This window comes from Ambystoma mexicanum, chromosome 4q (assembly GCF_040938575.1).
Source record: "Ambystoma mexicanum isolate Mex_15411 chromosome 4q, UKY_AmexF1_1, whole genome shotgun sequence".
Taxonomy (NCBI): Eukaryota; Metazoa; Chordata; class Amphibia; order Caudata; family Ambystomatidae; genus Ambystoma; species Ambystoma mexicanum.
The window spans coordinates 507,621,854-507,693,942 of record NC_090928.1 but is presented as its reverse complement, the minus strand read 5'-3'; the positions used below and the strand labels follow the sequence as shown (position 1 = coordinate 507,693,942).

Genomic DNA, 72,089 nt, shown 5'->3' with positions numbered 1-72,089 from the left:
TTGGGAGGGGCCTTGAGGGGGGGTACTGTCATGATCTCTGCTTCCAAAAGGTCAGGGTTTTCCCAACTCCCTTGGAAGCAGATCCATAACCCAGGTTCCGAGTGCCAACCAGTCCCAATTGGGACCTTTTGGACCCAGTCCTGGCGCCAGTGGCACCAGGCTCATAAATATGCCCAGTCCCAACGCTGGAAGCGCCGGGCTCATAATGCTTGGGTGGACTTACCTGCAGCAGACCATGCTGCTTACTTGCCTGCCAGTTGAGCCTCTGATCCTCTTCTGTTTGGAACTACTTTTCCTGTTGGGTGGGGCAGGAGCCACTCCCTAGATTCAGAACACTGGAACTCTTCTGGAAAGCAGGAACTCTTTTCTTACCTAGGCGTGGCTGTGGAAGGAGACACCTAAGCACCACAGGAGGCTATTTAAACCACACCCGATGGATGAATCTTGCTTTGCGTTATTCTGCATCCTCTGCAGCAGAACGCTCATCGTGTCTTCTGCATCTGATCCTGGGCCTAAGGAAAAAGGCTTACCATCCTGAATCCAGTCTTCAGCAACACCTATAAAGACAAGAAAGAACAGGTTAGCATTACGGTCTTCAGTGACAGCTCTTCACTTACCAGGTCCATCGGCTGTCACCAACGCCTCGCACTGCATTCCGGCATCTGAAAGACAAAGGCTTACCTACTCTTTGTGCGCTCCAGAGATCTTCACACTGCATTCCGGCATCTGAAAGACAAAAGCTTACCAACTCTTTGCGCGCTCCGGAGGCCTTCGGCGCTGCATCCCGCATCTGAAAGACAAAACAAGGTGCATTTAAAGACATTGGGGAACTTTAATACTCACGTGACATTACTCCTTTCCACATCTAACCCAGTGGGTATTCCGGCACCCTGCAGCCGCTCCGAACTTGTACCTGCAAAATAAAAAGACAGTTAGAGCGCATCGTGAAGCAGGCAACAAGCGCTTACTTACGTGCTTCCAGGCGCTTCTATTCATCACACGGGCTCCATCTTCAACTCACTTCAGCCCGTCATCCGCCATCGCCGGAACCCTGCAAAACAAGAAACATCATTACTAAAGACTTTAAAGACATTAGAATTACTCGAAACTTACCGTTCGTGCAGTAAACGACGGACAGCAGTCCTCTGAAGTCAAGAGGCCTGCGCCCTTTATCCTGTGAAGAAACTGGTTACAGCGCCCTGCCCCGAGGCAGATGGAGAGCACGGCGTTCACTTACCCAAGGTGAGAGCGTTAACCTTTGGGGTTCTACAGGAGAAGAGAAAGGGAAGAAGAGAGAGACATTCAATAACCCAGTTCCTTAATCCCATATTTTCTATCTGCAGACATCTTACCCTTCAAGTCAGACATACAGTGCACAGAGGTCCAGCCTAAAGAGCCAGCCGTGTGTTACACATCACCTTTGAAGATACGGTATACGCCCAGTCAAGACCGGCGCCTCTACGGGAATCAGGTGAGCGTTACACTCATATAGTTCCATAATAATGTTGACAGGAACAGTAGCTGCCTAGTACATCATACCATAAACACTGGATATAACTGTGAACCTTTCTGACAGTGACTCATCATATTTCCACAAGTGCCTCAATGTGTCGTAACTTGCACAGGGCACCCAGGTAGGTTTTGCGTTGCTCTGCTAATGTAATGGGGCAGGTAAGCGCATACAGCAGGAAGTCAAACAAGAATGGCAATAGGCAAGGTAATTCATAACAACGTAACAGGAACAAAGGATGGATCTCAATGTTCAACCAAAAAGGGATTGGAACCATGCACTGGACAAACAATGAGGAATCCCACTAGGGGTGTATACACTGGTTGGACTTGAGACTGCCCACAGATATAAGGGAAGCCCAATGCCTCTATGTAAGTTTTTTACAGGCACCACTCCTTGCAAGCCCATGGAAAGGGGACGCAGGAGTGGCTTCTGTGTCTGGACCCTAAGGCACAAACAGGGAGTGTACTAACACGAGACACGCCGGCATGGGTCCAGCCGGAACCTACAGTGGATGCCCTTGGAGGGAACAGAACTTAACACACTGTAACATAAATTCACAATAGACCACTAGATGGCCCTAGATGTGATGCCACTGTCTGTGGCTGCAGGACTGCATCCCACCCTTGCTCAGCTGTCCCAGGACCAGGAAGCAATACTGTGGAGCATGACCCTGCAGCTGTAACCACCACAAACGTACGTTACAGCACTGACTGGCCCTGTGAGGGGAAGTGAGCCCCTGCAGACGCTTGGGCTACAACAGCACCAACACTTGATGCACTCACCTGTGACAGCATAGAGGAATTTGCATCCGCTTCACCACCAGAGCCACTGGTTTCATCAGAGGTAGACTCATGCTCATTCATGGCCCGGATGGGCTGTAGCACGAGTGGATTTTCATGGTCTGCCACAACACGTCCTCCACTGGTGCTCTGTTGCGGCTGAGTATCCTGTTCTTCCTCACCCTCCTCCTCTGCATCCAGTGCCTCATCACCTGAACATGGAAAGAAAAATACATGAAGAGCCATGTGAATAGCATAGCCCGCACACATAGGTATCAAAATAGTATCCTGCAACACATTAACAAGCTATGTCACTCATGGCACAATGTCCCACCCCTTGCCAGGGTGAATGGAAGGAATGGGTAGCATGAAACCACCCATGGAAATGTGTGGATGGACTTAAAACCACATGCAGTGCATGTTGTATAGCAACTGCTCCAGACACAAGCACTTCTCTGGCATAGTTGAGTCACTAAAATCACTGATGTAAATACCCAGATGCCACGTTGTATAGGCATGCCAGAACTGTCTATTAGCATGAGATGGTTCTTGATGACTACTGTCCCAAAGTCATGTACAATGTATGTGACGTAATATGATATGGTCTTCATAAAGTGCATATACACAAGTGTTACAAGGTGCGACGAGGCAAGAGTGGGGGAATAGAGTGAAGCCAGACACACCAATCTTAGGAGGCCAGGTGACATTGAGATTGCACAAGTACAGGGAAAGGTGAAGGAGAGATTTGGGGGGAGTGGCAGGGGCAGTGCAGTACATGGGAATGGCAGTAAAAAAAACATAACATAAGCACTGAGTAAAATGCGTCCAGCTGGTGGCAATGAGGGGTAAGTGCAGACATCAGGTGTCAAGTGCTGGTAGGGGGCTGTAGGGATACAGTGAACAGTCCGCAAGTGCAGGGGATGCCAGGGAGGTAGTGCATGGATGCAACTGGTGGACTAGAGGACCGGGCCAGAGATCAGAGGGTGGCCAAGTGACTAGTGCAGTTACATATTCAGCCAGGAGTTCAGCAGGGGAGAAGAGGAGAGAAAGCACAACCCAAGAGGAAGTATCAGATGTGCTTCCAGAACCGGAGAAGGTTCACCTCAAGTTTCATGGAGGCAGGGAGGCTGTTCCAGAGGGAGGCCCCAGCCGAAGAAAGACATCAACCACCAACTCTTTCCCAGGAGAAGCAACTGACCCTGAGGGAGTAGGACAGGAATGATTGAAGAGCTTGAAACGGAAGATATTTATGAAGATACACTTGAAGGTATTGCGGCCCCAGGACTCAGAAGGCCTTGTGGACAATGCAGAGGGTTTTGAACTTAATAATCGTAGCCACTGGGAGCCAGTTCAATGATTACAGTTCTCGAGAGATACGATACCTGGGCTGGAGAACAAGGATCATTTTCGCTGTCCTGTTCGGGATGAGTTGCATAGGGCAGAGAGTTGAAGCAGTCAAATTAAGAAAGAGGCTTTTGCAGTAGCCCAGCCTAGAGAGAACCAGTGCTCTGGAGACAGTGAGCTGCTGGGTGAAGGAGAGGAAAGGAAGAATACCTGTGAGAAGGTGCAGCTGGTGGTTTGAACTCTCAGCAACGTCAGAGATGTGAGGAGAGGAGAGTGCGGCGTCGAAGATTAACCCAAGGTATCCAGCATCAGAGGTGGGAGCAGGAAGAGGGCCAAGAGAAGCTGGCCAGAGAGTGACAGGAAAGGAGGGAGCAGGTGTGGTGATGAGGAGAATCTCTTTGTGCAGCACATCGGTTGTATGCAGTCTGCAGGACACCAAGCATGGGTCAGTACACCATGACATGGTTCACCCATGGCAGTCATGGGAATGCAGGCAGAAGTGCTACACAATCAGAACAATTCATTCACATAAACATATTCTGGATGCACACGCTTCATCACTCTCTGGACATTTCCTCTTAATTTGGCAGGCTTCCCATGCCTTGGACCTGCTCCACATTAAGGAACTTACTAATGGCCTCTCATGTGGTGTGAGATCCTTGTCCTCTCGTGGTGACCCACCTCCAGTTACCAGAGTATAGGCGAAGTTGGTACCCAGCTTGTGTTTGGTTCGACAGTGGAGGTCCTTCCACTGCTTCACCCACTCACGAGAGGTACCGTCTCATTTCCCAAGACGCTGATTCTATCTGTGACTTGCTGCCAGTGGACCATACGCTGAGCAGGCATATGTGTGCTCCCTGCCTGCATGAGCATTTCACAGTAGTGTACACTCACGTAGTCCAGGAGGATCTGGATTTCTTCACCACTGAAGCTCCTCTTCCTCGACGTGGCAGTCTCCTGTGCCCTGCATGGGATTGAGCCTGTTCTGCTACTGCACGCTTTACCTTCTTGGAAGGTTGTGCAGACCCTGTGTGGATGGGACCACTCGGGTCAGTAGGGGATGGAGCACTAGTGGCCTGGGCCATGCCATGACCCACTGATGCTGGGACAGTAGCTGACCCTGCAGGTAGCTGTACCTGGGTGCTGGTGCCAGGTCCTTTCACTGCACGTCCCTTCCCTTTGGACGCACGGACAACATCTGACCCACCATCTCTATGGACCTGGGCCGTGACTACTACAGTCATGGCTGGTGGTTCCTGAGCCTGGGTGGTGGGGTCCCTGCAGCTCCCGGACACTGGCCCTCATTACAAGCTGGGCGCAAAGGGATACTGGGCACCGGTAATGACACTGGTGCCGGTAATCTCTTTGCGCCCTACTACGAGGTCCCTTTGCGGGTCCCTCCCTTAATGCCTGGTTTTACCAGGCGTTAAGTACGGGACCCGCAAAGGGATACCGGGGTCAATAACGGTACCACAATTTGCGGTACCATTATTGCCGCCTTCCCCCTTCCCATTGAGCCCTATGGGGGCTCAAAGGGGAATGGGGAAAGGCATTTCAAATGGGGATTTACCGGCCCCACAAAGGGCGGAATGGACCGGTAAATCCCCATACCACCACCGCGAATAATGCCATGACTAGCACCAACCTCGGAATGAGGGCCACTGAGTGCTGGGTACATGGGTTTTGTGGGAATGTCCCTTCCGCTTGGACGCACAGACAACATCTGCCCCTGCGTCTCTGTGGACCTGGGCTGTGACCACTACAGGCATGACTGGTGGTCCCTGAGCCTGGGTGGTTGGGACAGCAACTGGCCCTGCAGCTCCTGGACACTGGGTGCTGAGTACATGGATTTTGTGGGAACGTCGCTTCCCCTTGGATGCACAGACATCTACCTCTGTGTCTATGTGGACCTGGGCCATGACCACTACAGGCTTGGCCGGTGGTCCCTGAGCCTGGGTGGTGGGGACTCCAGCTGCCCCTGCAGCTTTGTGACCCTGGCTGAGGGGACTGCAGCTGCCCCTGCATCTCCCTGACCCTGTCGGGTGGGGGGGCATAGCTCTTCCTGCACGTCCCTGACCTTGGACATCTTGGCTACCTCTGCCACCTCGGCCACCTCGGCCACCTCGGCCACCTCGGCCACCCTTCCCTCTTGTGCCCTTCCCACTTATGGCACAGATTGATTTGTACAATGGGAGGTGCAGCAAGCAATTGTCCTGGGCAGTTGCAGTGAGGGGCAGGGTAGGTGATGGAAAACATAATAGTATGGTCCAGCAAGGCTCAATTTGAACCCTGGTGAAAAAGAAAAACAGACACGTAATGCACAGGCACCCAAAAAATACAAACTGAGTGTGTGCGGCCCCTCGGTAGCTCATGTGAAAATAAAAGTGTTACACGGTACGCTGTGGCACCCAGCAAAATGAAAAATGCATATGAGTGGCCCAGGTAAGCTACTCTGATGTTGAGAATGGGGTACGCAATGCACAGGGGCATCCATAGAATGGATACACGACTCACCGTTAGCCTCTGTAAATAGGGAAAAGTACACACGCGTGTGCGCAGAGGCAAATCCCCCACCAAAATAAGAAGTACGCACTCTCACAGTAGTGAACAAAATGTGTGGCACCCCAAAAATCTCCAAAGTACACACGTTCATCCACTCCAACTCGCACATGCAGTGTAATGTTCCCCTACGCACTCCTTTCTTTATCCCGAATCTGAACACCAACGCCAAACAGCCAGCGCATGTCACGTACCTTACGCAATTAGGCCCGTTCCTCTGATTTCACATGTACACGCTAATTTTGCACGCACAAAGTGACTGTCATTCTGTTTCCAGCTGCCCATGCGATTAACACGGAAGATCCACGGGCTCCTGGCTACGAGCCATTTTACCTGCCTCCTACTGCCCTGTGCTGCCTCCAACGAGCCATCTGCTGTTGCTTGCCCACTGTATGTGCCTGATGCCAATCTGTCCTGCATTTTGAGTGCCTGCTCTCAAGTCATTGCCAGTGCTCCTGTCCTCGGCCCTGTGACCGCCTCAGCTGAATTAGAAGTCTCCCAACATGCCAGAACATCACCACCGCTCCACAGCCCAGCCCCAGGACCACCTTGCTCACCCACAACTGACTTGGGGTTTGCCATGTGTGAGCAAACATCCCCAGAGGCAAGTGGCAACCCCTCAGCAGCAAGGCAGAGGGCTGTCAACTTCACAGCCAGGGAGGTTGACATCCTGGTGGAGCATGTCCTGGGGCATTATGATGCTCTCTTCAACCCCGTAATGAAAGTCAGCAAGGAAGGATGGAAGCTGATCTGGGACCAGATCGTGGGTACCATCTACACAGAGGGGGTGGCACCCTGTGACTACCACCATGTGCACCAGCACTGGGAGGATCTGATGTCCAGGACCCACAAAAAGGCCCAGCGCTTCCTCCAGGCTAGTGCCAACCAAGGGGTGCGCCAGGCCAGTTCAACACCACAGAGATGCGGGTCCTGGAGAGGTTTCACCCGGCGCTGCACACCCAGGTCAGTGATTTGCAGCACCGTCTGGATTCATCAGGTGAGTGTCCATGTGTTGCTGTCTGCCACTGTGCATGTGCATGTTGATGTATGGTGGGAGTGTGCACCTTGGCCTTACAGCAAGTATGTCTCTTGTACAGATGTGTGTTTGCATGTCCCAGACAGTGCTGCACATGTGTTCAATGAAGCATGTGCGATTCCAACTGTGTTACTTCTGCAATGTGTGTTGTACTGCAGCATAGTACGATGGGCACATGGTTTCTTACATGTGCCCCTGTAAGAGGTGTGACGCATGGGTGTTGTGGTCAACCTCATGAAAAGGCATGGTGTACATGTGTATGTGTCTGAGATGTGACTGTGTGACTGGCCATCACTCCTGGATTGATGTAACTGGTGCATTTCAATGTGTGCCCTACTCTTGCTGCCTGATTGACGTTGAGGGGACTCTGATGTGATAGCTGAGTGCACTGTTGCAGGACTGTCAGGTGATGTGTGTGCATGAGATGTGTATGTCCCATGACGCATTTGTGTGTAACATGCACATTTTGTAGGTGGTGACAGTGCCATGTCCAAGAATGTGTTTGTCTGTTGTGAAGGACAGACATGTATGTGCATGCATATACATTGCATGTACCTGTGTGTTGTGGAGGGTAATGACGGTTGTGACCTTTGGCAGTGTACTTCATGAGCATATGTTTTGTGACAAACACACACAGGTACAGTACCCTGATGTTTGTGTTCTATGTCTCCTTATCCACAGCGGCGTTGGAAGCAGTGGCGGCCGCTCACATAGGGCGGGGGGGCACCGCCCCCCCACCCAGAGCCCCCCCATAGTGTGCTGCAGAGTGCAGACACTGAACAAGTTCTGTGTATTTTATTCTTTTTGGGGATTTTCTTTTTACAGCGCTGCATCTCTGTGGCAGCAAAAAGAAACGAAAGCATAAATAATGTGACTGCTGAGAGGCCCAAAGCCCAATCATTAACATTACAGAGCACGGTATGACTCAGAGCGCTCTGCAATGTTGATGACTGGGCCTGGCCTACAACAACACAGGGGCGCGTCCACTTTTACGCATCTTCAGTAGTATTGTAGATGCATGGAGCTCATAGCTCCACGCATTCTACGTTACATCTCACAATATAGGAGACTGGCGGGGCGCTAGAGGGGTGGCCCCGCCAGTATATAATCTGTGCGCAAATAGCGCACCACCAACAAGCCTCTGATTTGGGCATAGCAACAGGTATTTCCTGAATGTCATTGGATGTTTGCCAGCCAATGACATTCATGTGTGGGTGGGGCTGGCGGTGATGGATGGGTGCCGGCGTATGGGTGACGTCGGTGTTGCCTCGTTCCTTCTAGAACTTCTCTCAGGCTCACACTTGACTTTGTGCTGACTGAGTATTTGAGAAGAGGCTCAGCTGCCCAGCCAGCCGGACCACAGAACAGGAGTCTGGACAGAGGGCCGTCCAACAGCCTATGTGTGCTGGTAACTGCGGTAAGTAAAAGGTCGACTCGAACTCGGAAAAAGACTGAGCCCGGCCTGGGCTGGCCTTCAATCATTCCCCAGGCCAGGAGGACAGTGCTCTCCTGGAGCCCTGCCCTGGGGAATACAGCAGGGACAGGGAGGGCCTAGTGGCTGTGCCGATGTCAACGCCATAATAGGCCCTGGCTGCATCATGTCCTCCTCCTCTTCCATTCTAAGAGGAGTGGTCGTGGACATGATGCAGCAGGGAATAGGCGACATCGACACGACTGAGAGGGGGACATACAGTCACGGTGGATAATTCCTTTGCGGTCGAGATATTGTGTCCAGTGGACAGCTGATTTTAGTTTATTAATTGTGTTCTTGTTGGTGCCGTTTAGTCCCAAAGTCTGTTTTTATGCTTTGAATCGTTTAAAGGTTTGACAACAATGAAATGTATGGGCTGAATGCCTGAATCACCCATACTTCCTGGCCAGCAGGGCTTTGGCTGCAGATGAAATTTTGGGAAAAGTGAAATGGGAGCAATGCTGGGTGGGAAGTTACTTTATACAGTAAAAGGGCTGGGGGAAGGGCCAGGTGATGATTCTGTAGTGGGAGGTGCAATTTGCCTCATTATGAAAAGACTGGTGTTCAGTGGTAAATAATCTAGGCAGTCACTCAAGCTGAATATTACAAACCTAACCTGCTTAGTTAGCATTTTGCATTTTTGTTAGATTCTCCAGAAAACCGACCTTACTGTGTCTCTGCTGATAGTCACTAACACATAGAAGGAACTCTGCTAGTAACTGCTATCCGTTTCCAATGTGCATAGCGCCGGGCCTCCAAGTACCATGGCATTGGCGCTATAAGCGGCATATGCATTCACCTTTTGCATTTTCAAAGAGTTGACAAATCAATGCCACTATGGTTGTCCACAGTCTCATTAATTTGTCAACGCATGTACATTCTGAGAAATACACTAATCACTTACCACAGAACTGCATCTCCTGCGAAGTTTGGTTTTTGTTAACCTCCCTCTCCTACAGCTGACGCACCACTGAGATCAAGTCCCACGAATGTTATCATTTCTGGCCTTTCTGGTGTAATGGCCTAGTGTGCGGCCCTGGGAGCGGGCTGCAGCACTAGTTTGCACTGAGAACAGGTCACACGGATATTATGATTTCTGGCATTTCTGGTGTAATGGCCTAGTGTCGGGCTGCAGCACTATGCAGCTCTAGTGTACCATCTGCGAGCCCCCCTCCGAACCAATGAGGCACTAAAAATCCACACTGCCGACGCTGAGAAAAGCATGCTCCTATTTTGACTGTGATGTTTAAATTGCAGAGAGTGCAGCCCCGGGATGGCTCAAAGTACAACCAATATCTCTCTTTCTAGCTTCATCTCTTCAGAAGGTTCCTCCTGCAGCCTACAAAATCACTGCCCTGGCACAGGGCCGTTTTCTAGCAATTGCAAATGTTAAAGCCGAGCCCACACAAGCGTAATTGTCCAATTACACAGTCGCGGTACATGTATTTATCATGTGATTGGTGTGTCCTTTCAAAATACATTTTTTGCTAGTGATCATATTAATGGCATAGCCATGCATAATACAGCACCACATGAGCAATACATGTAGAGCAATGCCGTGTGTCAGACTCCAGTCGTGAGCATTAGAATAATTGCCAGGCGGAGACAGAAAACCAAGCAATGCTCTGGATGGTGTCCATGCATCCCCTGGTAGAGCACTGATCTTTAGGGTCACCTATTTGAAATAGGGTTTGTGCCCCACAGTGACCCAACACAGCCTGTGATTGACAGGTATGAGGTGTGGTCTCCAGAAAGAAGGAAGCCAGTCGTCCAGATCACAGAATAGCATTGCTGCAAGGCTGCAAATTACATGGGCATTGCCTGTTTGAAGCACGACAAATGGAAAAAGAACAATTTGAAGGGTTCTTCTTTATAAAATGGGAAATTACAGACACACACAAAAAAGTCTGTTTTGAAATCTGCTGCTACAGGCGAACAACTGCCTAAGGCCATATACAGACAATGAAATAGTGTCCCTCTATTATACATTGGGACATGCAGGGGAAATTGAACTGTTTCCTTCTTCTTGACAGATTAAAAATAATGCATGTTCGGTTAAACAAAGATATTATTCAGTCTCGTCTTCTGCAGGTCCACACTGCTTGTCACTCTGAAGTACAGTACATTCAATATAGTAAAGTATATTCCTTGGCTCTGGTGTGTGGTTAGCTTGCCATATCTGTCCCTATTCTGGAACGAGGTCCTAAAACATACACTTGCCCTGCCTTGTAGCTTGCATGCATTTACGTGCGACTGTTTCGCGTGCACCATGATGAAGCTACCAGTGTATCCCACTTAGCTCTAGGCGACTATTCCCAAGCTCCCGATTCCCGTAAGTTCAAAACTATAAATTACATATCATCAGATAACAAACCCATATTAAATAATATTAATTTGCAGGAATGTATGGCATTAGCAGATCCTTTAAAGTCTGGAACAAGGAAAAAGAAAATAATTTCACAGGCTCCATTTCTCCTTTCCCTCGCTGCTCACATTTCACCCCATTTCCAGGAGATTCACACAAGACACAGCTCTTTACTTTGCATATAAGCATAAAGAAGTGTCTACAGACTTCAATGTTCATGTGCTAAATGGACATTTGCATTGGGCTAGCATAGAACCGAAAAAGAGCCACAGCCCCTCCTGCAGTGAGAACTGTACAAAGGGATGAAAGCTGTGGCAGTGCTGAATGGACAGATGACTCTCTGCATCTCTACTCTGATCCAATTACAGTGCACATCCCTCTGAAAGACCCAGCAGCTTGAGTCTGACTCCAGTGTTTGAGGAAGGACAGTATTGATCTCTCAGGTCATAGTATTTAGGTACAAAGAAAGGTGCAAAGGGTATCCTCTAAATGCTCTAAACTTGAAGAAATCATATCATAGCAATATGACATCCCAATCATAATTACGGTCCAGACTGGAGGCAGACCTGGTTAAGACATTTTCATTACACCCGTAGCCGGTTTCCAACTCCAATTAAGTCATTAACTCTCAGAAGACTGCTTTCATAAAGCACTGCTGGCAGGCACATTTTAGCACAAAGTTTGATGGCAAGCTCAGAGTTCCAGTGAGGAGGTGTTTTGTGCGGGGAAGGGCAGGAACTGTGGGGGAATGGACCATTAGCAGGCAATGGGTGGCCAAATAACAAAACAACAACTACAGGCTTTGTGACCCTCCTCATATGACATTTCATCATATGCCATTTCTATGTTGTACAATACAACATAGTACCAGCTATTCTCAAATACAAGCTGCTGTAAAATACACCATCACACTTGCACACATAAGAATAATATAACACCATTAGTATGTAAAACCTAATGCTTTTTATATCATATTCCTGTGGGTTTGGACAGTAAATTGGACATTTTGGAAGCCATTTTACAAAAGATTTCTCGTCGAGGGACAATCCCCCCCACCCTTGGTGTGGGTTGGGCTTGCTCACTGCGCTCGCTCACTACCAAATTCGGACCCGCAAACTTACGCCCCACCACCTTTTAAAGTCACCAGCCGCCACTGGTTGGAAGAAAGTGCTGTGGAGCAAGGCAGCAGGGATGCCTCCACTGGGGAGAGACGCAAGGCCCAGTCAAGCCCCCTGGCATTAACATCATCGAGGAACGAGGAGTCTGGTGCCGCGTCTCAAACATTGGCCACAGCTGCTGAGGGGAGATCCAAGAGGGCGAAGGTGGATGTGGGCTTCTCGGCAGCGGGCGGGACAGGTGAGCTCACACAGGGGCAATCCACTGTGGAAGACGCTAGGGAGGCATCCAGGTTGGCGGGGGAGGAGACGGAGGCCGTATCAGCCCAGTCCATGGGGCCCAACAGGGGTTATGATATGGGAGTGACTGGTGCAGTACAGATTCCGGGGCAGTGCAGGTCGCAGTGGAGGTGCCTGTGTCAAATCCTGCCCCTGGGACAGCGCCTGCACCAGTATGCACCTGCTGGCATGCCCCAGTCCAGACCCATTTGCATGTGTTGGATGTTTACACACAAACCGACTCCCCAATGCCTGCGGATCTGACCATTCGAGACAGAGTGGAACCCCTGCTAGCTGGTATCGATAGGCGTACAGCCGTCATTCATGAAGATGTGCAGGCTTACAATCGTGGGCTTGCACATCATCACAATGAGGTCTGGTGTCTCCTGAACTGGCTATTAACGTTCCTGGTCTCGAATTGGCTGCTTGGGCCGGCCACTTATGCAACCCCTCCTCGCCTTGCTCCTCTGTGTGCCAGTTGTCCTGCTGTGCGCCTTACGGCCCAGATACCATCAGGGCCCCCTGTGTACCTGTCCCACCCACGTCAGCCAGTCTGGTGGAGATCACATCCCTGCCTGAGTTGGGAGTCAACGTTGGATCAGCCGAGGTGGTAACCACGCCGATCAAGGCTACGACAGGAGCAATGGCAATGGAGGGAAAGCAGGCAACCAGGAGCAGGGCAAGTGCCAGACACCCCGGGGTGATTTCATCAGCCCAGAGGGTGGCCATGCGATGCAGGCACCGGTCAATAAGGCAGAAGCAGACTCTGAATAGGAGGTGACTTTAGTAAAACAGAAAGGTAATGGCTGGAAGGTTTTGAATTAATCATAACCACAGGCAAAGCTCTGGGCAACCCTCCAGACCATCATTTTTCAGTCTATCGAGCCATTACAGAAGGGGAACAACCATATGCAAACCAGGCTTGGTCCTACCCCAAAAGGGGCAGTCCAGCCCGAACTGCTAGGTCACATCCCTTCTGCACGAGACCACAAGCATCCCGAGAAATGTTTCAGCCTTGTTGGGCGTCATCAGAGAGGAGTAGCTTGGGTCTCTAGGCCCGGCAGACTCGGGACCCACGTCTGGGCATACCCGTCCCACTCGGGGTGACTTTAGTAAAACAGAAAGGTGATGGCTGGAAGGTTTTGAATTAATCATAACCACAGGCAAAGCTCTGGGCAACCCTCCAGAGGTGGGGCCAAGCCTGATTTGCATATGGTCTTTCCCCTTCTGTAATGGCTTGGCAGGCGAAGAACGGTGGTCTGGGGGATTGCCCAGAGCAACGCCAGTGGTTAAGATTCATTCTAAACCTTCCAGCCATCACCTCTTTGTTTTTGCTCTGAATAGGAGGTTTCATGACTCAGGTCATACCATCCAAAGGGGGTAGGTATCTGACGTAAGGCGGGACGCAAATGTGGGCCTCCGGTTGAGGATGTCTTCAGTGTGGCAGCAATATGGGCAGCAAATTGGTGCAGAGAGAGAGTGGGCTCAGAAGCTAAGACTCACCATGGCCAGGGCGGAGAGTGCACTGCGTGGGGCAAGGCGGTGTTGCCTCATCCTCGAGGAGGCTTGCAGGGACTGGGGTTGCAAGAGAGAGTGCCATACATGCTGGTGGGCCTGCAAGCCCTCAAGGAGCAAACAGAGGCACGCATTGTGGAAGTGGAGGCAGTTCTCGATGATGCCCTGGCCTGGACACTGAGCGGCATTGGTGTTGAGTACTAGCCTGCTGCCTTTATACATAGTTTTTTAGGTATACATTTTCGTTGATTTTATTTATTATTTGGAGCTTTGGGACATTACTCTGTTTTTTGTACATAGTTTTTCATGTGTGGTTTCCTTTTAATAATTATATTATTTGGAGTGGACTTTGGACATTACTCCATGTTTATTATGTACATAGTTTTATTGGTCTTGTTTTGTGTTCACCATGTGGTAATGGTTATTTGTTTTTAATGGTTTGTAAGTAATTTGGTCATGTGTGTGGTTACTTGCATGCATGTGTCATGTTTGGTATCCATTTGTGTGGTGAATATACACATGTGGCTGATCGGTGGTGTAGTGTGAATGGGGAGTTTGGTTGTGCACAGTAAAATGGCATTTGATTTCACATGTGCAGCATCACTGTGTATTGGCCCTCACTGTGTTTGTGAGGGAGATGGGTGGGGTGACTATGGGAGTGTTACATGTTCAGGATATTGGCACATGATTTGCTTGATGCTGTGGAACACACTGTGAAAACAAGGAAATAATATGAGGCAGGGTAACCAAAAAGGAAACACACCAAACACAGGTTACAAAGGAACATACAAAGCACTTTATTTTATACTGAATCCAGTTACAAAAGAACAGAACAAAATTCAGATAGCTATCGACCCTCAGTACAACACAGCGAACTCCGGCGTGGTTCGGTGTGCTCAGTGAGTGCAAATATTCATTGAAACAGTCAGGCTTTTATACATTTCTCGAGCCTGTTGTCCAGCCTTTCTGCAGGTTAACCATTCCATAAATAAGTTACTGCTCTAGGGTCCCTTGCCAGGTCAAATCTAGTTCATCTTAGGTTTATACATTAACAAGAAGAAATGGTGATAATGTATGCTCTAGGCCTAACATTACAATGCAGGACTTAGTTTAAACAATGTAGTTAAGCAGGTGTTCTCATTCAATTATAGATCAGTTTCGGTGATACAGGTAATCCATTGCACACAGGTCAGCAGAAGGACAAGGTCTCAGCTCATGACCCTAACAAGTGGCCTGCAGGCAAGTTATACATTAGCTGTACAGAGGTCATGACAATCGAGTTCTGTTCTGAATAACATAGGCTACCATTTTAGCTCACATGGTGACTTTATAGAGCAAGAAAACCTAAAATGGCGGCTTGACCCAAAATTACAGTTTACATGGTTTCTAAGGTCAGGACCTTGCAATGCGAGTTTATTCACATGTAGTTTATAAGCAGCTTGTTAGCAGCTTGGTGTAGGCCAATATACATATATTCATAGCAATAGGAGGCACGATATAATTTCTAGTTTGACAAACCCTCCTTTTGGCCTATGCCAAGTGCTAAACTACTTCTGATCTCCATGCAAATAACTCCATGTGTCATCGTCCATACACCCTGAATAGCTGTCAGAAATATATATCGCCATTAGATCTTTTACTAAGATCTCTTTCAGTACATACTCCTTAGAGGTTTTATCCGGGGCATACACTTTATGTCCTATTGTACCTATCGCCTGAGCGCAACATCCCCCTAGCATTGAACATATACTTGGTAGATATTGGATACAACAACAAAGAAATAGCAGAATTCCCAAAATAATCAGCAAGACTGAAAGCACTTTCCAACCCCAAGACCGCAATAAGTCCCAGAACCAAGCGCTAAGATCCCAATTTCCCTCGGGAACATGCACTTCTGAACTAAGAATGTGCAGATTCTGTATTGCCTTAAAAATAGTTGGGGAGGAATCCGGCACGAAAACACAGCAAGCGGACCCCACTAGTTTACATACTCCACCAAGTTCAGCCAGAATGACATCTAATGCCATCCGGTTCTGAAGCGCTACCAATCTGATCGCTTTCTGCTCTAAAGTCATATTATAGAGTATATCTGTGGTCCGGTTGATGGTTCTCTCCAGTACTCTCGCTAGTTTCCTGATATCCTCGGAATTCGCTATCTGCCCAAAGAATGGAAGGAATGATTTCGCTACATCTCCTAAAACCTGTGCTGGAGTGTCGCCATTCTTGTCCCGCCATGGACGAGCCTTCGAAACCTCTACAGTACTTGCTGTAAACACCCCAGGTAACAGGATTCCTAGATAACAAGTTCCCTGCCAATCCCTCGGCAACCATGGAAATGCTACATTACCGCAAACAAAATGGATAGGTTCGCCTACATACAAAGGTCTGTCTTCCCCAGTCAAATTTGCAACGTTGGCACAACCTTTAAAATCTCCCATTGACCGGGTGCCATTCCTCTGGATGCAGAAAGAAACTGAATCGGGGCTATGGTTAACAGTATAAGAAGGAGGCACGGCATCCTTATTGCCTATCGGAGCCATTTTAAAGGAAATCAAAGATTGGAAAGGACGAGACAGTCTATCAGAAGGCCTAATAGAAGCAATATTGAGCTTACTCCTATTTGCGAAAAGCGAGCATCCCAGGGGAGTCAGAACACGTTTCTCAAAACTATTCAAATTAGTGCCATCAAAGTTCCCCGAGATGCTATCATTCCATCGGCCGAAGAACAGTGCTCTAAGTGAATCATAACAAGGAGTTGTCAAAGGTAAAGAGTGAATATACCAACCTAGCCCCTTATCCCCATGTTGCGGTAAATGCGAGCAGATCCAACAATTGGTTCTGTTAAAGATTGCATGGGTAGCATTCATAATTAGACGTAGAGTGTTATTTTGATAATTCCGTCTATGCAAAAGATCTCTAGGTGACAAGGTATGTAGTTGCACAGAAGGAGTGGGAACAACAGTTATATTTTCAACAGGTAGGAAATCATTCAAAGGGTACATTCTCTCCAAATACCAAAACCCACAACCAACAGTTACTAAAGGTCCCGTGATTATCACCAGTAGACAACAAAACGTTTTCGGGGCCCCCATACATATCTGCTCATTGTCTCTCCTAGTCACATTTTTGTCCAAAAGTTCAGTACGAACGGTAGCGGATGCGGGCATTGTCGTCTTCAATCGAGAAACACCAATTGTTCGTTTGCTGGCGACTCCGGTCGCGTGTCTTCTTAATGTCTTTTCCCACAACCCTTAGCCAGCAGAACCCTTTATGCAATTGGATCAAAAAAATGCAAGCCCTCAAATTCTTTCAATTGTACAGCAAGAGCCGTATTGCAAACCTATCTCCTTGGGCGGAGATTGTACTTCACAGTTTCCGGTGCAAAAGAATCAGCAGACAGGATGTCGTCACTTCCCACAGGAGGTGGCGAGTGAACGGAAGTTGGATCAGAAGATGGATGATCCACAAACGATGCAGTGGGAGAGCAAGGAGGCAAGATGGCCGTTTTGTCGGGCCTTACAACTTCCGGAACGGCCTCCGATACTCTCTCTCCACCGTCTGCCGTTTCGGGTACGTTGGTTTCAATGTCGGAAAGGGGTTCTGCGTCTTCTGTATCATATGGCCGTGGGTGTGGGATCCGTTTGGTGTGGCTGCCGTGGATCCAGTGGCGACTTCCTCCTACCCGCACCGCAGTCTGAGTGACCAAGAGCACCTGGTAGGGGCCCCTCCAACGTGGTGCGAGGCAAGACGTTCTATCGAAGGATTTAACGAGGATCCAATCCCCTGGTCGTAGACTGTGACCGGGGCCCTCGTACCTCACCGGCAATGCCTCTCGCACCTGGTGATAAATTGAAAAAAGGTTTTTAGTCAATTGGTTACAATAGTCGGAGAGAAGTACATTTTCTACATCGCGCAATGCGCAGCTTTTAGGCAAACCCCAAATATTAGCAGGTCTCCCCATTACCACCTCAAAGGGAGAGAGCCCAGTCTTAGTTTGAGGGGTTGTCCGCATTGAAAGTAACACGATCGGTAAGGCGTCCGGCCATTTTAGTTTGGTGCCGGAACACGTCTTAGCGAGCTTATTTTTTATGATACCATTGTGTCTTTCCACTAATCCAGCGCTCTGAGCATGTCTGGCCGAATGGAATCGTTTGTCAATTTGCAATGCCGTACATATCTGTAGAATTACAGTAGCGATAAAATGCGGACCATTATCCGACCAGATAACTCTCGGCAAACCGAACCATGGGAAGAATTCCTTTAACATGGTCTTTGCAGTGGTCATGGCTGTAGCGTCTTTAACAGGGAAAGCCTCGACCCACTTACTAAAGGCGCAAATGACCACAAGGACATATTTAAGATTGTTACATCGCTCCATTTCAATAAAGTCAAAGTGAATCACTTCAAACGGGACAGAAGGAGACCCAAAGCTACCTCTTGGAGTTGCTGTCCCCTTTCCCACATTGTGTTGTAGGCAAATCATGCAATTTTGGACATAATGCTGGGCAATTTTTGAAATCTTATCATTTACCCAGACTTTCTCTAACATTCTCGTGATCTGTTGAGCGCACACGTGTGGGACCGTGTGCCATGGTAACCATCATTACTATATAGGCATTAGGAAGCAACCATTTCCCTTCAACCATGTCCACCCAACACCCATCATCATCGAGTTTCCCCAAGCCCTCAGCCCACCTCTTGGATTCTTCTAATGTGGCATCGGCTTGGATATCCCATACAGACCCAACACCCTCATCCATTGCATAGGCATCTACAGTCTCCCTTGAAACATACATCTCCGTGAAGAGATCAGAGGCAGTTTGACTAGCTATTTGATCAGCGAAAGCATTCCCTTTCCCTACATCATCTATAATCTTGCGATGTGCTGCGCACTTAATGATTGCTAACTGACTAGGGAACGCAAGCGCTGAAAGCAATTGTACTATCAGGAAGCCATGTTGGATCTTGGTGCCATGCGAAGTTAAAAACCCTCTCTCTGACCAAAGTCTACCAAAGTTGTGAGCCACCCCAAAGGCATACTGGCTATCAGTATACATGTTTACTGTTAGCCCTTCGGAAAGCTCACAAGCTCGAGTCAATGCTATAATCTCTGCGGCCTGCGCAGAGTTATGCGTAATTCTCTTGGTCTCCACAACCGTACCCAATGTAGTGACTGCCTAAGCAGCTGTGGATGTACCATCCAGTAGTTTGAAGCAGGAGCCATCACAAAACAGCTCCCCTTGTGGGTTATCCAAAGGAGTGTCCCTCAAATCAACTCTGCCTTTTGTATCTTGTTCAGTAGTATACAGGCAGTCATGTGACTCTTCGTCACCGCAAACAGTATTTTGCGGGAAAGGTAGGAGTTCAGCCGGATTAAGAACGCAGCACCTCCTAATTTGAATGTGGGGTGCAAACAAGATTAATTCATATCTTTTCAGTTGTGCGCGGAAGTGAGGTGTTGTGTTTGGGTTTTGTTCAAAAGAATATCTACAGAGTGAGGCACCATCAGGGTTAAATCATGGCCTAGGACCATTCCCTCACTCTGTTTTACAGACGCAGCAGCAGCAGCGACAGCGCGCAAACATCTTGCCAAAGCGCATGCAACAGAATCAAGGGCGGAAGAGTAGTAACCGCATGGCCTATTCTTCCCTCCATGTTCCTGCGTTAATACAGCCAAAGCACATCCATCAAATTCATGCACAAACAACACAAAGGCCTTCTCATAGTTCGGTGTGCCCAAAACTGGCGCCGAACATAATGCAGTCTTGAGCAACTCGAATGAATGTTGATGCTCCGTATTCCATGGCAATGGCGAAGAAATACCCTTCTTCGTCAAGGCCAACATCGGTTTTATCACTAGTGAGAAGTTTGGGATCCATAACCTACAGTAAGAAGCCATACCTATCAAGGCTCTAACTTCCTTCTGTGTATTTGGGACAGACATGCCAGAAATGTGTTTTATTCTTTCAGGTGTAAATCTTCTTCCCTCCTTTGACAGGAGATAGCCTAAATAGGCGACCTCCTGGCAACAATATTGAAACTTTTAAAGCGAAGCTTTGTGACCATGCTTAGCTAGATGGATGAGCAACAACACAGTGCCCTCTTTACAAGAGCTCTCAGAGTCAGCGGCTAAAAGCAAATCATCAACATATTGAAGCAACGTACAAGTAGGGGGCAATCCAAGGGTACCAAGCTGCTCTTTCAAAGCCCTACTATAAATAATAGGACTCTCAGTATAACCTTGAGGTGCACGACTAAATGTGAATGAGCGCCCCCCTAAGGTGAACGCGAACAAGTATCTACTATCCTCATGTATAGGAATACTGAAGAAAGCATTCTCTACGTCCACAACACTGAAGTGAGTAGCCGTAGCTGGAATCATGGTTAATATTGTCGTCACATCAGGCACAATTGCAAATTGCGGTGCGACGACTTTATTAATGGCACGTAAATCAATTATAAAACGAAATGGAATTGCATTATCACCTTTTTTGTACACGGGTAAAATCGGACTATTGCACAAACTTCCTGCAATCTCCTCAATCACCCCACGATGCACAAAATCGGAAACAATGCTCTTCAAAGCTCGCTCGCCTTCAACTGAGATCTTATACTGTGGAATACGGGGCAGCTTAATTCCTTGTTTCAAAACTATTTTAACAGGCTCAATCTGCAAAACACCGACATCATTGTCATCAACTGCCCACAAACACTCTGGTACATTACTGAATTCTGGCGGCAAAGGTCTAGTTAAGAATTGCGAAACAGAACATTGCTGTGGTGAAATCGTCAAACCCACTCCATCAGAAGAACAATAAATTACCGCATTTAATTCCTTCAACAGATTCAACCCCAGCAAATTCTCTCCACAATTCAAAGACAAGAGAAATGGACAGTGGTCCGTAAAGGGACCCAAAGAAATAGGTACCGGTGAAGAAACCGGACAAACAACTGGTGTGCCAGAAAACCCTACAGAAACATTGGTTTGCCTTGACAGTGGAATGTTTGGAACCCGAGAATGATCAATGGAGCACTTCTGTGCTCCAGTGTCTACCAAAAATTGATGTTTCCTATTTCCCACTACCATTTCAATGTAGGCACCTTTCTGATTAACGGGAATAGGTGTAGGTTCCAAACCCTGCTTCGGGCAATCCTAACGAAACAAAATATCATCAAAAGGAAGCTCTTCAGATAGATATGCAGCAGAAGGATGATCAAATATGTTTCTAGTATCCACACTCGAAGTCTGATTATCCTGTGAAAAAGGTTGTTGGGATCCTGCGAAAACTGGCCTCTACCAGGGCCCCCTACACCCGGGCGACCTCTGGATCGTCTATCCATATTTCCAAATGTGTTATTCGACCTCTGTCGAAACACGGGGCATTGTGCACGCCAATGACCCTCCTGGCGACAATAGGCACACTGGTTAATATTCACAGGACCCAAGGGCACATTCCCTTGTGGAACATACTGACCTCTACCCCCTCTGGGGCCTCTAACAATTTGCTGTAACAATACTTTAGTCTTCAAATCACCTTTTCTCTTCTCGACTCTATCTTTTTCATTATTGACACGGTTCTCGTAGCACTGATCCATGTGCAGTACTTCTGATTGGGATTTTGCCTGCCAAGTGCTCTCAGAAGACATAATTTGTGACTGGATGTCAGGCAGCAATCCACGTACAAATTTGTCCACAAATAATCTTTTCCCAGACTCTGTGCCTAAGTCTTGTCCACTGAAATCCGAGAATACCTGTTCGAACTGATTAAAGAACTCGGTAGCACCCTCAGATTTTCCTTGGACACAGGCCGTAAACTTGTCCCAAATAATTCTCTTTTCGGGGATTATAGTTTTCAGTTTTGCAATGATTCTGTCAGGCAAAGTTAGTATCACCTGAGGTGGTCTCTCACCAGCTGACCTTTCCCCATCAAGCCTAACTATGTTAGCCCATGTATCTCCCAACCCTGGTACATCGCCTATAGTTCTAACTTGTTTCCACAAATCTACAGGCAGGAGTACAGGGAATAGCAAATCAATGTCGCCTAGGGTAAACACTGAGGACTGCAAAACGGACTCTATCTCTTTATAGAACCCTCTCAGATTTTTCCTAATGTCAGGAATAGTTTGTCTAATAGTATTCACTTCCTGTCGTGAAAACGGGACGTGAACAAACTGCGATACATAATGTGCAGGAATGTCCACAGCAAGTGTACCTGCTGCAGCATTAGCAGGAAGCTCAACCTTTGGGACAAATGTCGGAGGAACCTCTCTCATAGGCAACTGAGATGTAGGCAACTCCGAACGCTTACTAAGCAACAGAGCTAAGTCGAGCGCTAAAGCAGTTGAAGAAGTGTCAAGTGAAAAAGCTCTCTTATAAATGCTCAATAACTCTGTGGGACAACTAACCTTTCTCTTTAAACATTCATCCTGCAGGTACCCTACCATTACCTGTATCACTTTCCTCTGCATTTGTAGTGTATATTAACTGTATGTGTCATATACCTCAACTGGAGTTATCGATATGTCTGAAATCCATCTAATCGCATCTTTTGTACAAATTCGCGCCTCCTCAGATGTCGATTTACGACACGGAAGAAATCGTTTCTGTACATACATACTTTCTTCTTCGTCATCCTCATTCCGTAACCTTTCCAACTCCTTTCTATACTCAAATATCCTCTCAACATGCTCATGTACCTTCTCCACAGTGTCTCTTGAAAACGCTAAAGTATTCAGGTCCCTCAACCCTTGTGGGAGGTCTGCATTATTTAATTTACCCCACCTTACACATAAATGAATCCCTAAACCTCCAATGAAAACATTTTTCTCAGGAAAATTATCCATATGAGAAAGTGTGGCAAGAACATTAGCTCGATCATCTCTCTCCATACAATGCTTAGCCCATGCAAACAAATCCTGTTTATTTTCTGTAGGAACAGTATTACGAGTAACAATCCTCAACCCCGCACCCTGATCAACTACAAGCGGTACAGAACTACTTGGGAGTGAGGGTGCAGGCAAATTCAATGGAGGTACTATTACTGGTGCAATGGGAAGAGGCAGAGGAGCAGGTGGAGGAACAACAACCGGAGGAATAGGAGCAACAGGTTGAGCAGGAAGAGCAGGAATAACAGCAGGAAGAGGTACAGCAGGAGGAAGAGGAACATACGGAGGTGGTGCAGAGGCACCAGGCCTTCGTTCATTTAACAATTTGTCGATAAACTCATCAGAAACATGAAGATCTTTAGAAGGATAGATTTTCTGAATATCGAGTGAGAAAGCCCTGTCCATATTCCTAACCGACTCAGACTGTTTGTCCTGATCATATAACAACGCCTTTTCAGCATTTGTTTTATGACGCCGCACATGTTTTTCCCTACTTTTAAGCTGCTGCAACGCTTCTCTTTTCCAATTTTGCAAAACATCAAATGCTGCAGGTCTGGCCTTCTTTTTTAACAAGACTGACTCTAAATATTCAATACGAGGGATCTCAAAACTACCATTGACTGGCCACTGAAGTTCAGAGGCATGTCTGGGCCAAATTTTATTAAATACTACACTTCCAATGCCATGCTTACAGTACATAGTACATGCCGGCGACCCCTCCTGTGGTGCCGGACGGCTAAATTCCAAAAATTGTCTATCGCTGCGGAATACTGCCCTAAAGCAGCTAGACAATTTCCCAGGCATTTCTCAAATACTCGGTGTTACCTGGTCAATAATTGTGTCTGCAGATACAATGTGCCAAATTCAAATTGTCAGGGTTGAATTAAGAGTCGGGTAACGACTCACCTGACCAAACCTAAGGAAGACCGATCGGTTTACAAAGGACTTACCTAACAAATTTTACCTTGTGTATGGTGATTTCGGCAAATCTGCCCGCCTCAAAAAATTGACCCTCTTCAAGATGCCGTCCCAGACCACACGGCTATCATCCAGGGAACGGATCGTGCAGCGCTGTTGAGGTGTCGCGTCTCATTCAGTCGGGCCCGTTATGTCACACCGTCCGATCCCGGTCCGATAGCGTGCGTCAACCTTCAATAATCCGGCATCAATCTTGAGGGTCCCTATTCTGGGCGCCAACTGTGAAAACAAGGAAATAATATGAGGCAGGGTAACCAAAAAGGAAACACACCAAACACAGGTTACAAAGGAACATACAAAGCACTTTATTTTATACTGAATCCAGTTACAAAAGAACAGAACAAAATTCAGATAGCTATCAACCTTCAGTACAACACAGCGAACTCCGGCGTGGTTCGGTGTGCTCAGTGAGTGCAAATATTCATTGAAACAGTCAGGCTTTTATACATTTCTCCAGCCTGTTGTCCAGCCTTTCTACAGGTTAACCATTCCATAAATAAGTTACTGCTCTAGGGTCCCTTGCCAGGTCAAATCTAGTTCATCTTAGGTTTATACATTAACAAGAAGAAATGGTAATAATGTATGCTCTAGGCCTAACATTACAATGCAGGACTTAGTTTATACAATGTAGTTAAGCAGGTGTTCTCATTCAATTATAGATCAGTTTCGGTGATACAGGTAATCCATTGCACACAGGTCAGCAGAAGGACAAGGTCTCAGCTCATGACCCTAACAAGTGGCCTGCAGGCAAGTTATACATTAGCTGTACAGAGGTCATGACAATCGAGTTCTGTTCTGAATAACATAGGCTACCATTTTAGCTCACATGGTGACTTTATAGAGCAAGAAAACCTAAAATGGCGGCTTGACCCAAAATGACAGTTTACATGGTTTCTAAGGTCAGGACCTTGCAATGCGAGTTTATTCACATGTAGTTTATAAGCAGCTTGTTAGCAGCTTGGCGCAGGCCAATATGCATATATTCATAGCAATAGGAGGCACGATATAATTTCTAGTTTGACAGCACGTGCCATGCTTTCACCTTCACCAGCATGTGTTTGTGCAGTTATCATTGTCTCTGGAGTTTGTCTACCTCTTGAACTGCCATGCAATATTGGCATTACTTTGGATTTACACATCGGCAGACCAATGCAGCTGTCCCGGTGCATGGCGCACTGTCTGATTGTCATGTACTTAATCAGAACTCAAGTCATTCCTCTTTGGTTTTGCTTTCTGTCCTCCTCTCTCCTGCTAAACTCTTGTCTAAATCTGCACTGGTCACCTGGCTATCCTTGGGCAAATGTCCCCTCAGCTGCCACTTGCACACCCGCACTGCCTTCCTGGCACCCCCCACACTTGGAAATTGTTCTGTTTTCTTACAGCACCCTACCTGCACTTGACACCTGATATCTGCACTTAGCCTTGCACTTGCCACCAGCTGGCCGCACTTTCATGTTTTCATTGTTGTATTTCTTATGATGTCCTTCCCTTGTACTGCACCGCCCCCTCCCTCTTCCTCCCGCACTTTTCACCTTCCCCACTTCCCATGCACTTGTGCCATCTCAATGTCACCTGGCCTACCAAGATCGCTGTCTCTGTCTTCACTCTGTTCCCCCTCCCCTGACTCGTTGTGCATTCAAAAACTTGTGTATAGGCGCATTATGAATGCCATATCATTTTATATGATTTCATATCATATCCTTTACACATGGGAGCAGCTCATTGAGTCTCAGGCTGTGACATGCCTGGGCAGTGTCTGTTCATGTGGCACACATTGAGAGTGCTTTTTATTCTGTCATTGTCTGACTATTTCTCCATGGGTATTTGTGACATGACATTGTCACATGGACAGCAGGGCCTCACTTTACCATTAACTTATTACATGTGTAAGGTGGGGGGTGGTTGAAGACAGCAATTGTGTTTGAGCAGCTGCCACACTCATGGATGTAGGGGAGGTGTATGCATTTATTTGTGTTTGCAGGATACATTTTGCTTTGGATATTCAGGGTGGTGTCACAACGCCATCGATGGAGTGATGATATGTCTCTATGTCAGCATCCAGCATGCAGGTGATGTCCGGTCTGGAGGGGGCTGCCTGCAGGGTGGCATCACGGGTGATGGGGGCTGGGGTGTCCCATGTGGCGAGGGCTGCCCTCAGGGTGGGGTCATGGGTGATGGGGCTGGGGTATCCCATGTGGAGAGGGCTGCCTGCAGGGTGGGGTCACGGGTGATGGGGGCTGGGATGGGGGTGCCCCATGTGAAGAGGGCTGCCTGCAGGGTGGGGTGATGGGTGATGGGCATAGGGTATCCCATGTGGAGAGGGCTGCCTGCCGGGGATTGCAATGAGTTTTCACGCAATTTGGCTGGGGTGCGGCTGGGGATTGCGAGGTGTTTTCATGCGATTACGCTGGGGTGCGGCCGGGGAACACACAGAGTTTTCACGCAATTTGACTGGGGTGCGGCCAGGGATTGTGAGGTACTGTCGCGCGATTACGCTGGGATGTGGCTGGTGATCGCACTGAGTTTTCACAGGATTTGGCTGGGGTGCGGCCGGGGATTTGTGAGGTGTTTTCGCTCGATTACGCTGGGGTGTGGTCGGGGATGGCGCAGAATTTTCATGCAATTTGGCTGGGGTGTGGCCGGGGATTGCGAGGTGTTTTCGTGCGATTATGCTTGGGTGCCGCCGGGGTCACACTGAGTTTTCACGCGATTATGCTGGGGTGCAGCCGGGGATTGCACTGAGTTTTCAAGCGATTTCACCAGTGGGGCTGTATGCTGGCCCAGGGATGGCGCAGAGGCTTGCACCTTGTTAGGCATTTCACTTGCTTTTTAGTGCCCGTTGGGGTGTGTTGGGGGATGTCACTGGAACAGCTTGCTGTTCCTTGCGCCACGGCTACTGATGCTTCGTGAAATCCATGAATACCCCTGCAGCGCAATAATTTCTCTGTGCCACGGCTGGTGCACGCTCCTTCTCGGCGCGCAGAACTTGCGCCTGTTCTGCGCCAGATTCTATGAATCAAGCCCATTGTGTTTGCAATGTCTTACCAGCTGACTGCATAGCACATTTCTGGAACAAGTGGATCAAGTTGTAAACTTTGGGGCCAGATTTATGGAAATGTGCTCAGAAATCCTGCTGGGGTCGCGTGCCAAGAAGGACATTGCACGATCCTGTGTGCAGAATAAAACATGTGCACCCCGCGTATTCCTGGAATTGTTCACGCAAAGTAACCTTATTCGGAAGTCACACCCGGAAAGCCCCTGACACACCCACACGCAAAGCATAAACAGCCACATCAGCTACCTTTGCGGGCTCCCCTGGCATGAATACAAACACCCTTCAAACAGTACATGGGGTCTCCCGCAAGCAGACCTGCATCTTGGGGACTCTCTACAGGGTCCCCAGTGTCTGTTCCCGGCACTGCGTATGAAAAATCGCAACTCAGTCTAAACTCACAAAATCTGCAAGCAAACCCCGGTAAACCGCCCCTGCACACCGCTAAACTGTTTAAGCGCACCCCAAAGTTACATCAGAACCCTGATTGAGTACACACACCCTGCAATCTGACATGCAGTCCCACCTCTGTGCTGCAAAACCTACGCGCAAATGTACTTACGCCTGCCTTCGTGTGGTGGATTGTATGAAGGACTTGCGTGGCCATTTCCTGGCCCAGAGGTTGCACGATCAAATCCAGCAATGCATCTCGTGACTCGCAATTGTGGGCGTGTGAGGGACTTCTCGCAGGCCATCCCTCGGAATGCCCACTTGTTCACAAGGTATTCCCCATTTTTGGTGTTCCGCTCCCTTCCCAGCCCTTAGAGCAAGCCACGCCCACACTCTGCCTGGGGTCTCGCGGAAGGCCCTCGATGGCTGGCACAGATGTGCTGAGCCAGTGTAAACTCCATGCAAGTCCAGGAAAAGTACCGCGCATTCGATTCCATGAATCGATGAAGGCAGATTTTGCGTGCAGATTGCGAGCGCAAGTGGCCTATTTTCTGCGCCTAAAATTGCATGACTCAGGCCCTTGCTGTTGTTTTAGGTAGTTACAGCTGCATAGCGGGCTGCACACGGTCTCGTTCCTAAGGAGGCAGAGCCTGTGCAGGCTGCAGATGGCGCTGCTACTGCAGCACTGAACAGGAGCAAACCTGGGCTTCTGTGCTGGAACTACGACGACCTCTAACCTCCGAGCAAATTAGCACGTGCCTAATGTGCTTAGTGGGTAGCCCGGTCCTGCCTGGGAGGTCGAGGTGAAGGCCACGTGGGAAGGGAAGTTCCCGGCAGGGGGTTTCCTGCAAGGCGGTGTTCTGGCTTCTGGCCCAGGCGGTTAGTGCTGACAAAAGTCAGTGCGAGGCGGTAGGGTGCTTCCATCCCGAGGCTTGCTTCGTTTCTCTACAGCTGACATGGGTATATTCGCCGGCATTCGTTTAAACTGCATTGTTTATAAGTGGAAGAAAATGCCCTTCACGAGTCCCGTGTCGAGGTCCTGTCTGGCTGAATGGTTTTCAGACTAGGGGCATACTTAATCGTCGCAGTCACAGGTCACGGATAAACTGCTCCTTCAAACAAATGGTCTCGCCCAGCATTTTCGTGGCTGTGCGTTTGGAATGTAATGCCATCAGCATGCTGTGCGTGTCCTCTACATATTCCAAGCATGTGCACACCCGTATCCGGTTGTAAGATTCAAGTGAAATAAACAACTGGACTGTGCTGTGTCCAGTCAGTGCTTGTTGAAAACCAACACTACAACAACTGGAGCTAGTAGAACCCATGTGTAAGCGGTCCCTTGGAATTTGAACCAGAGAAGAAATAGACATGCTCCAGCAATAACGCATCAAATAGCGCACGCTCGATGCTAGCTTGCTGACAGCTTTCTCGTTCGATTCCGGAATAGCGGTGTGCAATATTGTGATATACTGGCCCCTTGTGCTACTTCCGGTCCAGTGCCAATGATGCAATACCCGTTGCCAGGAGACTTTTTTGCGCTTGTACGATTTTTGGTTGCTGTCTGCTCGGAACTGTCCCCATGCCGTCCTTCTCAATGAGTCAGTGACAGTGCGGTGCCCTCTCGTGAAATAATGCGGCCGCACCGCGCGTGTGTGCAGCACACTGCAGCCTAGCAAGGCCCTGCACCTCTGCCCCCCGGCGTCGTTCAGTAAGTGTGTGACAGGCCTGCATTTAACAGCTCCCGGGCACTGTTGTGTCTGTGCTCCTCTCTAACCCCGGAGGTCTAACTCCCTGACAGTAATGTGCACTAGTGTGACATCGTGTTTGGCATGCGTATGTACGCAGCACACTGCAGCTTTCCCCTCACCACCTGCCCTCCCCCCCTCCCCCCCCCCCGCATCGTCCAGGAAGAGTGCAGCATGCCTGCATTGAAAAGCTCGCGGATATTGTCTGGGTGGCACCCCTTTCTCTCACTCCTCTGCGTGTGGCTCGTGGACAATGACAGCAATGCGCACTGCCCGAATTACTGTCACCAATACTGGGGGCGCGTGCAGCGCACTAGAGCCAGGCCCCGGGCCCCTGGCCCCCGCCGTCGTTCAGGAAGTATGCAGCGGTGCAGCATCGCGCCACTTGTGGATTCTGTCTAGGCAGGTCTCGCCCTGGCCCCTTCCCTGGAGTTCAGGGCCAGAAGCAGCAGTGCACATCGACGTCAGGAGATATTGGGAAGGTGCTGCCTGCTTGGCCGCCCAGGAGTCCGGCCTTTGACCCCCAGCGTGCTTCTAAGTGCCCCCTAGCTTGGAGTACTTCTAGGCGTGCGGCTCTTGCGGGATTTCTGGGCCCATTTTCATGAGTGGGGCCCTTGGTTTAGTCAGGAAATAATCAGACCCAGAATGCACGCAGGTTCCCTCAAGCAGCGGTGCGCTTTGTTTCTCTAACCGTTTTCATTGAAAGAGCTCTGCTACGAACAGGATGCGCGTTCGGTACCTTCCTAAAAGGGGTGCTTTCACAAGCTCCAGAATTTAGGCAGTCGGGAAGCCGTTGACGCGCGTCCACATTTCACTTGCAACCTAGAGAAAATACGTTGTAATTCCTGGTAGCGCTTTATAGCAGGAGCGGGGGAAGGCCTTCTCCGTATCATTCTGTGTGTTCCTGCGATGGGAAGTCACTCTGTCTGTGGTTATATATATATATACACTCTTGTGTTACCCCATCACAACTGTAGGCAGTAGATCCCTCTACGCGTGCCACTTGCGTGGCACTGCTCTGGGGGCAAGGAGCGGTGACCGGGTGCGAGGCTAGACAGTATGTCAACACCTCCCCCCACTGCGCCCCCGCCCCACGGTCTCCTCCAAGGAATTGGCTTCACAGGCCCATTTTAAGCATCGCCCATCAACACCCGAACCGGGAATTAGCAGAAAGCTGGGGGAATGTCAACTCCTCGACTGTCTTTGGGGGGGCCAAGGGGCATTTAGACAGTCACCAGTCTCTCCCACCTCGCCTCCCACACACGCGCGCGCACTGTGGAGTATGCAGCTTGTCCGCGCATAATAGAAGAGCCTGCACTAGATGATTACTGCAAGTATTATTGTCACACGCCACTCCACGCACGCACGCACGCTTGCAATTATGGCGATCGCTCTGAGAGTCAAGCGCTCGCCTCGGAGATCTGAGTTTAAGGTTCGAATCGCAGTTTTATCCATGTGTGGTCAATATGCGCGGTTCAAGCTGACTTTGCACTACTGAAAAGTGTCTTTGGAGTGCACAAACCCTGATTCATGGAACTGTGCAAAGTCCGTGCCTAGTCATGTTTGCAGTAGAAAATAACTTTGCACGGACTTTGCACTGCAAAAATACATTTAGCATGGATCCATGAATCCGGGTTTTTTTCGGCTGTGCAAAGTCACTTTGAACCGTGCAAAAAATTCCATGAATCGGGCCTGAGTGCGGGCAAACTACATAATATGTAGAGCGCAAGAACCTGGCATATAGAGCAACACAAAACTAAGTGTGTTTGATTGTTTGTAATTCCAAGCGATGAAGCTCGGACATTAGTTCTCAACATGCCACGCGGCCTTGTTACTAAAGTAGACGGAACATTGATTTACTCCGTGGTAATAGAGATCGAATGCCCGGAGGTCGCCAAAAACGCCTCCACGTGGCATGTGTGCCATCACTGCAAATAATTACACACGAATCTGCCCGATCAGCGGAAGTCATCAACATTATTATAGTCAATAGCGTAAATGCCATTAATACCATTATTGGCAGCTCATAAAAACAAAAATAATTAATGTTACCATATGTGTTATAGCAACACACATTATTATTATTAGAAATAATATTATTATTAATAATAATAATAATAATAATAATAATAATAATACTAACGAAAAAGAAGGGGGTGAGTAAACGAAAATAACAAGCTCGTTTCGTGTAATTATTACTTTGTGTCTGGAGGCATTTGTTTTCAGTTTAGGTAGTGCTTTCGTTTCCTTGGCTTTTGGTGCTAGATTCTAGTTGGTGGGCTCCTTTGTGTTCCGAAGTCCTTGGTTATTGTCTGTGTAATGCTTTGGCTGGGGAAGCCCTTGATTCTAGTTTGTGTAAATGCGTTTTGTCTGGAAGGCCTTGGTTCTAGTTCTGTTTGTCCTTGGTTCCAAATACAACTTGTTAGTCATATAGCGCTTGTATTCAAAGCGCTTTGCAGAGAACATAGTTCCGGTAGGGCTGGTTCCAGTGCTTGGCGTTAGTTCTGGCAGTACACGCTTTCTCCTAGTCCTTACTCCTAGGGTGGGACGTGCAACGTTTCGTTTCCGGAAGGGGACTGGGGCGAGCAGGAGTTTATTTCCCTAAGTTCTGCGTTTCACGAGCTCTGTTTTCAGCGGGAAACCTGGGCCTGCGTTTGCTTCGAGCCGATTCGCGAATCGCGTCTCGGAGCCCCGCGGACACCGAGAGAGTCCTTACCCCAGCGAGACCTCTCGCACCCGGGCACGGGAAGAGCAAAGGGCACTTTCAAGTGCACGGTGCAGGGGACTGTACATTTGCAGAAGTGCAATCTTTATTTAACCGATTGTTCCGTCTTAAACCGTTTAAACAGTCTATGTTCATTAAACTCTACCATCAAGGCCGCACAGCGGGTTCTGGCAACGCGTCCCACTTGGCAACAGGCAACGCTTCTTTCTCAAGTGCCAGAAAAGGCGAGGGCGGAGGGATCGCTGGCAACCAGGCGGCTGCCCACCTGTTAGAGGACTCTCTGGGCACCCTCCATCCTGTCACCAGCAATATCTATTTGAAATGGGGCTTCTAAGGGTAACCCCGCTTACTGGGTGATCAGCCTTAGCGTGCAGTCCCCGACTTCCCGCCCTGTGTGCCCGCACAGTTACCCTGCGCCACGGGGGCAGGTCTCGGTGGTCTGGTCTGCGGTCAGTGCCCACCCCTCGCCCACAGAGGGCGCCAGAGTGTTATCTTCGTAAGGCTGACCGCAATCTGCACCATGCACACTTCCAAATATACGGGCTACAAACAGGAAACCCCCTCCTTCATTGGGTGGCAAGTACTTCTCTGACCCGGGGAGGTGTGTGTAAACTGTGTTTTTCGGTATTTGCAGAAATAAATATACACAAGGAGGACGCTGGTCCTGTTTACTGTCAGCTTTAGCGTTGCCAGAGGAATGCCTTTGCTCGTTTGGCACGGATGCGCTCTGCTTCTATCTGGAGCAGTCGCTTTCAGCTCGTCGGATGAAAGCTGGCGGTGCATGGGGTGGGCACTCGCTGTGGCAAGCACGCGGAAGTCACGGCATTGCTCTCACAGGTTCCTCAAAAAGGAGCCCCGTCTGAAGAGTGGGGCACGGGAACACACGACTGCCCTGGCCTAAATGCCCACCTCCATCCATGGCGCTGGTCTTGGAAAAGGCTGGTTCCTGTAGCCCTCCCGGCGCGCAGGAATGCCACCCGAAAGCCTCTGCGGAGGGGACCCGTCGCGCAGCATGCAGGCACTATGAGAATCTGTCATGACTGCGTGGGCACACTGTGGGCACTGGGCGCTGCAGCGTGCGGCGGTTCCCATGCAGGCCCTGACACCTGGGTGGACTCATTACACCCATGACATTTGCAGAAATGTACAGCCAACTTGGCGACACTCCTTGGGTCCATGCGGGGGTGCGCAGAGGTTGGGGGGGGGGGGGGGCGGGGGGTCACACGGTAGCGGACGTTTTTAAATCAGTGAAGAATGCACAGTGTGTTGTAGCAAAACCCCCGTTCTCTAGTGATTTCGAAATGAATTCATGGAATTATTTACGTGGAAAACAGGGATTTGCGCACCGTTCTGCCCGCAATTGCCCATTCGTCAAACAGGCATTTTTGCGTGTAGAATCGCACGCAAATCACCGTTTCCCAGGCAAATAAGTCCCCGCATCGGAATATTTACATTGAGAGAGAGATGCAGGCGTTGGGAAGAACGCGATATGATAAATAAGCAATGCGTTAATGCATTCTTCTTGCACAGTACTCCTGCCACGCGTGCTGTGCACACAGCTGGGCCTGCTGGGGCAATAACCATGCCCGTGTTGCCAGTACGGGCCAGGATTGGCCCAGATGGCAGAGAAGCAAAGCGCAGCTACGTCTTTGCGGGGGTCGGCAGCGTGTGGCGTTTGTGTTTCCGTGCTGTCTTGTCCGCTTGTGGGCAGCTGCTCTGCTCGCCGCCTCTCCACCTGCCCTGGTGTATGGGAGGCGTGTGTGTGAGCGCACTTGGAGTATGCAAGCGTACTGGCCTCGCGTGCATGCCAAGAGAATGCCATTGCGACGGAATGGTCTGCCCGCGCGGTGGAAGTCAACCCGTCCCGGTGGCGCACTGCGACTCGCTTCTAATCTGAGACACGAGCTCGTGGGTAAGAAGAGAGCCAACTCACTCCACCCCAGTCACACCCCCCCCCCCCCCCACTCCCCACCGCCACCAGCATGGCGTGGCCGAATGTGATACAGTGATTATCTATTTAAAGAGATAGATACAGATGTAGATAGGGGATATCATATTATATATATATATATATATATATATATATATATATATATATATATATATATATATATATATATATATATATATATATATATATATATATATATATATATCTCGATAGTGAGACAGCACAATTGCACTACGAATTATTTGCGTGTAAACAGCGATGTGCGTGCCATTCTGCCCGCGTGAGTGAATGGCGCCCCCCTCTATTTTTGCAGCGGGGGACAGTAAATGAAGGGAAGGGGTGCTGTGCATGTAGGTGCGCGTGTGTGAGGCAGGGTCCCATGGAATATAGTTGGCGTAATTATGTCACTGTTTGGAAACCCCCTTCCTGTCTGCGCGCGTGCTCCTCACATCCCAAACCCCACATAGCCTCCGTTATTAGCAGTCGAGGAAGCAACACATGATTACAACTAATACGCGCTTCCAAGCCGCCCATTCGCGGCCCTCGACGACTCCGTGTTTGAGGGTTTAACCCCGATCTGTTATGCGGAACTGCGCCCTCTTCCCCATCGTGCATGACAGCTAGCGTCGCGCGAGCATCAAGGAATGATCACAAGCAGGTCCTCTTATCGCACAGGTTCACACGCAGGGGCGTTTACGGAGCAGATGCGAACCAACAATCCGCAAAATACGGAACCGGAAACAGGCCGGGCCTGATTCATGGCGCTTCGTGGGATGCGTCCATTGTATAACGCGTCGTGAGCCAGTGCCTTTGCGTTGCATGAAAGGACAGGGACTAAAATAACCCCCTCCAATCGTTGTCTTTTCTACTGAGGACGTTCCCGAGTCGAACATTCTTTCCCGAAGATGAGCCGAACAAATGTATATATAGTATTCAGGTTGTATCGCTGCACCCGCTCATATTCTCCCTTGAAATATCCCTCCCGTGGGTGGGAGGCGCGTATGCAGCGTTAAGACAGGACTTGGGCTTCAAGGCGCACGGCAGTTTTACTGCGCACGGTGCACCCGCCGTGACGTGCGCTCGTGTGCGTCTGGTCCTTATCACAGGGAGGACACGTGCCACCCCACAGGCGGGCACAGCCGGGCATTTTCAGATGCGTGATTCTTTACAGCGCGGGTGCCTGGGTATTTTTGCGCAGGGCCCGCCGCCCCACTTAAAACGCAAAATGGTGAGCGGCTGCTGCGGCCCCTTGGTTTCCAAATTAGTTCAAAGACACTTCCAGGGGGGGCTCGGATTTACTGACTGCACGCGTGTGAATCATGTGTGTCTGTCCCCCCAAACTTGGCTCCCCTTGATGCGCACGCTTTTGCTTAAGCACGTTTAGCACCAAGGAGTCTTCTTGTGATAAATCGCCAATTATTATTCCGGGGCGTTTTAATACACGCAGGTGCAAATGTGTGTATTTCCAGGTACAGCCCAGGTAAGGGAAATTGAAGGCATATCCCCGCAGCCGCAGTGTGTGCGAAACACCTGAGTACTGTTACTCGTATCCAAGGGACGGCCGTGAGCCTCGCTCGTCCGGCTCAAGTGGCAAGGACGTTTGTTTAGCGCTTACATGTAGATCAAAGTGTTGAGACATTAAAGACGCTGGGCCTGATTTATAAAGCGTTTTTCAATAGGGCTTTCCCAACGATTAACGGTTTTGTAAATGCGTCCTGTAAGCCTTCCTCTGTTGCAAAAGCTGATCTCACGTCAATCTTATTGCAGTCCGTCTGTCCTTTAGCCCTTACATCCCTCTTTCTGTTCATTCATCCATGCATCCATCCCTCCCTGCGTCTATCAATCTGTCTGTCTATCCATCTTTCTAAATCAATTTGTCTCTGTATCTGTCTGTCTACCTAGCCACCTGTATATATCTTCCTCTATCTCTCTGACTACGGCCCCGATTCATGGAAATGTGCTTAGAAATCCTGCAAGGGTCGTGCGCCGAGAAGGACATTGCACGAGCCTGCGGGTAGATTAAAAAATGTGCGCCCCGCGTATTCATGGAATTCACTGCACAAAGGAACCATATTCGCAAGTTACGGCTGGATGGCCCCGACACGCCCACGCGCAAAGCATAAACAGCCAGAACAGCTAGGTACCTTTGCGCTCTCCCCCGGGCAATAATACATGCACCCTTCAAACAGTGCATGGGGTCCCCCGCAAGCAGGCCTGCATCTCAGGGACCCTGCGCAGGTTCCCCCGTAACTATTTCCGCCACCCAGACAACATGTGTTTCAAAAATCATAACTTGGTTTTATCTCTGAAAATCTGCATCTGAACCCCCGTAAACCGTTCCTGCATCCGATTACACTGCTTATGCGCACCCCTAAGTAAGATCGGAACCCCGGTTGCATACACGCACCCTTGAATCCGACATGCAAACCCACCTTCACGCTGCGAATCCTATGCGCAAGTGTACTTAAGCCTGCGTTCGGATGACGTATACTATCAAGGACTTGAGGTTGTGCGATCAATTCCATGAATACGTCACCTGGCGGGCACTTTTGGGCGTGTGAGGGACTGCCCGTGGGCCATCCCTCGTAATTCCCACTTTTTCGCATGTTCTTCCCCATTTTCCATGTTCCGTGCCTCGCCCATGGTCTGTGTGGTGTCTTGTGCAAGGCGCTCGATGGCTCGCATATACGTACCAAGCCTGCGCGAACTCCACGCAAGTCCTGGAAAAGTACATCGAATTCGATTCCATGTATCGGCGAACACGGATTTGCCCGCATTTTGGCATGCAAGTATCGTATTTTTTCAGCAAATAATTCCATGAATCGGGCTCAATAATTATAGAGCCCTGTTTTTATGTCCTCCTGTTCCCTTCAGATGCCATATGCAGGTAGTGTTTTGTGTTTGTTTTAGGCCTGGGTTTGTCAGAAAGTAATATATATATTACAAGCTACCTGCAGATGGGGTTTTGGGTTTGACTTAGTATCGGGTTTACCAGAAAGTTTGATTTATGCGCATAAAGACACTTATATAGGCAACACGCTAGCTGCAGATGGCTTCTGAAGTGGACAGGAAGGCAAGCACAGGGCTCTGTAGATAGATAGATAGATAGATAGATAGATAGATAGATAGATAGATAGGTTTGTGACTTACATCGCAAGCCACCTGTTCATTAAAGGAACCTATGGAAGACGGAAATTCATTTTGCGGTTATGGATTCAAAGCGTGGCTCGTATAAAGTATAGATGGACCCTCTGGACCCGATTCATGGAATTTATTGCGCAGCTCAAAGTGACTTTGCACTGCCGTCACAAACTCTGGTTCATGGAACTGGGCAAAGTGTATTTTTGCACTGCAAAATCATTTTTGTATTACAAAATGAACTTTGCACTGACTTTGCACTGCAAAAATACACTTTGAACAGTTCCATATATCAGGGTTTGTGTCGGCAGTGCAAAGTCCTTTTCAGCAGTGCAAAGTCACTTTGCACCGAGCAAAAAATGCAATGAATTGGACCCTCTGTGTGCGACTACGGACATGCGCATCTCAGTCTCAGAAATGGACAGCAGTTCATGTCTACAACCTGAGTCTGTCCACATCACCGTGCAGCCATCACGAATAAAATGGCTTAGTATCTGGCTCACATATCATATTCCTGAAAGGTGCAAGCTCTTTCATTATTATTGCCACTAATACTCAATATGAGGGTGCGCCCTCACCCTCACAAGTATGAAGGCTTGCGCTGGCCCAGGTGGGATCGGGCCTGTTATGTTACTGATTAGTATACCATGCTCCGCTGCCAATTGCATGGTCTTTTTACCCTGTGATGATTAGCAAAGAGAGGGCGGCTGGGTTTGGGCATGAGGGAAAGTGGGACATTCCAAGAAAGCTGTGCTACTGTCTGGAAGCAGGTACGGGTATGAGGTACCCTCTGGGGGCATCCGCTTCTAGGGGGCTCACGCAGAGCGGTACCTCAGTCCAGAGGGGAGCCTCCTCTGCCAGCAGAGTAAGGATGGGCTGGCTGGGACTCCAAGTGTAGGCTGCTCACGGATATTCACAGTCAGCACTTAGCTCGCTGAGCTATTCACCCACCCAAGTGACCTTTGGTCCATTTATCTGCCCCTCTGGTCATCTATTAACAGATCCCTCAATGTGCCTATCAGGGCATCATGCACGCTTCACCCTTCTGCCTGTCAATCCAGCGTCCATCCATCCACCCATCCATATATCCACCCACCCACCCATCCACCCACCCATCTATCCACCCATCCACACACCCATCTAACGATCCACCCACCTATCTATTCACCTACCCACCCATCCATTTAGCCACCCACCCATCTACCCACTCACCTATCCACCCACTCATCTATCGACTCACTCATCCACTCACCCATCTACCCACCCACCCATCTATCCACCCATCCCTAACTATCCACCTACCCATCTATCCCCCCACCCATCCACCCACCCATCTATCCACCCACCCATCCGCCCATCTGAATATCCACGCACCCACCCATCCACGCACCCACCCATCCACCCATCTAACTATCCACCCACCCATCTATCTAACCACCCATCTCTCCATCCACTTACCCAACCACCCACACACCTATCTATCTATCTATCTATCTATCTATCTATCTATCTATCTATCTATCTGTCTGTCTGTCTGTCTGTCTGTCTATCTATCTATCCATCCATCCATCCATCTATCTACTCAGCCATCCACCCACACATCCATCTATCTATCTATCTATCTATCTATCTATCTATCTATCTATCTATCTATCCATCCATCCATCCATCCATCTACTCAGCCATCCACCACACACCTATCTATCTATCTATCTATCTATCTATCTATCTATCTATCTATCTATCCATCCATCCATCCATCCATCCATCCATCCATCCATCCATCTACTCAGCCATCTATCTATCTATCTATCTATCTATCTATCTATCTATCTATCTATCTATCTATCTATCTATCTATCCATCCATCCATCCATCCATCTATCTACTCAGCCATCCACCCACACATCTATCTATCTATCTATCTATCTATCTATCTATCTATCTATCTATCTATCTATCTATCTATCTATCTATCCATCCATCCATCCATCTATCTATCTATCCATCCATCCATCCATCCATCCATCTACTCAGCCATCCCATCCATCCATCCATCCATCCATCCATCCATCCATCCATCCATCCATCCATCCATCCATCCATCCATCCATCCATCCATCCATCCATCCATCCATCCATCCATCCATCCATCCATCCATCCATCCATCCATCCATCCATCCATCCATCCATCCATCCATCCATCCATCCATCCATCCATCCATCCATCCATCCATCCATCCATCCATCCATCCATCCATCCATCCATCCATCCATCCATCCATCCATCCATCCATCCAACCCATAATAATATCATCCATGTATCAATAGGCGCGTACTGCTTTGTCCTTTTATGGTGAACACTCCTCGTCCCTTTTCATTGTATAATTTCGAATACATGTTTTGTTTCGCACATGCGTGTTCTTACTTGTTTTATAAAGTGAGTCGATTTGGGTAATCCGCGTTCGCAGGCGGTAGTTTTGCGAGGGTTTACACAATATGCATCGAGCCGCTGAAAATGTAGGAACATGTATTCCACAGACTGTTCTTAGATAGCGCAAGTATCCGGAGGGGTGGAAACTCGGCGGAGTGGTAATGAGCGCATTTGAAATGAATTGCGCTAAAATGTACATAGAACATTCTTTTTCAGCTCTATGGCAGGCACATCTGCTGCTGGGGGCGTCCAGGCCTCGTGCTGTTTCCATTCACAAAAGGTTTCTGAGACGAGACAAAGTGGAAATACCGTTGTGGAACCGCACCGCACCTAAAGTCACTGAACATTATTAAACCCACCACACACCCGAAAACATGTCCCGCAACAGGCATCCTCACTCGGAATACAATACAAAAACTAAAACACCTGGGCCCGATTCGCAAATCGCTCTTCAATGGGGAAATCCCATTGAAAATGGCCTCGTGAATCAGGCCTGCGTTATAGAGCGTGTAAAGCGACGCCGTTCCCGGAGTCGGTGAATTTGGCAACGTTGCGCATCACTGCGCAAATGCTGCGGGTGGGGTCAGGTGGGCTTAACGCTGCTTGGGCAAACCGATAAGCTTCACATTATCACGTGCATTGGAATGGTGAATGTGGACAGCCAATCAGGTTGCTTAAACCTCAAGACACGCTCACTTACACCAAGCCGCTGGATAAGGGCGGCCATGGTGTGCCCTGCCAGTCTGGGGCCTGGGCCTGGGCACAGACATACACACGTGTTAATATCAGCGTTGTTGACGTCTCTAAGGTCAATGATGCCGAGTAATGTCAAATGCTACTGTGCTTTTGTGAATGTAATGTTTGCGCACTCGTGAGCTTGGGGTCACCAGGCACTAGGCGCTATACACATCTAAACGGTAGTAGTATTGAATAAAGCTCCGCAGGCCATAAAGAGCGCCGGCCATCCCGGCACTTAGCCAATTCATCTTTTTGATGATAGGGTGCAAGAGAGTCCCACTATCGAGACTGTGAACCTCGCAAGGAAGGAGCAGCCACCAGCACAGGCCCTTGAGCTCTTGTGGGGAGGGAGGGGTTCCGGGTGGCAGTGGGTCCCCTCTGGGCATCTTTGGAGAGGGCTCCGTGTTGATGCAGGGTCGGGTTACCGCGTTGTGGGCGACTTTGGGAGGGGCAGGTGGGTCCGCTCCGTCACAGGAGGGAGGGGGCGGCCTCCCGGCTGTGACGAGGACCAATGGGCGGCCGGGAGGCACTCCATGACCATCGGGCCTGACGTGGAGGCGCAGACACGTCCATGGGACCCGGCACAGCGCAGCCCCCTGCGGACAGAAGCACCCGAGCATCACCTGCCGAGGCCCTGGGAGGTCGCTGAGGGAGGGCAGCTTTGGTGCCCCTGCGTGCGTGTGTTTCCTCCCCGTGTGGATCGCAGCTTCCATTGACTGTGCTCGCCCGGCTCTCCCCGTCTATGCATCGGGAGCTGCCCGGAGGAAGCGAGGACCGCCGCCGACACGCGAGCGGAGCTCCTGCCCCGGGACCCGGCCTGCGGATATGGGTAAGGCCTCTGCCCCCGGGGAGAGACGCGGGACAGGGCGCGGGCTGGGGCGCACTCGGGGTGGCTGCACTTTCGCTTTCGGCTCAGCTGCTTGTCCTGGAAGAAAACAAACAAGTTTAGTAGTTTATGGAGCACTTCTTTCATGGGACGGATAACGCTTCAGAGTCTGTAGTTATGACATGTTATGAGAAAGGAACGTTTATTAACGTTCTATAATGCCCTGGCGAGGCCCTGCACGCAGTTGCCACCAGTCTACGCGAGCACAGCATTGGAATACGATGATATAAAGACAGGGCCCTAACCTGCCCCACTTTTCACCCCTCCACTGTTCTTAACTTTAATTAGCCCATGTGGTTGTTAACAGTCGGGCTGTTAATATCGGAATACGCACACACTTCGATAGCAAGCCTGGGGGACTGGACAAGGCAATCGCCCTCTAGGTGCATGGAAGCTCGCCGTGGAAACCAAGGCCACATGCACTTCGGGTGTCAGAGGTTGAGCTAATTCCAAGAATTCATGTGTGTGTGTGTGTGTGTTCGCGTGTGTCAGTTCATATGTGTAATATAATGTAACAATGTGTGTGCGCATATATATGTGTGTGTGTTTATATGTATATACATATAATGATGTAACAATGCGCGCGTGCGTGCATATATGTATGTGTGTGTGTGTGTGCGTGTGTGTATTGAACAATTCGAACATAGAAATATATATGTAGATATTTATGTATTTATAACGTTGTAAATGTATATGATGGAACAATTGACATTGTAGCAGAGCAATGAAATGAACTGCATACAAGCTGCACTGTTGTGTGGCATGTGTGCCGCCTTTCATGGGAAGGGCCCTGGTTGGGTTCTATTGTATGGAGCTCGTGTTGGTCATGGCTGCTGTTACCAGGCATCGGGCATGTGTGTGAGAGGCAGAGGGGTTGGGGGGCAGAGGCTGGCAGAGCCGGCCCCTCCTTGTCGTCTTGTAGTTAGGCCCTGCACTCCCGACCTGACGGTCGCCTGAAGAGGTAGTGCGCATTGTGGGCACTTGCGCACATTGCATTGCCCGAGGGGGGCACCGCTGTCGGGCATCCCAGGGGGCACCGCTGCAGGGTTTGCAGGCCGTATATGCCCTGCCCTGACCCCTGTCAGTGGCCTGCGGGCTCTTGTGCATGATGCGCTGACTGACGTGGCGCACTTCCGGTTTTCCTGGGGGGCATTTCTCAATGTTTTGAATGCCATACACATGTCGCGGGCCTTTCGCTTTGGCACGCTGTTGCTCACCCCGGCTTTCTCTTTTGCTCCCAGAACAGGCCTACGGGGAGGTGAACCAGCTGGGCGGCGTGTTCGTGAACGGCCGGCCGCTGCCCAACGCCATCCGCCTGCGCATCGTGGAGCTGGCGCAGCTGGGCATCCGGCCCTGCGACATCAGCCGCCAGCTGCGGGTGTCGCACGGCTGCGTGAGCAAGATCCTGGCCCGCTACAACGAGACGGGCTCCATCCTCCCGGGGGCCATCGGGGGCAGCAAGCCGCGCGTCACCACCCCCAACGTGGTCAAGCACATCCGCGACTACAAGCACGGCGACCCGGGCATCTTCGCCTGGGAGATCCGCGACCGGCTGCTGGCCGACAACGTCTGCGACAAGTACAACGTGCCCTCCGTCAGCTCCATCAGTCGCATCCTGCGCAACAAGATCGGGAGCCTCTCGCAGCCCGGGGGCCAGTACGAGGGGGCCAAGCAGTCGCCCACGGGGGCGCAGGCCGCGCTGCCCTACAACCACCTCTACCAGTACCCCTACCCCGGACCCATGTCCCCCGGCGGGGCCAAAGTGGGCGGCCACCATCACCACCACCACACGGGGGTGTCCGCCGGACACGTCAGCATCCCCCGGCACTGGCCCTCGGCGCACTCCGTCACCAACATCCTGGGCATCCGCACCTTCATGGAGCAGACAGGTGAGCGGGCCTCTGGGGGGGCTAGAGGGTGGGGGTGGAAGCGATGCTTGATCCGAGCCTGCAGCAGGCCGAGAGGGCACCCCTGGGGGTCTAGAGGAGGGACGGGGGGGAGGGTCATGCACTACTTTATACCAGAGCAGACCTAGGAGGCACCTCTGGCAGGCTAGTGGGTGGGGGCGGGGGTCAAGCACTGCTTGATAGCAGCCTGGAGCAGGTTTAGAAGGCACCTCTAGGGCCTGGGGAGGGGTCGTGGGGGGGGGGGTTCTGGGAGGGTGGCGGAAAGGGTAAGTGCACTGCTTGATACCAGCCTGGAGCAGGTCTAGAAGGCATCCAGTGGTAGCAGAAATGGAGAAGAAAGGAGGCACAGCGAGATGAGAACATTTGACCAGGATCACACAGTTGGCCTGATTTACAAAAATGTTTTTACATGGGAAAGTCCCATCGAAAATATTTTTGTAAATCAGGCCCAATTTGTGAAGGTGGACATTAGTTCAAAAGACATTGTGGGCCCGAGTCATGGCATTTTTTGCACAGTTCGAAGTAAAATTGCATTGCTGACACAAACCCTGATTCATGGAACTATGCAAAGTGTATCTGTGTGGTGCAAAGTCAGTGCAAAATCATGTTTTGCAGTACAAAATTGACGTTGTACTGCAAAAATATACTTTACACAGTTTCATGAATCAGGGTTTGTGTCGGCAGTGCAAAGTCACTTTTCAGCCATGCAAACACTTTTCAGCCGTTCAAAACATTCCATGAATCCGGCCTTGTACATTCACACACAGTCCAGAAGTTGGCCTGTCCTCCTGCCCCGCCGGGAGCGGGCGAGAGGGGAGGACGTACACGCACACTGAGAACACACGCTGTCCTAGGAAGACACACACCCCTCCTCCACCCATGTTTGAAATGTAGCCTTTGATCACAAGTGCTTTACTTTGCAGGGAATTGCATGCAACACGGTACAATACCCTTTTTGCACGCTGGCACGTTTTAGTGCATTGTGCAACAACCAATATGACACGCCAGGACATAGCAGAAAGTACTTAATAAGTGTGTGCCTAAAATCCCAAACCCTCCCCCTCTTGATCCCTCGCGGACCATAGGTTTGGAAGAATGGAAGGCCGAGGCCGCCCCCCTTTCCGTCACGGACCCCACTGCAGGGTTGTCACATCAGTATGCCGGGGTTCTCTGTCCTGCCGATGTCTTCTTAGTCCACTCATAGGAGAGAAGTCCCTGGTGGTATGTGACACGCTGGATCCCCGAGTCTCACGCAACACGCGGGAGGACACCGATCACGCGCAGAACAGAGAGGAAGGACTCGTAGCGTAGAACTGACGCATGCCGCTCCCTGCGCAATATCCTTCTTTCCTATCACATATTGTGCAAATACAGAGCAAACATAGCGGGCCTGGCTTACAACGCCTTATTCAGTGGGCATTGAAAAAGGGCGTTGGATTTCAGGGCCTAAGACTACATTAAGAACGACTTCAAACATAAAGACATTCCAAATATCACTGCTCTATGAAACTCGTTGCTCTCAATGCAAAAGCGTTCACCTTCCACTCAAGTAAAGGTATTTAATTTTCTGTAGAGCAGGACATTTGGGGTTAGCCTATTTTTAGCCCCCACTCCACCCAAAAGTTGATTGTGTGCAGCATTCATAGGGTGACCCCAGGGGTCACCACTACCCGGGCCTCTCTGCGTGTGGCTGCCCTCTTCATCTCTCGGTCTTTTCTTCACATGTTCAATATTTCTCAGTCTTTATTTGGACGCACTGAGTGCTTTTGCGGAAACCTTGCACTGTGCAAGTGCAATTGGTACTAGTGCAAACAAGCGCGGGAGGGGGAGCGGGGGGGGGGCATTCATCCAATGCGTTTCTGCACTAAGGCGCAGAAAGAACATATTTGTTGGGGAAGGCAATGTTTTCCCTAGTACTGATTGCACTTGCACCTGGCAAAGTCCCCGCCAAACGGCGCGGTATATGCACCATGTATGTTCCGCTGTCTGGGGTGACTTGTCACCGGGAACACCCACACCATTTACACCCCCAGCAGTCATGGACACCTTGTGTGACACCGGCCCTAGAGCGCCTTTTTCATTCGGATTTCCCCTTTGAACAAATAACACGTTTCTAAATCAGGAACAGCGTTTATTAAGTGCTTGGTTCGTGAACAGCGCCGCATGCAACTTCGGTGGTTTCAGTCCGCTGTTCCGAAGGGCTGGGCACATTTCAGTTGTTTCGGCTTGTTTTGCGCCGACAGCCCAGATGTTACATTCTCAATAAACGAGCCCATCTGTGGTAGTTAGTGTGCGTAGTACTGATGAGCTGTGTCCCTGCTCTTGTACCACCTGTGTGAAATTACTTTTTTAAATGATACCTTCCATGCAGTGTGTTCTGCGGAACCCCAAACGTAGGGAAGTGTGTCCAGGCAGCGACTTCTGTGATGGGGGCGGGGGGGGGAGGCTGACTTACAGGCCTGTGCAGCTATCAGAGCACCATGCCCCCTTTACAGCCGGGTGTATTGTATTATCTCCGCAGCAATGCCGGGAAACACCTGGGCAGAGCGGGAGGTACACCACAGAGAAACGTTGGAATAGATGCACAGCTTGTATGTTCGGCGGGGTAATGGTGTTCGGATTGTCTGGGGCTGACAGTGGGGACGCCGGGCACCTCGACGTTCGGCTCATTGTTCGCGGAGCATCCGCGGACACAGTGTGTGCCTCCTGGTTGGGACATCCCTACTTCGTGTCTGCCGAAATTGAGGGGGACAGAAGTCAGGGTTCTGCAAGGTGTGGGACTTTGTAATTCCCACAGTCCATACAATTGAACCCGCATTCGCTGCATATCCGTAAATATGCACTGAATGCGACGCTTCTTGCGCTTTACAGTCCCCCCCGCCCCCACCCGTCCAGCCCCAGTTTACTTTGTAAACATCACTAATAGCACGATACGCCTTATCAGATGGGATATATTGAGCGCGTATTGCTTGGAATATCACTCTACGCGAATTGACGCTATGGAGAGGAAACGCCTGTATATTAGCATGCTTCTTGTGCCAGTCTATCATGGGAGTAGGGGACATACGGCCCTGTGTGTCATACAGTCGTGTGCAAGTCCCCCTTTGAAAAAGGAGGGGTCAGTTCAGCATAAAAACTCATAAAGATAAACGAATGCCCTCGGAAGTCTCTGTCTAACACTTTACCGACAGTCTGGGGTCGCGTCTGCTTTTCGGTGAGAGCGGTGTCTGCCTCTCCGTCAAAGGTGACACAAAGGATGTGGGGGGGGGGGGCTGGCGGTGGTCCTGGAGGTTGCAGCCCCTCTTTAGACGCTCTAAGAATGGTTGCTCGGAGGTTTCGTGCCTCCCTCCTGAGGCCCGTGCCTGCCACATCGCTTGGTGCTTGGCCACACGTGCCCTGAACCGGGTGGACACGGGGCGCTGCGACATGTCAAAGAGACCTTTCTCTGGGCCACTCTTATTTCCCTCCACACATCTCGGGTCTCCGCTTCTTCTGGAAACGGCCAAAACCGTGGCTCAGATCTCAAAAAAATAATTTGAAAATGTGCCTTTTAGTCTGCTTTGATTTGTGTTTTAGTCACTCCCGTAATCTGCTTTATACGGATTGTGTTATTCAAATTTCAATATATATATATATATATATATATATATATATATATATATATAGCATTATTTCTTTAAAGAGAGCGGTTGGTATTTTTTTTTTTTTACCGTAAGCGGAAATACTGCAAAATTGCTGTATTTTTCCGCCAACTCTTTTCCGTGGCGGAAAATAATCTTAATTTTGCGAAATCCAAATAAAACCCTAGTATGAGCCTGATTTACACAGGGTTTTTCGATGGGATTGCACTATTGTAAAACGCGTTGTAAATCTGGCCCTTTGAGTACCCAGAGCACAGCTAGTTGCCCCAGAGAGGACGCGCGACAAAGTTCAGCGCGTTTTAGATGGATTCTTGTATCAAGTTTTCAGCCAAGGGCTTATTATTGTCTGATAAAATACGAAAGGCCTGATTTAAATGTTTTCAATGGGACTTTCCCTTTTCAAAACATTTGTGTATATCAGGCCCTTAGTCCTCTTTCTCCTTCGTGGTTAAAGGGTAATTTAATACATCCCATCCAAGCCATAATGCAGACAAACGCACCCTTTATTAACTGTTGAATAACATTGTCCTATGGCACGGCTTGTCCCGAACCCACAGACATGATGTTATCGGTGACCCTTGCCCCGGGAACCGGAAGCAGTATGTGCGGTCGGCCAGGGGTAGCAGGCACTGGGCCACATGCTCGTTAAAATCACAACTTCACACCACATTATGCCAAGTACACATGTGGAGCACTTCTCGAGACCACCTGCGGCGACTTCCACCACCACACGTTGACTGTTACACAGGGCGAGAGCGCGTCCAACTGAAGACAACTCAACATTGACAACAAAACACAACAACTCGGGGGATGCAATCGCCAGGCGGGCTTTAGAAGAGTGGCACCATTTTAGGCGGAGGCAAGTCTGTGGCGGTAGGACACCTACCTCGCACGGACGTTTGTTTGTAAGTAGACAAACCGTAAATGGATATGGTAAAACGAGATTGTTGAGCTGCGCAATGAATTGTTCAGATGCAATTTATAATTTATTTAAAAATGAAGATGGCTATCACAAAGAAATATAGTGAAAAGAAGACATTCAGATAATATTAGAGGGGCATTTAAGCTCATGAATATCCACACAAACGACTGGGGTGAAACGCGTGTTTAGGGTGAACATTCTTGAACCTGAACAGGCTGCAACTGTTTCGGATTTTATTGCAAATGTGAGGTTGAACACTTTAAATGGAACAAACTAAAGGATTTTGACTCTACTGAGGGTGACTGTGTTTGAATCTAAAACAAGGTGGAACACTTTGATGTTAGTAGAAGTGTGAGGTTGAACACGCTAAACAATTGTAAGTTGAATAATCATGTTACCTATTGCAAATGTATTTAACTGAACCTGGACTCTATCTAAAAGTGAAACCACAATAAACATACACGTTTCAATACCACTAAAGGACCCCATGTCATTTCAAGCGGGATGCGCGCCTTGAATGTAACACAGCCGAGCGCAGAAGCACTACCCCGCATTATCACACGTATTTCATTTCATTGACATCGGGCAGACGCAATATCCGGGGTTCATTTTAGCCACGGCAACTCCCAAGCACACTAGATTATTCGTCGCAATGTTTGACATATGCCTGCAAACCACGGTACACCACTCTTCGGGGGCACTGGCGCGCAGTCTGGCCGTCCGTGTATTGATGTCGTGCGCCGACGCCATCAAACTGCGCAGACGTTTTGAGAGGGGGTAGGAACTTCCAATGTGACATCGCCCGCCCGCACCCCCCCCCCCCCCCACCCCAGGCGCAGAGGAAACTTTTAGCACTCTCTGTTGCAAGACACACGCCGTGCCCTCTTTTACCCCAGTTTGGGATCAATTGAGTGTACTCCATTTCACAATTATGTCAATTCAAGTAAGTATTTATACATCAAGCATAAAACCACACTCTCTGTTGGCTGTAAACGAGTGTGTCTTTGGGTTGATGAAAAAGGGGAGGACGTGTGAAAATCATTCAGACATCCTGTGCCCTTAAAAACCATTCTGTATTGAAAGACGTCGCGACTATTCGTGTTACAAACCTCTCTATATACTCAATATAGTCCATATGCTCGAATCATGGAAAATTTGCCCGGATCAAAGTGACTTTGCACTGCCGACAAAAGCCACTTTTCAGCAGTGCAAATTCACGTTGAACCGGGCAAATATTCCACGATTATGGCCCAATATATCTCTCCTATATATTAAGACGTAGTCAGTCACGGATCTCACATGTATACCAATGTATGGGTTTGTCTCATGGCTAACACTAACCAATCTTATTATTATTGACGTTGTTATTATGAGTAATGGCTTTTTTTGCATTATTATTATTCTTTCTTGTACCCTCCCAGTTGTTGCTAGCATTTACAGTTCGTATGTTTCCCCTCGCAGGAGCGCTGGCCGGGTCCGAAGGCTCCGTCTACCCCCATAAAATGGAGGACTGGTCCTGCGTGAACAGGACGGGCTTCTCCGGCAGCCAGAGCCTGAACGGGATGGAGAAAGGCGTCATGGAGGCGGACATCAAGTACGCCCAGGTAAGCCTGCACCAGTGGGGGAGGCCGCCCGGACTCCCCTGATCCAGTAATTTCAAACACTCAGAGGTGCCCGCTCTGTTTGCGTGACATGCCAAGCCTTTACTGCCCATCACTGTCCCCGGGCTCGCTTGTGCTTAGGTGCTTGGGCAATCACTGGGCCGGATTTGCAAAGCGTTTCCAATGGGATGCGCCATCATAAAACGATTTTGCAAATCGTGCTCAGTATGTCTCAAATAATTAAATTAACAAAATCATTCTTAAAATTGTTTTCTCGTCTAAAACTGTTCTCGTTTTGTATTTAACCAGAGAACACAGACAGACACAAAGCATCATTATCATTGATGAACCATTGCGCTTTCTGTGACACCCCGATAATCCCCCCTGGGGTGAACGGCGGCCGCCTATCTTTACCATGTCCCTTGAATGGCGGTTTCTTCCCGCCCCGATCGCCGATATATTTCATAATAGTCTACAATATGCTCCTGCTCCCGGAGGTCGTCTAACTCATAAAAGAATGCTGCTATTTTACTGACCACAAATCAGGGCCACGTGTCGTCCAGGGGATGGCCTGGGGGCACACCTACCATTATTCCAAAATTAGTTTAGTCCAGTGTTAGCTGTTGAGTTCCCATGGAGCTCCGACACTTTATGACCCGGTTGATAAAATGGCGGACGTTCCTCGCACGTGCGCACACAATGACGCACTGCGGCGAGGCCCAGCTGCAGTAAATGTTCCTACATATTTGAATTACGCCTCTGTTTATACTCTATATATCGGACATATTTGAATTAACTAAATACAGAGGATGGCAGAGGCACAGGTTCGCCCTTGTGCCGGACCCCCCACTCCAGCCATGGCCTTGTGGAATCCGCGAGCAGGTGTGGCACACGCTCCTGTCCGCGGGGCTCACAGAGTCCACTCCGCGCGCGATAGTGCCACCTTCAACACCCGCGTCCATTAGTCGTTGTACGTGGCCTCCACCCTCTCTTTCTCTGGGGAGCCCTGGGCCTGTGTGGGGAGCGAGAGCACATCACTGTCACTGTCAAGTCAAAGCCTGAGATGGGATCTCTATTTAAACAAACACACCTGGGGTGGGGAGGCGAGGGGGGTCTACCATGCATGCGGGTGATGTGAACGCTCTCCCTCCTTCTCCCGCAGCCCGCCTCCAGCCTGTCCGCCGTCAGTGGCTTTGTTCCAGCCTGCGCCTACACGTCGTCCAACCAGTACGGGGTGTACGGGGGGCCGGGTGGGGGCTACGTGCCCTCGGGGCACCCCTGGCAGTCGCAGAGCAGCCCGCTGGCCCACCACGGACCGATACATGGGACGGACCTCACGACGCCCATGACGTTCAAGCACCCTGGAAGAGAAGGTATGAACACAAGGGGTGGAGGCTGGTGGCATGACTTGGGTGAAAGGGGCACACTTACAGAGAATGTTTGATACTTCATTGAACCCAAAGAGGTGGGTTTTGGGGCGGGGTGGGGTGTGGGGGGGCGTGACTTGTGTGCAGAGAAGGCACGATCACAACTTGTTACAAAGAGATGGGAACTTCATGTATTGTACTATTGGTGCAAGAAGGTAATGGAGCAGCCAATAACAGTGTGACATGGGTCCAAGAGTGGAGGCACCAGGCAGTGAAGGGATGCAATGCCGACACACACCATGAAAGGGTGGCGTGGGGTAGGTGATTGGCAAGGGTCCAAGAGTGGGGGCACCAGGCAGTGAAGTGATGAGATGCCAACACACACCATGAAAGGGTGGCGTGGGGTAGGTGATTGGCAAGGGTCCAAGAGTGGAGGCACCAGGCAGTGAAGTGATGAGATGCCGACACACACCATGAAAGGTTGGCGTGGGGTAGGTGATTGGCAAGGGTCCAAGAGTGGAGGCACCAGGCAGTGAAGGGATGCAATACCGACACACACCATGAAAGGGTGGCGTGGGGTAGGTGATTGGCAAGGGTCCAAGAGTGGAGGCACCAGGCAGTGAAGTGATGAGATGCCGACACACACCATGAAAGGGTGGCGTGGGGTAGGTGATTGGCAAGGGTCCAAGAGTGGAGGCACCAGGCAGTGAAGTGATGAGATGCCGACACACACCATGAAAGGGTGGCGTGGGGTAGGTGATTGGCAAGGGTCCAAGAATGGAGGCACCAGGCAGTGAAGTGATGAGATGCCAACACACACCATGAAAGGGTGGCGTGGGGTAGGTGATTGGCAAGGGTCCAAGAGTGGAGGCACCAGGCAGTGAAGTGATGAGATGCCAACACACACCATGAAAGGGTGGCGTGGGGTAGGTGATAGGCAAGGGTCCAAGAGTGGAGGCACCAGGCAGTGAAGTGATGAGATGCCAACACACACCATGAAAGGGTGGCGTGGGGTAGGTGACTGGCAAGGGTCCAAGAGTGGAGGCACCAGGCAGTGAAGTGATGAGATGCCGACGCACACCATGAACGGGTAGTGTGGAGGCAGGTGGCTTGCGAGGGTTCAAGAGTGGAAGCACCAGGCAGTGAAGTGATGAGATGCCGACCCACACCATGAACGGGTATTGTGGGCTAGGTGATTGGCAAGGGTCCAAGGGTGGAGGCACCAGGCAGTGAAGGGATGCGATGCCGACACACACCATGAAAGGATGGTGTGGGGTAGGTGATTGGCAAGGGTCCAAGAGTGGAGGCACCAGGCAGTGAAGTGATGAGATGCCAACACACACCATGAAAGGGTGGCGTGGGGTAGGTGATTGGCAAGGGTTCAGGAGTGGAAGCACCAGGCAGTGAAGTGATGAGATGCCAACACACACCATGAACGGGTAGTGTGGGGGCAGGTGACTTGCGCGGGTTCAAGTGTGGAAGCACCCGGCAGTGAAGTGATGAGATGCCGACACACACCATGAAAGGGTGGTGTGGGGCAGGTGACTGACAAGGGTGCAAGTGTGGAAGCACCCGGCAGTGAAGGGACGGACTGCAGATGCACACCATTAAAGGGTGACTGGCAAAGGTTCAAGTGCGGCAGCACCACCAGGAAGTGAAGGGACGGAATGCAGACACACACCATGAAAACGTAATGTGGGGGCAAGGGCCTGGAAAGGGTACAAAGGAGGAAGAACCAGACAGTGAAGTTATGTGACACAGACACACGAAAGAAGGGTGGCTCGAGTGTGGTAGCACCATACATGAAGGACTAGATAAAGACACGGGATAGGAGGGTGATGTGGGCGGGGGCATGCAAGGGTGCAAGTGTGGTGAAAGCAGGCAATGAAGGGACGGATACAGGCACACGATGGAAGGGTGGTGCTCGTAGCGGCATGTCAAGGCTCCAAAGTACATGGGAGCAGTTGATCGAAAATATAAGAAAGCAAAGTGACATGATGGGGAGTGCCTGGCAAGGGGCCCGAGTGGCAACACCGACCGAGAAGGGACGAAACCAGTCTGCCACACAGAGAAGGGGGCTCGGGTGCTCGCGGGTCTAGGAGTGGCAGGGCTGTTCACGGGTGCAGGAGTGGCAGAGCTGATCGCGGATGCAGGAGTGGCAGGGCTGCTCGGGGGTGCAGGAGTGGCAGGGCTGTTCACGGGGGCAGGAGTGGCAGAGCTGCTCACGGGTGCAGGAGTGGCAGGGCTGCTCGCGGGTGCAGGTGTGGCAGGGCTGCCCGCGGGTGCAGGAGTGGCAGGTCGTATCGGGGGTGCAGGAGTGGCAGGGCTGTTCCCGGGGACAGGAGTGGCAGAGCTGCTCACGAGGGCAGAAGAGGCAGGCCCTGGCAGTGAAGGTATACATCAATCGTGGTCCCAGGTAGAGAGAGGGGTGCGCATAGGTTCAGGAGGGGGAGCCGAGGCACTATGAAGCCATCTTTGCACGTGGAGGGAGGAGGCGGGGATGGGGCGGTTATGACTGTAGACGTGGAATAAGACATGTCTCAGAGGGAGGCTTCGCTCGCGACTCTATGCAGTTCGGGGGAGTTCCGCTTTCTTCTCTGCTCTCTTTCTCAGCGCACAGATCCGCGGGCGAGGGGACTCGGGGTAGTTAGTCCGGCCCCCAATGCCGCTCCCACCTGAGGATTTCATTCGGCAACTCGTTTAGTGGTGTACAACCCGCACGACGCAGGGGCTCTTTTATTTGGATACACGTGGAGAGGATATTCAAAGCACACCGACGGAAAATAAAACACACACACACGAGCCCATCGCAATCTGCGGAAACGCGCACTAGAGGGAAACGTGCACTTGCGCCGCAGCTGGAAGGCGCGGGGCCGAACGGGCGCAGCGAGATCACAAGGGGCGCAGGATCGCCGCTGATGCCGAGGCCCCGTGGTAGTGAATAGTCGCTTGGGCGGGCTCCCACCATTGTCTACTTTAGGCCAGCAGCTGAGTTCTACAGCTTTTGGGTGGTGTTTTTTACAGCGGATATTTTCCCATGATGAATCATGACAGGCGACTTCCGGTAAATACGGGTCCATGTCGAAAATAACATGTCTATCTATGTACCTATCTTTCATTGGATCTATATGTTTGTCTATGTTTGGGTATGTCTCTCTCTGGGCCTGATTTACAAACGCGTTTTACAATGGCACAATCTCATTGAAAAATGCTTTGCAAATCAGGCGCTCTCCCTCTTTTTGATATCGCTAGCTCTATCTATCTATCACTCACTCACTCCAGAAGTGCTCCGAGACGCAGACCGTGGGCCTGACTTACAAAGCGTTTTTCAATGGGATCGCGCCATTGTAGAATGCTTTAGTAAACCCGGCCCTGGGAGTTCACGTCGAAGCTAGAAGGAAGGGGTGTCTTCTTCACCTTTCGTTGCCGCGCGGTGTTTAGCTGCTCGTGTCTGGAGGGAGCCGTGCTCCGCCCCCGGCTGCCAGGAAGGCGACCTCTCCCTTCACTGCTCACGGGCCGCCTGCATGCATTTACCCCGTGTATTGCAGGCTGAATTTATCAGCAATTTTAGGCACCTGATATTGATAAAGTTACTTTGTAATCTTCACGAAAGCCAGTCCCCCTTACTAGGACCTATCTTTAAAAAATAAATAATAATAAGAGTTAATTGGATCGTTGTAAATTATATCGATTGTAATATTATCCCATTCGCAGAAGACCCTGCGCGCAGCACGGTCGCATATCGTCGTTGTCTTCCGGTTCAACGTTATCATCTTTAGCGATCTTACATCTGGTCCAGGAAGTGATTTCATCTTGACAGACCGACATCCAAGTAGCTGCCTTATCTTACTGAGCTATTTCTTCGACGGTAAATACAACATTCGCCCATACACCCATCGACCCCCACGGAGCATTTCATAAAAAACGAGGGAACATCGAAGGCTGTGGTAGTTTGACATTTTTCATAAATGGTGCGGCGTAAAGACCTATCAGATGGAATACACAGACTTGTGGGATTATCACTTGAGCGCCTTCTTGTGAGACATCTGTGACATGCAGCGACAAGCCTCTGGCTTGTAACCGTGGGGACCTCGTGTGGATCGCGTTGTGCGCAGTGAGGTCAACACGCGGGAGAACGTTTCCCGCCGCCCGCCTCAGCCTCTGCACGTGCACGGCGTTTCCCGCGGCCCCTTCCATCTCTGTGTGCATTCTCTCCGTCTTTCTCTTTCTGCATATCTTCCCACCCCGTCCCTCTATTCTCTCTCTCACTGTACCTCTCCCTACCCCACCCTCTTTCCTCTGTCTCGTTTTAATACCCAACTCGTCGCAACCTTCGCAATTCACGCTTCTTTCTCTCTTCTCAATTAATGTTCTCCCTCCCACTCCCTTTATGCCACCCCCTCTTCCTTTGCCATCTTGTTTGAAGCTTTGTTCTCTTGTTGCCCACAGCGCTTCATTTAATGACGTAGACACCCACCGCTTCACCTCTCGCTCCCCTTCTCTACCTGATGCCCCTTCACCACACATTCCCTCCCTCTCACTCCTTCCTTTCCTGCCCTCATGCACAGGTCTGTCCGTGGAACCAGGTTTTTACGCCCCCCCTGCTCCTGCCCGCTGCGTTGCATTCTCATTTTACCCAATGGCTGCCGTGTCTAAATCCAGGAAGCCCCTGCACCTGTCGTGAATATCACACACTTGTATGCACCCGAATGGGCATGGGCTTCTCTGCCTACGCCCCAAGACTATGGAACCTCTTCCGCGTCAGCACCAGACTCGCTTCCACACTCCTACAATTCCGAAAAGCAAGGCCCACCTCTTCAAGGAGTCTCTCTCCTCAACACCTAGACTATCACGTTGCCCCCTGCGACACCAGAATCGCTGGACGCCGTCCGCCGTTCTCCTCCCGCCGCCCTGTACAGCTGTACCCCTCATCGGTGCCCCTCTGTATCCTACCCCCGCTGTATATTTTTTCTGTAGTTACCTCTGAAAAGCGCTCCGTTATGCACCTGCATTGTTGTATACCTCTGAAAACCGCTCTGTTGCTTCTCGAAGCTATGCCTGCCCTCAATAAATAAAATAATAATAATAGTGGGCTCACGTGGATGAGGGGTGTGATGTGTGCTCCCAGATAGATGATTGCATCCCATAGCTGATCACAGGCGCCACAGTGCATGGAATTCCATACCCCACTGTGCGGTTCAGACACATACCACACCATAAGGGGCAGTCCTGTAAATAAGGGATAAAGTACCTCTTATTCTCCCTTATAAGGATTGTGCTATGTTATGTTAGCTGTATTTGTAAAGCACACATTCGCTGAAGCATCTTGGCGCTGAATGGAAATGGCCCAGTTTTTTAATTTTTAAAAGGCTGAGCGACATAACAGTTAGAACAAATATGTTTTGAGTGCGCACCGAAAGGCAAAAAGATTATTTGTGGGGCGAAGAGTCAGCGCTGGAGAATTCCACAATATGGCAGCCGTGACTGAAAAGGAGCGGCCCCTACCCACTCAAAATGGCAGCGAGAAATCAGGACGAGGCATGCATCCTTACAGCGAAACACATGAGATGGTACGTAAGGCCGGAATTCTTCCTGCAGGTTGTCCGCTCCTGTGCCATAGAAGGCGCGATGAACAATGACAAGTGATTTGAACTGCATACGTTGAAGGACAGGAAGTAAATGGAGAGAGCGAAGAATTGGTGATATATCAGAGCCCTCGGGAGTGCCTGTACAGACTTGGGCCGCATAGTTCTAAAGGAGTGGTAGGCGATGGAGTAGATACAGGGGCTGGGCAAGTAAGAGAGAATTGCAGTAGTCCTAGTGACTGAGGACAAATGAGGCTGTACTGGGAGGAATAGTAAGACTTTGCATAGGACTCTGTGTTGGAAAAACTCAGCCCAGCAGATGGCACTTGCCTGGATACAGACGGACAGTGAGGAAAATAATATGAAACCCGGGTACTTTACCTCAGGTACAGGTGGGGAGCAGAGGCCCAACTCTGCAGGCTAGAAGGCAGTGGAGCCAGAGGCTAGAGTAGAGGAGTCCGTGGGGAGGGTACACCATCAGGACCTCTGTCTTGGCCCCATTAATCTTCAGCCAGTTGGCGTCCATCCATCTACTAACCGCTAACAGGCAACCCCTTAGCATAAGAGTAACACCTGAACCCGTGGGAACGGACCAGCAGGACAAGAGGCTGAATATAGATGTTGAAGAGTAATGGGCATAAGGCAGGGGAGCCCTGAGGGATCCCACAGAGTAAAGAAGAAGGTGCAGATAGAAATGAGGAGAGCGCCAGTGTTTGGTTAAGGTTTGTCAAAAAGAGGCAAATTAAGCTAGAACCTGACCCGAGAGGCCGGCGAGTGCAAGGCGATCGAGCAGCACCTGATTGTCGACTGTATCGCACACCGCCGATAGATCCAGCAAGATCAGGGCACCCAACCCCGCCTTTATCGGCCAGCAGGGAGAGGTTGTCGTGCATTGACACCAGCACCCTTTCTGTGTATCGACCAGGATGTTCCAAGTCACTGACACGATATGAAGCAAAATAGAGGAGGGAGGGCGAAGAATACGTTTCCTTATAAGGGGTCATGAAACTCCAAGGTGACTTACTATGCCCTTTTTTCCATAGGGTAGCAATTATTTTATTCCCTGTAACACAGTGCCCCACACTGCCAACTCCTTTAATATCAGGCCTCCGGCTTTTTCTAAATGTAGACTCTGTGCAGTTTTATAAAAGGCCTCTAAATACCGTTTTGTAGTTTAAAATAAATAACGTGTTCTCCGGTGTTAAACTCCAGCAGCTGATAAAATAAACATACCCCCATGAGCAGTTCCTTATCTGTTGCTGGCGGTGAAGTGTCACTGAAAGATATTTTACAAGAAAGGATTCAGAAAAGCTAGTGACAGCTTCAATTAAGTGCTGAGGTGACAGTTACAATTCTGCGCTGGATTAAGTGAGAGCTATTGTGAGTTCACTACCCAACTGCAATAACTGACCGAGGTTGGGTAGTGAGGTCATTTTCTTATTATCAGTAACCAGTGACATCACTACTGGCCTATTTTGTTAGTTCTGTAGTCAATTTTGCAGTAATGTTCTTATCACAGGCTACACACTAGCCTGTAATATATGGGATGTTGCACCCCCTAAAGTACATTATAAGGATATTTCAATTCACAGGAGTTTTGTGACCAAATGGAGGAACGAGGTTGAAGACAGAGTTCCTTTATAAGGTCACGGAATTCCAAGGTGACTTGTTATGTATGGTAGGGTGTACCTTATTCCCTATAATACATTGCCACATACAGTCATTCCTTTTAATAGCCTGTCTCTTGATTCATATAATGTAAGAGACCTTCCATTTGCTGATCCATATAATGAATATTGAATCTGTTTGGGTTTATAAAACTAAAATGCAGTTCCTAATGTGTTGCAGAAAAATGGGACACACAGTTTAATAAAATGTGTTGAAAAAACATTCATTTTGTGCTTCAAAAAAGGTACTAACATACTTTGCTCACATCAAGTACTTTCCAAAGTGCACACATTAAATATTCTACCATAAACAGTTCCTTGTCAATTACCAGCTGCAATGTGTCACATAAAACGACTCTGCAAGCAAAGGAATGTGAAAAGATTTCACAGTTTTAGTAAAGAGCTGCAGTGACAGCTGAAATTGTCTCTGCTGTCTCAAGCACAAGGCATTGTGATCTCACAATTGAAGCGTACTAACTGATCATAGATCATTGTGATGCAATTTTCTTGTTAAAGGTCAGTTGTGATGTCACAAATAGCCTTGATAATAACATTATTTCTAGGCTTTTGTACAGACATTGCAGGCTGCCATGTATTCTAAAAACATTAATGAAAGGCTTTTTTTACGGTTGCAGGATGTTATGTACTAGAATGCATAATGCAGGTCAATACAGGGTAGTACCACATAATGCACTATGATAAAATGTATTTTAGTACATATCGTAGGAGAGGTATGTTTAAAGATATCAATGCTGTACTGTATTCAGATTACCATAAACAATTATTTTCTCATATTTCCCACCTCCTCAATTGACTTGTGGAGGGCGATCACCCCTGTCCGAATGCCAAGGCTCCCAACTGTTGCCTACTTTTATTTTGTGATGGGAGTTGCTTGTGCCCCCCAGCCAGGCTGTCCCTTTACCACGCATCTCCAATCAAACATAGCAGAAGCACACACAGAAACTGGGATACATAAATATTTAGACTAATCAGGAAGGAAAACACTACAATTTGGTTTGGTTATGCAGCCACCAGTCTATTATTAGCATACACGACAACAGTCTGAAGCCCCCGGGAGGGAGATTTCTTTAGGCGGGAGAATGTGAAAAATAGCAATATTTTTCATTGAAAAACCGTGAGTCTTCCGCCTAAATCAGGAGGATTGGCATGTATGTATTAACGAGAGGGTAAAATTAATAGGGGGAAAAGCCCCTCACCTCATAAGAGAACACCTCCTTGCACTTGCCGCTATGTAAGTGTCTACCTAAAAGGGGAACCAGGAGTGTTTAAAATGTTTATGGCGAAACCCTACTCCCTGTTGACTCTGTCCACTACCAGGCCTACCTCCGGTTCAGTCTTAATTACTAATACATTGGTCGAAGTTCACTTAACGGGTCCATTAGAGAAGCACAAAGCTCTTAAGAATCTATCTACACTCTGTTTCACTCGGTGGGCAGACCATGGTGGTAGGCGCATACCAAGAGTTTAAGGAGCCCCGATAATGCCCTTACTTCATCTCTTTATCTCAGTGGCTCAAATTGCCTACGCTTATAGGGCCTGATTTACAAAAAGGTTTTAGAATGCTGCAAACCCATTGGGAAACCTTTTGAAAATCAGGCTCATAGTGTCCAAATAGGAGCCTACCAACCCCAAAGAAGTTGGCGTCATTAAGTGCATCAACTGGTACAACAGGACCAGGGCTCGAGTCCTAAAAGTGGGGGGACTCTGATGAGCATTGAGAAGTGACGTGGCTGCCTCCCAAACCGGGTCCGGTCTGGTTCAATGGGGATTTACCGGGTCAGTCCGACCCTGGAGGACCCGGTAAGTCCCCATTCAACCAACCATTCCCCTTTCCCATTTGAGCCCCCAAAGGGCTCAATGGGAATGGGGAAGGCGCTAATAACGGGCCCGCGAATAGCAGGCCCGTTATTAGCAACCTGGCCCCTTAGCGGGACCCGTAAAGGACGTGTGGTCTGACTACACGTTCTTTGCAGATCCCGCTAAGGTACCTCGGAATTGGACAGTAAGGGTTTAACGGCACCAGTCTCCTTACCGGTGACCATTAACTCTTACCGCCCAACTTGGAATGAGGCCCAATAACTGCACTACTGCCATGTAATATGTTATTGCCGTTGTCACTCTGATTCCCGTAAGGGCAGGCACAGGTATTCATCCTATCAGAGTAGATTTACAGAGTCCCACGACATTGGGTTAATTAAGGCTCTGTTTTTTCAGTTTTTACTGATTTTTACACATACGTACAGACAGAAATCAATCAGATTTGTGTCTGGATTTATATATATATATATATATATATATATATATATATATATATATATATATATATATATATATAAAAAATCAAACAACAGTTCTTTCTTCGTGGTTCCTTATACTGCCAAACATGCATCCCAGGCCAGTCACATTGCAGACTGGTTACAGAACAGATTTATTAACATTGCAGTCTTTGCACAAGTACGAATGGTTGTACGAATGGGGGTGAAAGCGGATGTGAGGAGCGATGTGTGATATGTGATCACTGGTAGGTGTGATATGCATTCTTTTATAGTTGGCTTTTAATATATGATTAGTCAATGTGTTTCATGTTATATCTTGTAGATGTTTTTTCATAATGATACTTAGCTGATGAATAAAATATATGAACTTTAACAAATACACTGTCCTTTGTCTAGAATGCATATCCTTTAAGTAGGGTGGTTACTGGGAAGGGATTGCGTGGCTTTTTTACACATGAATTGAATCATTAATGGTTGGAGGGTTGCACTTGCCCACCGATAATTGCAGCTTTATATGGACATTGCAGACTGGCAGCATGGAGAGTGTAAAAGTTGTATGACAAATATTATGTACGTTTTTTAAATTGCTGACATTTATCTCAGGCCAGCAGCAAACACAGGAGCAACCATTTGCTTTTATGTTAAAAATTGAGCTGGCATTGTGGTAGAGTCCTGTTCTGTTTCTGTCCTGTATGCTTGTGCATGTTTTGTAATAAATATTTTTGATTAATCTGAATAAATGCAGAAAAATACTCGTTGTACAATATGCTTTTATATGACATAAAAATACATGTCAGAAAAAACAATGAATATGGATAAATACATATGGAAATAACAGAGCAATGAATACCATAACGCCGTGAGCCCTAGTTATAATACATTGCAGCCTGCAATACCTGTATAAAAGCCCACACTATATTCTTATGACACGCTGCTTGGGATATCACTACTGAACTGTAAGAAGAACAGGACAACCCTACTGACTTGTAATAAGTTATTATAGCTGTTGATTCTCGGTGTACAGACACAGACCTTCATCCTGTCGGTGTACATTAATAGAGTACCACTAAAGTAGCCGGGGAGGGTGTTTAGGGCATTAGCACCCCCCGGGTTACCACTTTGGTAACCCGGGGTGCTAAAAAAAAAAGGATTTTCCTTCCTTCAACAGGGCTGCAGCATGCTTTTCAAAACCCTTTCTTGTGAAATAGCTTTCTGCGACAGTTGACACACATTAATTGATGATAGTATGTTTCTTTTGTACAGTGCTGGAGTTTGATACGGGAGAGCAGCATCTACATGCTATTACCCATTTAAAGCAAACAACAAAAACATATTGTATGCATTTTATTAAACAGCTTGAACAGTTTTTCCGCAACACATTAGACGCTGCATATGACTTTACTGTTTTTAAATCCATACAAATTCTACACTGAATATATGTATCAGAAAGTCCAAGGTCTGCTGCATTACATTAAACAAGAGTTGCAGGTATTAACCACTTAAGTGCCATGGGTCCCCCTCCTCCCCCCCAGTGCCAAGGCCTTTTTTGGTGATTTTGGTATATCGCCATACAATGCCTTCTAACACTTTCTCTTTCATTAACCCCTTAAGTGCCAAGGACGAGGTATCTTGTCCTTGGCAACAGGGAGGTAATCCCAGACAGAGTGTGGCCTTGTATTACAAGGAACAACATATCCTCGCCTTTTCATTATGAGGGTACCGGGGTTCTCCACGGAGTTCTGCGACTTTATAAAGGAACTCCTTGGTGACTTTCAATGGCCTTATAACTAACGGAAGGGTGTACTAATAATAAATATGTTTACAACACGGAAAGGCGGCAGATACTGAGTATGTGTGCTTTGCCTAAGCACGCGGCGCGTGAGTGCTGTGTCTACGCCAGGTTTGAACAGTTCTGTTCTCCAGAAGTATCTGCCTTTTAATGGGACGAGATGAAAGGTCCACAGAACACAAACTGGGAGAAATGGCGTCTTGATTCTGATAGAGTTTTTTTATTTTTCCTCAATGTATGGTGTAGAGGGGTGTTTATTTCGAATATATGTGTGCTTTGGTGTCGGAGGTGCACATCATTTTACAGCATCGAAAGAAAAAAAATGTTTCTCACTAGAGCGTTTTCCTATGGGTTTGCACCATTATAAATCCCTTCTGTGAATCGGGCGCAACGTGCGACACAGTCCTTCAGCGAATGTCATGTGTTTTTGCAATGAATAAGAGAACCGTGCGTGCGAGTGATTATTGGTCACCAAGAGAACCGTGTGTGCGAGTGATTATTGGTCACCAATGAATAAGAGAACCGTGCGTGCGAGTGATTATTGGTCACCAATGAATAAGAGAACCGTGCGTGCGAGTGATTATAGGTCACCAATGAATAAGAGAACCGTGCGTGCGAGTGATTATTGGTCACCAATGAATAAGAGAACCGTGCGTGCGAGTGATTATTGGTCACCAATGAATAAGAGAACCGTGCGTGCGAGTGATTATTGGTCACCAATGAATAAGAGAACCGTGCGTGCGAGTGATTATAGGTCACCAATGAATAAGAGAACCGTGCGTGCGAGTGATTATTGGTCACCAATGAATAAGAGAACCGTGCGTGCGAGTGATTATTGGTCACCAATGAATAAGAGAACCGTGCGTGCGAGTGATTATTGGTCACCAAGAGAACCGTGTATGCGAGTGATTATTGGTCACCAAGAGAACCGTGTATGCGAGTGATTATTGGTCACCAAGAGAACCGTGTGTGCGAGTGATTATTGGTCACCAATGAATAAGAGAACCGTGTGTGCGAGTGATTATTGGTCACCAATGAAAAAGAGAACCGTGTGTGCGAGTGATTATTGGTCACCAAGAGAACCGTGTATGCGAGTGATTATTGGTCACCAAGAGAACCGTGTATGCGAGTGATTATTGGTCACCAAGAGAACCGTGTATGCGAGTGATTATTGGTCACCAAGAGAACCGTGTGTGCGAGTGAATGTGTGACATATCTGGCAAGGGTGAGCCTCTGTTCCACTAAGTGGCCCCTTTAATATAAACACGTCGGGTGTTTCCGTTAAAGTCTGCGAACAAAAAGGTCTCTGGAATCGGAGAGCTGCCCCCCCACAAGGAGACAGAGACGCCACGTGTCCACCTCGACCTTAATAACAGAAGCCCACCCATGTTGCTGAATCACCCCCTCCCCTTGCCTGTAAAGGTTACACGCCGTGGGCTCAAGGGCCTAAAACATCCCTTCAGACTCGATTTCTCTCTCGTGCTGAGTGGCCTTCCGGTCTAGGTAAAGGTTGTCCCCCTATTTATAGAGCAGCGTAATTAATTATTGGAGAAAATGGCAGCAGGAGGCCGAGGACAGAGCAAGAAAGAGCACTCACCGAGGAGGCTCCTTGCCACTCCACTTGCACCTGAGCCTGGTGGGAACCGACTCTAGCCGTCTCCTACAAGTACACACAACCTGTCCTCCCCCCATGTCCAATACCTGGGAAGCCCTCAAAGATCTCCTTACATGTTCTGCCTTTCATGTAGCATCCATGGCACCCCAAAAGAAGGTCACGGGTGCCCCCGATTCACAAGGTTGAAACAGGGTTGCCCGTGGCGGTTCACAGTGGTTAAGATTAATTCCTAACTTTTCAGCCACCAAACTTCAGTTTTGGAGACTAGACATCGCCCTTTGAAATCACGTGATATGGGATTGAGCAAGAGATGGAGGCTCGGTGCAGTAACAAAAGAATACCAGGTGACAGCTCCAGGGGTCACTAACAGAGGGGCATCAGGGGCACCATTTTGGCCCTTGCACCAATAAATCTGTGCCATTGTAAGAACGTCTTTGCACAAATAGACTGAACTTCATGACTTCAGAGGACTCCAATTTTAGCAGTTAATTTACAGTCCTAGTAAATAATTGACCCAAGATCGCACGCTTTGGTTAAGCAGCGAAGCCAGGATTTTAACTGACTCTGCAATTTAGGCATTTGACTACACACCTTTACCGTCCAATCTCTATTGGGTAGACGTATTTAAGTTTTGCCTTAAAGGGATTTCAATAATACTGTCTTGCAGAGGTTCCCTGCAAAATACGCACATCAATTAGTAAAGAAACCTGACAATATGTAAATCGCTATCGCCATATGTTAAGCCAAAATAATATAAATGTAGATTTATTTCGCACACCCTCAATGGAAAATGACATGTCATCATGTGCAAAACAACGCAGGCCCGAAAAAATCCCGTTTCACAGCACTGTACTCTCAGCACCTTAAGACCACCTGCACTTGCTCACAATCACACACTCTAAAAGGCAGTGGGCCGGATTCACGGAGCGTTTCCCTACGGGATTGCACCATTATAAAGCCACAGAAAAGCAAAGCCAACGTTCTGCCTGTCCAACTAGCTGACATCATGAATAAAAAAGACTTGAAAAGGGAGCTTTAAAGTGCTGCACACTTTATTTGTCTTAGCAGCAGATCCAGATTTGGGAGTTAGCTGCAGCTGTGCAGGTGCTTTCGGTTGCAAATGTCCCATAACAGTGCCAATTGCCTAAACGTTCTCACATAATGAATGCAATGCTGATAGCAGAATAAATGCGTTTGCAGAAGTAGTGGCAAGGCCATTGTTAAGGTTCTGGCCACTCATCCCTGGATGCTGTTGATCACCTGCATTGTGTCCTGCCCAGGGCCGCTCTAAAGGCCTAATTCACTGAGCGTTTTCCAATGGGGTTTTGCCATTATAAAAAGTTTCCTTGAACGAGGCTCTAAATGGGAGCAGGTCCCTTCAGTAGTGCCGCAGCATTTTAAATGGGCTAAAGCCTGATTAGCACAATGTTGTTGCCTTTCACCAAAATCAGAGTGCAATGTTCAAATCAAAAGATGTACGATCCAATAGAGGAGTTCCTTGGGCTGGAGGAAAAGCAAAGGCCTTGAAATAGAGCAACGAAGCATCTGAAGCGCTGTGCATAGGCCATATTTACGTACATTGCTAATATTAACCAATCGAAATTGGTACTCACTTATCAACCTCGGAAGGGTGAAAGGCTAAGTTAGCCGCAAGAAGCTGCAGGATGGTGGCAAGAGCTGCTATGCCAAGCAGGATACTCATTTATGGAGAGTCCTTGCATGGGATGCTTCACACGCTTTGGGAGTTTGGGAATTAGGGCAGGGGGGCTGGAGAGCGAAGGTATAGCCCTCCTTTTAAAAATGCAATAATGTTAACAGTGTCCCCCGTGAAACCAAACATGGTGTCCCCCTACCCACCATCACCCCCCGTCAGAAAGGAAAGAGAAGCATCAGACTCCGCCACATCAGTGCACAACTTTACAGAAACATAACAAATCATGATGTTTCTGGCCTTGTCTCCCATGCTGTCTGCTATACAAAAGAATAGCTGTTTAAGTTTCTTTAGAGATTGTCTGAAACGGTTTCTAAAATAGTGAAAAAGGTGTGGGGGCTTATTAGTTGAGCACATCGCAACACCACAAGCGACACTATCCCCAAACACGTCCAGGGAAAATCAATTAAGGTGCATTTCCAAGATCACACAATTTTAGGAATGTGGTGAAGCCAAGATTTAAATTCAGCTCCCAAATTCTACAAAACATAGTCCTAGCAAGCAAACATTACATTGACCCTTCTCGCCGAATATATCTTCGTATAATAAATAGAAAATGGTTTTGGCATGAATGTCCTTGTTTAACCTGAGGACTGGATGCCATGGGCCCGATTCATGGAATATTTCCCCGGTTCGAAGTGAATTTGCACTGCTGAAAAGTGACTTTACACTGCTGACACAAACCCTTATTAATGGAACTGTGCAAATTGTATTTTTGCCGTGCAAACTCCGGGCAAAGTCATTTTATACTGCAAAAAATCACTATGCGCTGACTGCCCCGTTCCATGAATCAGGGTTTGTGTCAGTCCTGCAAAGTTACTTTTCATCAGAGCAAAGCCACTTTGAACCCATGAATCGGACCCTCTGTGTCTCAGCTATTGTGTTCTCTTTTAATGAGGACACCCACGCCAGGCGACCTCCCCTACAACCAAACTTTGTTGTCGGTCACTTGTTTGACTCTTCTGTGCTAGAACGTTGGCTCGCACGTGACATGCTCGCCTCTCATGATGGCTAGTGGCAATTCACTCTAAAGTGTGCTCTCTCTATAGACGGTCCTTGTAATGCCAAGTAGAGCACCCCTGTGTAGTCAATTAACACCTGGAATGAAATGTCCTTATGTTGGGCAGACCTTTCAGGATCCTTGAAATGCAGACGCCAATTGCCAGAACTCAGTCGCTACTAAGGACCCTGATTATCTGCATCCCGAATCGGCCCTTTGAGCTGACGCCCCACTGCCCCAGCCCCCCTTCACTAATTTCCCATCTCCTCCTCAATCTCTGGGCCCCTATTACCGTATCAGGGAGTTCGGGCTCAGCAATTTGTAGAAATGGATATCAGAGTTTTTTTTTTTTTTATTTGGATGAGATGGCTGTCATCTTGAAAGCGGTTTTCCTTTGGGTTAAGTGTTTTTCCCTTAATGATTTCACATTGGGATACATGTTCGGAGTACTAACAGTTCTCCCAAGGTGGAAACAATTCGTCTGACCGTGTCAATGCCCGCAGGCGAGGGCAAATATGGTGCTTAATTCCTCTTCACCATTTAACGCATGTTGCCTCTCTCACTCGGGCTGTGGGCAATCAAGCCTCATTAGTACCCTGACACTCGGCGACTAAAGCTAAATTATTTTCCACTTGTACACTTTGAGCTACAAAGAGACGCGAGCATTCAGGGCTATTATTTGTATGCAGGTCCTTTGGGTGGACGTGCACCCACAGACTGCGTGGGGTGCCGCATCCTGCATCTCTGTAGAGTTCACCCAATGGCCATCTTTGCTTGTTTTTGCTGATTTGGAGCTCTTCAGTTTTTCTCTTGACTTGGTGTTCAGGCGTGAAAGTTGAAATGAGGGTCCATTGTTGACACCTGTCATGGTGGCCAATTGAAAAGGACCTAAGAGCCTGCAGACTCAATCAGGATTTAATTGCCCACAACCCCATTTAATGCCCCGCTAACATGGGTTGCGGGTATTTATGTCCCATTAGTGCCTATGCTCCGTGGCACCAATGCTCATTTAAACAATGCTAAATTGGGACTATTTGTAAACTGTACTCTTCTAGGTGAACACCATTTTTAGCAACTAATGCAAATACGTTACAGCGAAGAAAAACGATTTGTTCAGAATAACTTAATTTTATCAAGTTTGGAACTAGGGATTTAAACCCAGGTTTCCAAATTCCACAGTTTAACATTTGGCACTAGACTACATGTCCTCCATTCTCATCATTATTTTTTTTAATCATTCAGATTTTATTGAGTTTCCCTTACAGCATAAACCATACCAAACTGCAACATGTTCTGGATAGTGTTCTTTGGAGAACTCAACGAGAACTTTATTCCTTCAAACTGACTTACCCAACTCAAAATCACTTAATAAGTGAACCGGACAAAATGTAAGCAATGTTCACAGATACATGTTGGCAAAATAGGAATGATTCACTTTGAAATGATAAATGACCACGACAGAGGATGAATATTTATAAAAGCTAATGTACCAAAATACGTGCATTTAAAAATTAAAAAGAGATCTACGTTGTGCTTCATTGTATAGAAGTTAATAATACCTATAGATATCAAGAGACGTGATGAACTGCTACATTAAAAACAATAAACAATAAGATCCCATATAGGAAAAACTTGCTCCCAGGTGAAATGACTGAAGCCATCTTTATGCATTTGCATCTTAAAATCCACTACAATGCGCTCAAATGATGAGGAGATGAAAGTGACTGGGCAGGGCCCGCCAGCAAAGGGGATGTCAACTGCTGAACCAAATAAAAACAGAATCTTCGGGAAAGTATGCAGAGTTCCAGGCCCCCACCTCGGGCTGTGTGCAGGGCAGACGCCCAGCTGGTCCGCTCCTAAGGGCAGCCCTGCATGATAAGTTCACCTTGCTCGTATCCACCTAAATAAGCATCATTGTACTGCTCTTTAGGGCAACACCCTCAGGTAATCACGCCTCCATTTAAAGAACAGGTTGGCCATTAAAGAAACAGATATTATGCAAACACAGTCTTTAAAAGAACCAGTCGTCCGCCTGAGACATGGGCGGATGGATACAGGTTATAATGATCTTGGCCAGGGTTCCTGGGGCAACTGCGACCTCTGTGGCCTCCCTTGCTACCCATGTCGTCTTCCTTGCAACCCCTAAAACAAAAATTGTAACTTTTATTTTTAAATGTAAGATCCTGGCTCTTTGTTTATGGAGTGGCTGGCTTTCTTGTTCAGGCCTCATAAAAAAACCTAGAAAAAACAGGGTGCTGCTCAAGTGTAACACTTTGAGCAGTGACCCTAAATAAGAAAGAATAGGAATAACAAATAATTTGCCTTTCTGGAATTCTATACAATAATTGTTAGACTCATTAAAGGTTAATTTCAGGCACACTTCAGGGGGTGAGTCACTGATTTAGTCTGCTCTTAAACACCTCAACTCAGCCTTTCATCCTTTTGAAGTCGAAAAATGGGTACCAACACCGGTTGGGTGATATTGTATGTATATTTGTTCAATATAAAGCATTTAAGCTTAAGTGCTTTTTAATAACACATCATTGTCATTTGGCCTTGGATGTCTGCTTGTATTCACAGTAATTTGGTAATATGGGCCTATACACACTGATATTAACGATACTTTTGGTGATCCATTCTTGTTTGAAATGTATATCACATTATAGTGATATCGTAAGTATATTTTTCGTTCTGTACTTAGGAACAATGCTATGTGATGCCCCTTCCTGTTTAGTCAAGGGGTGAAAGATTGTGTTCCATCGCTCTCTGTGATGTCACTTCGGGGTTGGGTCAAATGACATCGCTTCCTGTGATGTCATCAGATGTCAAGGGTCATGTCATGTCACTTCCGCTACCCCTGGCATAGTGGTGAAATTACGTCCATGCAGCTTCAGAGCATGACACGAGCTGTGCATGAGTACCGCATGTTATCCCCTTATTTAAGGTCTTCTCTCTCTTGTTTTATTTTTACAGCCTTATCGATGAACAGAAAATCTTCTGGGTCAATTATGAAAACGCAGGAAGCTCTGAACCTTGTGCACGGACTGTCAATACCTGCCTCCTCCTCTTAGGTTTTTACAAACTGGACCCTTTGAACTTCGTTTAAAACAGAAGTTCATTATTAAACTGAACTGCAAGCAACACTCTCGGTGTTTCATAGCTTAACATTCCCTCAAAGCACTATATGGTTAAGACTTGTTCATCTTTTCCAAGACTTTCAGCGGACACTTGCACAGTACCCCAGCTCAACACCAGGAGCCTACTCGCAGAGTGCAAGCCAACAGCGAACCTAAGAGGAAAGCGCCGACAGTTAATCACATGTTGCCTTAAGTTATTTTATAAGATATTTGTTGCAAATATTTGCCTTTTTCTTTCTTTCTTTCTTTCTTTCTTTCTTTCTTTCTTTCTTTCTTTCTTTCTTTCTTTCTTTCTTTCTTTCTTTCTTTCTTTCTTTCTTTCTTTCTTTCTTTCTTTCTTTCTTTCTTTCTTTCCTTCTTTCTTTCTTTCTTTCTTTCTTTCTTTCTTTCTTTCTTTCTTTCTTTCTTCCCCTCTTCCTTTGTTTCTTTCTTTCCTTCTTTCTCTCCGCTATATGGAAGGGAACGCACGCTCTGCCATATTTCATATTTATGAATGATCCCATCTTTATCCTGACATAATATTAACTTCTTTCTGAAAGTTTACAGGGAACTCTTGATATTTTTGCCAAGCGATTAGGTCTTAATTACAAAATACAGTGACGTGAAACAGTCTCTGTGAGTGTAATGTATATCTGAGATTGTAAATGTACATACAAGCAACATCATTTTCTATTTTTATAACAACACGTGTAAATATGGTAAATAAAGATGGAATAACGTCCATGTCTGTTCTTTGCAGCCTATGTTTAAGTTCACGAACAGCATGTTGCTAATTACAGTAGACAAGATAGACCACCCTTTCCCACTTCTAGATGCTCTCTGCTGTCTTGCACATGTCAACGAGTGCAATGTAATCCGGGCTATTTCTGTAGTGCCAGTAATGGCACGCTCTACTTGTATGCCCGGGCTGACTTTTTTACAGAAGTAGTTTGTGGACTACAGCAACTATTCAAGCGAGACGCAGGTTGGCTCGGAGCTGCCAGTGAGCTTCTCTTGCAGCTCCGATCTGCCGGAACCCCCTTCCAGGAGCTATTTGGAAGGTGTAGGTTGATTCGTAGTAAAACACATTGGCCCTCATTACGACCCTGGCGGAAAGGGGTTTACGCCGGCGTAAAGCATGGCGTACCTTTCCGCCCGACTAAGAGTTCCCGTAGCGCCATGGTGATTTTTACGCCTGCTTTTTGCAGGCGGAAAAATCCATGGCGCTACGGGACTTGTCGTTAATTACGCCACTGTAATTTACGGTGGCGTAATTAACGCCTTCCCCACTCCCATTATACCCTATGGGGCAAAAATGGGAATGGGGAAGGGTAAATGGGGATTGGGGACTTACCGCCCCGCCAAGGTCGGAATGGGGCGGTAAGTCCGCCAACCCCCATGGCGGAGTTGGCAGCTTTGCGCCATGGACCATGGTGCAAATTGCACCATGGTTCTCCGCCAGGGTCGTAATGAGGCCCATTGTCAGGATTGTCCAGGGGGCCATGGGGTTATGGGGGGAGGAGACCCAAGCAATCCTACATTTTCTTTTGTGTGACGTAACCATCAGAAGTGCAGTGCAGTTTCAGGGAAGGTCACAGAAACACCTCACTTTAGAGCGGTGTATCTGTAAAGCTGCCTTTTTCATTCATTAAGCGGGGTTAGCCATCTAGTTGGCCCCACATCCGTGTTCCCTTAGACGTCTCTGCTTCCTTACCAACATATTAAGGAGTCCATGGTCCTGATTTACAAAGACTTTGACATTGAAATACACCTTTGTAAACCAGGACATATACCTCCAATATTACCAGCCAAAGTCTCTGTCCGCAAGTACTTTTTCTCGTCTACCATGGACGTCTGTGGATAAAAAGAAACACGTGAGCAAGCGGCTGGGGCAAGGCTCCTATTCATTCACCAGGGAATCAAGGTCACTGCAAACCCATAAACCTATAGTTTTATGTAAGGTTTTCTTATTCCAGGCCCCTGTTCCATATATAATGTCACCATATATAATGTTGCCAAAGGCTTTTCCCGGCGACATTATGTATGGGGACATTATGTATGGGGACATTATGTGTGGGGACATTATGTATGGGGACGTTATGTATGGGGTATTATGTGTGGGGACATTATGTATCGGGACATTATGTATGGGGTATTATGTGTGGGGACATTATGTATGGGGACGTTATGTATGGGGTATTATGTGTGGGGACATTATGTATGGGGACATTATGTATGGGGACGTTTTATTACCTGATACGTTCATTCTGTGATCATGGCCAACTCAAGCAGTTTTTTTTAAAACAAGTAATAGCTTTGTACTGGCATGAAGCAATGCCCTGCATTTATATCATCACTTGGTCATATCCGGTGTGTGCAAACTCAAGGGTTCAGCATGGAATCATAAGTAAATCACAGCGAGGTACCGACCTTCATTTGATATAGTCATCCACAAATAGCAGCCCAGACCCCAAACTCATGGGCAGCACCACGAACCCTTTTCTGTTCATGGCGCGCTTTCCCAGAGACTGTTGAGTAAGTTATCAGCACCTGGGCGATGGGATGCCAACGTCTTAGAGGCGTGCGGGGAAGCAGAATACCCTGTTAGGACAGTAGTAATCTCATCCGCCAGGGAATTCAAGTAAAGCAAGAATAAAGATGGCAACTAGACTGTAGACAGCATGCCCTCTCGGCGGGATTACTCTGCAAGATTCAAAATATCCTGTCGGATTAACCATATGCCAATTCAATGCCTGCCAGCATGTCATCCCCTTTCTACACTATAAACAGGGACACATTTTCTTTGATGGAAAAGATCACACTTACTTTAATGAGAAGGACTCAATTCGGCCTTCCTAGACCAGGGAAACAGTCATCATCAAGTGCTTGTAGGCTGCACCCATAGTCTTCTTCATGTAGAAATGTTCTGTGTTTTTCCCAGGTACAGAGCACATGCATTGCAATCCTACCT

The 72,089-nt window shown here is 48.4% G+C and overlaps 1 protein-coding gene across 1 annotated transcript; it reads left to right on the top strand.

Annotated features, from left to right (window-relative positions):
- The first annotated feature begins 40,552 nt into the window (after positions 1-40,552).
- PAX1 (paired box 1) lies at positions 40,553-69,860 on the top strand. The gene is made up of 5 exons (XM_069608065.1): positions 40,553-40,843; positions 42,142-42,789; positions 48,832-48,974; positions 50,134-50,344; positions 68,976-69,860. Exons 1-5 carry the CDS (start codon positions 40,840-40,842, stop codon positions 69,071-69,073), a joined length of 1,104 nt encoding a protein of 367 aa, XP_069464166.1. The 5' UTR covers positions 40,553-40,839; the 3' UTR covers positions 69,074-69,860.
- Positions 69,861-72,089: the final 2,229 nt, after the last annotated feature.

Excerpts from the sequence above, each read along its gene's own strand:
- PAX1 (XM_069608065.1), top strand. Across the intron at positions 48,975-50,133 it reads CGGACATCAAGTACGCCCAG|CCCGCCTCCAGCCTGTCCGC; the intron begins GTAAGCCTGCAC and ends CTTCTCCCGCAG. Across the intron at positions 50,345-68,975 it reads CAAGCACCCTGGAAGAGAAG|CCTTATCGATGAACAGAAAA; the intron begins GTATGAACACAA and ends TTATTTTTACAG.